Source organism: Struthio camelus, unplaced genomic scaffold (assembly GCF_040807025.1).
Source record: "Struthio camelus isolate bStrCam1 unplaced genomic scaffold, bStrCam1.hap1 HAP1_SCAFFOLD_123, whole genome shotgun sequence".
NCBI classification, from domain to species: Eukaryota; Metazoa; Chordata; class Aves; order Struthioniformes; family Struthionidae; genus Struthio; species Struthio camelus.
The window spans coordinates 30,389-96,314 of record NW_027182651.1 but is presented as its reverse complement, the minus strand read 5'-3'; the positions used below and the strand labels follow the sequence as shown (position 1 = coordinate 96,314).

Sequence of the window (65,926 nt, the reverse complement as noted above, 5' to 3'; positions counted from 1 at the left end):
TGCGGCTGCGGGGACACGGCCGGCATGTCACCGGCGGGGGGGGGGGGGAATGGGGGGCGTCACGTGTTCCCCCCCCCCGGGGCAGTTATTGCCCCTTGGTCTTTCAATGGGGGGGCTTATTGCCCCCCTAAGACCCCCCCCAGCCCTTAATTCAGGGGGCTTATTGCCCCCGATACCCCCCTAGCTCTCAATTCAGTGGGCTAATTGCTTCCTAAGACCCCTGACCCTTAATTTGGGGGGGTTATCACCCCCAAAGACCGCCCTCAGCCCTTAATTCAGGGGGCTTATTACCCCCGATACCACCCCAATCTTCAATTTTGGGGGGGGGTTATTGCCCCCTAACCCCCCCATCCTTAATTCTAGGGGCTTATTACCCCCAATACCCTCCCCAGCCCTCAATTTGGGGGGGTTATTGCTCCTTAAGACCCCCCTAGCTCTCAATTTGGGGGGGATTACTACCCCCCAATATCCCCCCAGCTCTCAATGGGGGGGGTTATTGCCCCCAATAGCCCCCCCCCCAAAACATCTAAGAGCGCTTACCACCCCTCATCAGGTAGATATTTGGGGTACCCCTAACCCTACAGTTCAGGGAACCCCCCCTGATTTTGGGGGTCCCCCCCAGGATCTGTGCCCCCCCCCCAATTTAGGGTGTCTTCCCCCCCCCCCCCCGGTCACTCACCGGCTGCTGGCTGAGCAGGAGGCTGCGGAGCTGGGGGTTGGCGCCGGGGTTTTGGGGGCGCAGCAGGGCCCCCCCGGGCTGGCTGGTGGCGGCAGCAGGGGGGGGTGGCCCGGCTGGGGGGGGTCCCGGGGCTGGGGGGGCCGAGGGGGCCGGAGGGGCAGCGGCGGAGGGGGCCGGGGGGGGCTGCTGCGCCTGCTGCTGGCTGGCGGCTGCCTGCTGCTGCGCCCGCAGCTGCAGCTGGGGGGGGGGGGAAGGTTGGGGGGGGCACCCCAAAAGGCTGGAGCCCCCCCCCCCCAAAAGCTTCCTTCTGGGTTCGGGGGGGGGGGGGGGGAGTCCCTAAATCTTCCCTTGAGCTCAAGGCGACCCCAAAATCACCCCTTGGACCACCCCCAGCTCCCCACCAGGCCCAGGGACCCCCCCCAAATCCCCTTCCAAGGGCCTGAGGGGTCTCCAAATCCCTCCAGGAGCCCCCAGTAGGCCCCCCCAGCCCCCCACCTGGCCCAGAGACCCCCCAGATCCCCCCCAAGGGCTTGAGGGATCCCCAAGTCCCCCCAGAACCCCCAAAACACCCCCCACACCCCCCAGCCTCAGGGACCCCCCCAGATCCCCCTCCAAGGGCTTGATGGGTCCCTAAATCCCCCCAGACCCCCCCCAAGGGCTTGAGAGATCCCCAAGACCCCCCAAAACCCCCAAAACACCCCCCAGACCCCCACCAGCCCCATGGACCCCCCCAGATGCCCCTCCAAGGGCTTGATGGGTCCCCAAATCCCCCCAGACCGCCCCCCAGCCACAGGGACCCCCCCCCAGATCCCCCTCCAAAGCCTTGACAGGTCCCCAAATCCCCCAGAACCCCTCAAAACACCCCCCAGACCCCCCCCAGCCCTAGAAACCCCCCTCAGCTCCCCTCACAGGAGCCCAAGGTGCCCCCAATCCCCCCTAAATAGCCCCTGCTCCCCCTCCAAGGGCCTGAGCCCCCCCCAAGCTCCCCCTAGAGCCCCCCCCCCAAATTCTCCAGTCCCCACCAGGCTCTGCTGCCGCTGCTGCTCCTCCATGATGCCCACGGTGGCCAAGGCCGGGCTCACCTGCTGCCCCGGCATCTGCCAAAAATTTGGGGGGGGTGAGGTGAGGGGGGGGGGTCAGGAACCCCCCCCGGACCCCCTCATGCCCCCGTCCCCCCCTTACCTGCGGCTGCACGGCCCCGGCCACGGGCAGGGCGCCCGGCTGTTTAGGCAAGAAGGAGGCAGCGCCGGGCACCGCCGCTGACCCCCCCAGCTGCAAGGAGATTTGGGGGGGGGGCCAAGAATTAGGGTGGGGGGGCACCCAGGAGATCCCCCCCACTTGAGGGTGGGGGAAGGGAGGTGGCTCCGGGGGTGGGTAGCCCTTTTAAGGGGGGCTTGGGAGGCTGCTGGGATCCCCCCCCCCCCAGTGCAGGGAGGGTTTGGGGGAAGTTGGGGGGTTTTGGAGGTGTCAGGGGGGTCCTAGGTGTGTTTGGGGGTGTCATGAGGGGTGATGGGTGCCCAGAACTGGGGTGGGGGTGGCTGTTGGGGTCTTACAGGTAGCCCAGGGGGGAGGTTGGGGAGTCTGGATCACCGAGGGGGGGTTCTGGGTGCTCCAGAGGGGACTATGGGTGTCCTGGGGGGGCCTGGGTGGCCCAGAGGAGGTTCTGGGTGGCCCTGGGTGCTCCAGAGGGGGCTGTGGGTGTCCTGGGGGGGAGTCTGGGTGGCCCAGAGGAGGTTCTGGGTGGCCCTGGGTGCTCCAGAGGGGACTATGGGTGTCCTGGGGGGGCCTGGGTGGCCCAGAGGAGGTTCTGGGTGGCCCTGGGTGCTCCAGAGGGGGCTGTGGGTGTCCTGGGGGGGGAGTCTGGGTGGCCCAGAGGAGGTTCTGGGTGGCCCTGGGTGCTCCAGAGGGGGCTGTGGGTGTCCTGGGGGGGAGTCTGGGTGGCCCAGAGGAGGTTCTGGGTGGTCCTGGGTGCTCTAGAGGGGGCTGTGGGAGTCCTGAGGAGGTCTGGGTGGCCCTAAGGGTGCTCTGGGTGCCCTCCTGGGTGCCCTAAAAGAGGCTGTGGGCACCCCAGAAAACCTGTAGGTGATCTAGGTGTCTCAGAGAAGACTGTAGGTGCTATAGGGGGGCTGTAGGCACCCCGGGGGGGGTGCGGGGGTGCCTTACACTGCGCTGCTGCTCGATCTTCTGCTGCTGGACCTGCTTGTGGTTGGTGATGACCTGGCGGATGCCGTTGACGAAGCCGCTCTGGTCGTAGGGGATGAGGCCCATGAAGATCTTCTTCTTGGAGGAGTAGAGCAGCATGAGGACGCGCACCTCGCAGGGCGCCGTGTGCGGGAAGTGCACGCAGCCCGCCTGGGGACAGGGGGACGGCCGTCAGGCGGGTACGGGCACGCACATGGGGCTCGGGGATGCCCCATGGTGCCCACCAAGGCATAGGGACACGTACACGGGGCTTGGGGATGCCCCATGGTGTCCACTAGAGCATGGGGACACGCACATGGGCTCAGGGACGCCCCATGGTGCCCACCAAGGCATAGGGACACGTACACGGGGCTTGGGGACGCCCCATGGTGTCCACTAGAGCATGGGGACACTCACACGGGGTTGGGGGCACCCCATGGTGCCCACCTAGGGCTGCTGAAAGGGGACAAAAGGGACCCAGGGGACTGGGGTGGGACCTGGGGAGAATATGGGGGGGTCCGTGGGGAGACACGGGGGGCTGCAGGGTGACACGGCGGGACCCAAAGGGCTGTGGGGGGACATGGGGTGACACAAAGGATCCGGGGGACATGGGGGGAACCAGGGTGACACGGTGGTGGTGGGGAACCGCGGGGTCTCACAGGACCGATGTCCCCGACGCGGCAGAGAGTGGGGACTGAGGAGGGGACGGGGACCGTGGGGTGGCTTTGGGGGGCTGCGAGGGGCTGCGGGGGGGGACGCAGGGGGCTTACGAAGCCGTTGCCCATGATGCGGTAGAGTCCCTTGAGCGACTCCAGGTCCTTGTTGGTGAAGTGGAACTGGACCATGCGCGAGTTCCTAAACAGAGGTCCCAGCGTGGTCTGGGGGGGGATGGGGGGGGTCAGAGGGACCCCGACCCCCCATTTCTTCCCCCCCTCCGTGCTGGGGACCCCCAACACCCCCCTAGGCTGCAGGGAGGTCCCCAAAGTCACCCAAGAGGAGCCAAGGGCACCCCAAAACCCACCAGGAAGGAGAGAGACCTTGGAGCCATCTAAAGGGCTTCAGGGAGACCCCTAAGCCCCCTCAAAAAGGGCTCTTGGACACCCCAAATCTTCTCGGGGGGAGAAAGAGACCCCCCCCAACCCCCCCAAAAGGGCTCAATGACCCCCCCAACCCTTCCTGGGGGAAAGAGAAGACCTTAAACCCACCTAAAGGGGCTTAAGGAGACCCCAGAATGTTTTTGGGGGGTAGGAGACACCCTGACACCACTAAGAGATCGGGGAGCCCCCACCCCGAGCCCCCGCAAAGGGGGTCGAGGACACCCTAAAATCTCGTTGGGGGACAAGGAAGAGCCCCAAATCACCTAAAGAGGATCACGGAGACCCTCAAAACCTTAGTGGGGGGCTCAAAGAGACCCTAAAACCTCCTAAAGGGGTTCAGCAGGTCTCCAAACCACATTGGGGGTTCAAGGAAACCCCAAAGACTTTAGCAGGGGCCTCAAGAAGACCCCAAAACCACCTAAGGGGGTTCAGGAGACCCCCAAAACTTTAGTGAGGGCGAGTCAGGGAGCCCTAAAGGCACCTAAAGGGGTTCAGGGAGACCCCAAAACCTTAACGGGACACCAGGATAACCCCAAATGCATCTAAAAGAGGTTCAGAAAGACTCCAAGATCTTAGTAGGGGCTCAAGGACCCCCCAAAACCTCAGCAGGGGGCTCAGAGTGACCCCAAAGCCTCAGGGGGGGCAGGGAACTCCCCAAACCCCCTCCAAGGGCATCTAGGACCCCCCAAAGACCCCCAGGGGTGCCCCCAACCTCCCGTGCGCCCCCCAAAACTTGGGGGGGGGGGGTCCCGCTGTCCCCTCCCCAACCCCGTCGGGCTCACCAGGAGCTGCTGCGGGATGAGCTGCATGATGAGCTTCTGCGGCCACTGGTCCGTCTTCCTGGAGGGGAAAGGAGGACAAAGGTGACGTCGGGTGACAACGGGTGACGCCGGGGGGTCCCCTGAGCCCCCTCCCGGCCCCGGCCCCCCCCCCCGGCCCCGCTCACAGGTTCTCGCCGGGGTTCACGTAGACCTGGCAGGGCAGCGAGCGCGTCAGCTTGGTGCTCGAGTCCACCGAGGCCGGCTTGGGCTTCTGGGGGGGGGGGGGCACGGGGGTGTCGGGGGGGGGAGCTGAGACCCCCTTGTGTCGCCCCCTCGAGCCCCTCCTGCCCTCCACAGCCCCTCGACACCCCCTCCTGCCCCTCCAACCCTCCTGACCCCCCACGGCCCCCTGACACCCTCTCTCACCCCCCTCAAACCTCCTACCCCCCCACAACAACCCCCCAACACCCCCTCCTACCCCCCCAGCACCCACGGGTGCCCCCTGCTCCCCTCCTGCCACTCCAGCCCCGTTACACACCAGCTCCCCCCCACCTCAGGAACCCTTGAACCCCTGTAGACCCCCCCCCAGCACCCATAGGTGCCCCCAACCCCCCCCAGCACCCATAAGGTGCCCCAGCACCCATGGGTGCCCCCCGCTCACCTCCTGCCACTCCAGCACCCTGCTCCAGACCAGCCCCCCCACCTTGGGAACCCTTGAACTCCTCCAGACCCCCCCCCCACATCACCCATAGGTGCCCCCATACCCCCCAGCACCCATGGGTGCCCCCCGCTCACCTCCTGCCACTCCAGCACCCCGCTCCAAGCCAGCACCTTGTTGCTCACCGACTGCTGGGCCCCGGCCAGGGGGGTGGCCCCCAGTGGGGGGGCGGTGGGCTGGGGGGCCCCGGTGCTGGGGGGCCCCGCGCTGGGCTGGGGGGCAGCGTCAGGGCACCCAGAGGGCCCCCCCGACCCTCCCCAATGACCCTAGGGACCCCCCCCGATCTTACCCGCACCCATAGGGACCCTTCCGACTCCCCCCCCCCAAGACCCCTCCCGCCAGAACCCTAGGGTCCCCCTGACCATAGGGACACCTTGGGGGGGGGGTCAGGCTGGTCTGAGTCCCCCAACTCCTCCCCAATCCCCCTCCCCACCCCATAGACACCCCGGGAGGGTCCCCAGGGTGCTCGACCCTCCCCAAATCCACCTATAACCCATACAGACCCCCCCAGACCCCCCCCAAACCATAGGCACCCCAAGAGGGTCCCTAGGGTGCTCTGAGCCTCCCCAAACCCCCCTCCCCACGCCACTGACACCCCAGGAGGATCCCTAGGGTGCTCCGAGGCCCCCAAACCCCCCTCCCCACCCCACAGACACCCCAAGAGGGTCCCTAGGGTGCTCCGAGCCCCCCCAAGCCCCCCTCCCCACCCCACTGACACCCCAAGAGGGTCCCTAGGGTGCTCCGAGCCCCCCCAAGCCCCCCTCCCCACCCCACTGACACCCCAGGACGGTCCCTAGGGTGCTCTGAGCCCCCCCTCCCAGTACTCACCATGGGGGGGGCACCAGGCTGGGCGGGGGGCTGCGGGGGACCGGGGGGCAGCAGGCCAGGGCCGGGGGGGGCCGGGGGGGCGCCGGGCAGTTTGGGGGCCAGCGAGGCGATGGGGCCGGCAGGCAAAGCCGGGGCAGGCGCCTGGCTGAAGGGGGGCTGCAGGGGGGGCAGCGAGGAGACTGGGGGGGGGGGAGACACGGGGGGGGGTCAGGGGGGTGCCCTGGGGAAGACACCCCCCACCCCAGGCACCGCATGGGCTTGGGAGACCCCTGAAAACAGGGGAACCCCCCCCCCAAAAACACGGTTGGGAACCAAAATGGGGGGGGGGGAAGGAAGACCCCCCCCTTCCCCAAATGACGGGACCCCAAAAAGGGAAGGGGGTGGAAAACGGGGAGAGACCACCCTAGATAGGCAAAAAATACCCCAAAATGGGGAGAAGAGCCCAAAAATGGGGAGAAGAGCCCAAAAATGGGGGAAGGACCCCTCCAAGCAGAGAGGGACCCAGAAATGGGGGGAGGACCCCCAAAATGAGGCATCCCCCAAAATAGGAAGACAGAAATGGGAAAATGACCCTAAAAACAAGGGGGAGGACCCCCCCCACAAAAGGGGAGAACCCCAAAGTGGGGGAAGAACTCTCCAAAATAGGGGGAGGACCCCCAAAAATGGGGAGAGCCCCCCAGAAATTGGAGAGAGCCCCCCCAAAATGGAGGTGGGAGACAAGGGGGGACAAACCCCCCAAAACGGGCTACAGAAATGACAGAACGACCCCAAATTAGGGGAAGACCCCCCCAAAGTGAAAGCACCCCAAAAGAGGCCACAGCCCCCCCCAAACTGGGACTGACCCCCAAAACGAAGAGCAGACCCCCCTCACCCATCACGACCCCCATGCGCTGCCTCCCGCAGCCGAGCGACCCCCGAATACTGGGGTGAGAACCCCCCAAATAGGGGGAAACTCCCTCCAAATAGTGGGAAACCCCAAAATGAGGGGGGACCCCCCCAAAAATGTGTCCCCCCCCCCATACTCACAGCGCGTGGCCAGGCTCTTCTGGCTCTTGGCGGCCTCCACGGCCGACTGGGCGGCAGCTTGGGCGGCGTTGAGGGTGCTGGGGGGGGGCACCTGGGTGGGGGGGGGTACAGGGGGGTGAGGGGGGGTTAACAGAGCCGGACACCCCCCTCCCCAAAACCCCCCCACGGGGCCGGATGTACCTGGTAGGGCTGCGAGACGGGGGGCAGCGGCTGCTGGGGGGCCGGGGGCAGCTGGGGGGCGGCGGGGGGCAGCTGGGGGGGGGCCACGGCCGGCTTGGGCTGGGGGGGGCCGGAGCCGGCGGCGCTGCCCACTGTGGGGGGGGGGATAAAGGAGGGGGGGAGTGAGGGGTTTTGGGGGGGGTGAGCCCCCAAATCTGCCCTCAGTCCCCCCCCGCCACGATCCCACCCCCCCCAAATCAGCTCTAAACCCCAAATCTACTCTAATTCCCCCCAAATCCTCCCCCAAATTCCCCCTAATCCCCCCCGACACCCCAAATCCTCTCTGAATCCCCCCCCAATGCCCCCAAGCACCCTCCAAATAAACCTAAATTCTCCTTAATCCCCCCTCAAATCCCCCAAACCCTCTCCAGGTCCCCCCAATCCCCCCCCAAATCCCCCCAATCTTCCTCCAAATCTCCTCAACCTCCCCAAAATCCCCCTCAAATCCCCCCAAGTCCCCCCTAACCCCCCCAAATCCCCCCCAAGCCTCCCATAACCCCCCCAAATCCCCCCAACCTCCCTCTAAATCCCCCCGGAACCCTCCCCAAAAACCCCGGAACCCCCCCAAATCCCCCCAACCTCCCTCTAAATCCTCCCTAACCCCCCCAAATCCCCCCACCTCCCTCCAAATCCCCCCAATCCCCTCCAAGTCCCCCCATAATCCCCCCAAATCCCCCTGGAACCCCCCCAAATCCCCCTTAAGTCCCCCCACCTCCCTCCAAATCCCCCCGAAACCCCCATAACCCCCCAAATCCCCCATAACTCCCCCAAATCCCCCTCAAATCCCCACCTCCCTCCAAATCCCCCATAACCCCCCCAAATCCCCCCCAACCTCCCTCCAAATACCCCATAACCCCCCCAAATCCCCCCCAACCTCCCTCCAAATACCCCATAACCCCCCCAAATCCCCCCCAACCTCCCTCCAAATACCCCATAACCCCCCAAATCCCCCCCAACCTCCCTCCAAATACCCCATAACCCCCCCAAATCCCCCTCAAATCCCCCTGGAACCCCCCCAAATCCCCCCAACCTCCCTCCAAATCCCCCATAACCCCCTCAAATCCCCCCAGAACCTCCCCAAATCCCCCCGGAACCCTCCCGGAAGCCCCCCGGAAGCCCCCCGCCGGCGCACCGGGCAGGGCCACGCCGCGGATGAGGACGAGGTGCCGCGGGTCCTGGCTGTAGTCCTTGGGCTGCGCCTCGAGCAGCCCCCCCGGACCGGCCTTCTCGAAGAGCGCCCGCAGCGCCGGCAGCTTCCGCGGGGCCACCACCGAGAAGTGGATGCCGCGCTGCCGCGCGCCCCGCCGTCACCCTCCCCGCCTCGGGACGCCCCGAGGTGCTCCCTCTCCCCCCATCCGCCCTCCAAGGGGCCCAGGCGTTCGGGACACCCAGGGACACCCCGGCCTGCAGGACACCTCAGATACCCCGGTGGGACCCAAGCGTTCGGGACACCCGGGGACACCCTGGCCTGCAGGACACCTCAGATACCCCGGTGGGACCCAAGCGTTTGGGACACCCGGGGACACCCTGGCCTGCAGGACACCTCAGACACCCCGGTGGGACCCAAGCGTTCGGGACACCCAGGGACACCCTGGCCTGCAGGACACCTCAGATACCCCGGTGGGACCCAAGCGTTCGGGACACCCGGGGACACCCCGGCCTGCAGGACACCTCAGATACCCCGGTGGGACCCAAGCGTTCGGGACACCCCGGCCTGCAGGACACCTCAGATACCCCGGTGGGACCCAAGCGTTCGGGAAACCGGGGACACCCCGGCCTCCAGGACCTCCCAGATGTCCTGGTGGGACCCAGGTGTTTGGGACATCTGGGGACACCCTGAGCTCCAAGACACCAGAGACACCCTGGTGGGACCCAGGTGTCTGGGACACCCGGTGCCACCCCAGTCTCCAAGATACCCTAGACACCCCAGTGGAACCAAGGTGTTTGGGACACTCAGCACTACCCCAGGCTCCAGGACACCCGAGACACTCTGGTGACCCAAGACATCTCAGTGGGACCCTGGTGCCCAGGACCCCAGGGACACCCTGGTGGGTCCCACCAGAGTGTCCTGGCTGTCTCAGGTCCCATGGTGCTCCCAGGGTGCCAAAGACCTAGGTCCCGCCACGGTGTCCCAGACACCACGGTGTCCCCGGGTGTCCCACACGCCTGGGTCCCACCACGGTGCCCCAAACACCACGATGTCCCCAGGTGTCTCAGGTACCTGGGTACCACCACAGTGTCCCACACATCTCGGTCCCACCATGGTGCCCCAAACACCACGATGTCCCCAGGTGTCCCACACACCTCGGTCCCACCACGGTGCCCCAAACACCACGATGTCCCCAAGCGTCTCAGATACCTGGTTCCCACCATGGTGTCCCACACACCTCAGTCCGACCACGGTGCCCCAAACACCACGATGTCCCCAAGCGTCTCAGATACCTGGCTCCCACCACGATACCCCAAACACCACGATGTCCCCAGGTGTCTCAGATACCTGGCTCCCACCACGGTGTCCCACACACCTCGGTCCCACCACGGTACCCCAAACACCACGATGTCCCCGCCTATCCCACGTGCCTGTATCCCACCACTACGTCCCAGCTACCCCAAACTGATGTTCCTCCGCTCCCGGCCGCGTCCCTCACCCCACCCCGTCCCCACCTACCCCGCCTCGCCCTGACGCCCCTCGGCAGCCCGGCGAGCACCCCGGGGCCCAGGCGTCCGGCTCACCTCGCCGATGCGCTGCGCCAGGTTCTCGGTGCTGTAGCCCGAGTACGTGGTGCTCTCCACGGCCGGCAGCAGGTAGGGCGGCGAGTTGCAGATGAGCACGCACACCTTGTGTGTCTGCCCGCTGCGGGCAGGCCGGCTGCTGGCACCTCAGGGTGGCGGGGCACCCTAGGGTGCACACCCCGGCCGGGGGGGGGGGGATTCCCGGTGGGCAAAGGGATGTGGGGTTGGGGCAGTGCGGGGGGATTTCCAGGGTGGTGGTGGTGGGGAGGGATGAGGGCTTGGGGGGGGGTGTTGGGGGCACCCTGGGGTGGTGGGGGGCACCCTAGGGAGTGGGGATCACGTGGGGGCACCTGTGGGGAGAGAGGGAATGGGGGGATGGGGGATGTTGGGAGCACTCTGGGGTGGTGGGGGGCACCCATGGGAGCCTGGGGGGTGGGGATCATATGGGGGCACCCGTGGGGAGAGAGGGAATGGGGGGCTGGGGGGGTGTTGGGGGCCCCCTGAGGCAGTGGGGGGCACCCAGGGGAACCCCTGGGGACACGGGGATGTGGGGCTAGGGGGGTGTTGGGGGCACCCTAGGCACCCCTGGGGCAGTGGGGGGCACCCAGGGGGGGCAGAGAGCACCCAGGGGACCCCCCTCTCCCGGGGCAGGGGGACGTGCGGCTGGGGCACCCAGGGGACACAGGGACGGGGTGCTGGGGGGGGTTGTTGGGGGCACTCAGGGGAGTCCTGAGGGGAAAAAGGATGTGGGGCTGGGGGGGAATATCGGGAGCACCCTTGGGTGGTGGTAGTGGGGGGGGGCACCCTGGGGACCCCCAAGAAGGCAGCAAAACGGGAGCGTTTTGGGGCAAAGCCATCCAGAGCGGCACAGCGGGACGGAGAAGACGAGGATGTGGGGGGGGGGGTCGAAAAAGGAGACCACCCAGGGTCAGGGGGGCACCCTAGGGTGGGGGGGAGCACCCTGGGGTGGGGGGCACCCTCACATCTGCTCCCGCATCTTCTTGAAGTCGTCGAAGAGCTGCAGGGCCGTGCTGAGCCCCTCGGCGATGAGGCTGCAGCTCTCGCCCCCCCCACCCACGAACCTGCCGGGGGGGGGGGGGGGAAGAGACGTATGAGGGGCCCAGGAGTCCGGGCCCCCTGCCCTCCCCCCCCCACCCTAGTGGAGTCCCGGCACCCCCCCCACCCCCGTTTTGCTGCCTTTTTTGGGTACCCCCACCCTGAACTACCCCTGTTTTTGTTGCCCCCCCCAGGGTCCCCCCACCCCTCTGGGTGCCCCCCACCCAGAAATGCCCCCCTGCCCCCCCTTGGGGTGCCCCCCCCCGTTCTGCCCCCCTGGGTGCCACTCACCCTGTCCTGCTCCCCACCTTGGGGTGTTGGGGTGCCCCCCACCCTGTCCCATCCCACCCCAGGGTGCCCCCCACCCTGTCTAGCTGCCCCCTAGGGTGCCCCCCACCCTGTCCCATCCCCCCCCAGGGTGCCCACCACCCTGTCCAGCTACCCCCCAGGGTGCCCCCCACCCCCATCCAGCTGCCCCCTACCCTGTCCCATCCGCCTCTGGGTGCCCCCCACCCCATTCTGCCACCCCCATGGGTGCCCCCCATCCCATCCTGCTGCCCCCTAGGGTGCCCCCCATCCCCAAGGGTGCCCCCCACCCCATGCTACTACCCCTTACCCTGTCCTATCCACCCCAGGGTGCCCCCAAACATGCCCTGCTGCCCCCTAGGGTGCCCCCCACCCCATCCTGCTGCCCCCTAGGGTGCCCCCCACCCCAGGGTGCCCCCCCGGGCGCTCACTGGACGCGGTCGAGCCAGGTGAGGAACTCGTGGGCGCTGCTGGTGGGCGCGTGGCTCTGCACGTACGACTCGGGGGCGCAGTCCACCGCGTTGAACACCACCAGGCTGTACTGCGTACCCCCAAACTACCCCCCCGGGACACCCAGCGGGTGACGCACCGCGTCCCGGGGGGGACGCACTGCTCCAGGGGTGCGGGGGACACCGGGGCGCGGGGGACACCGGGAGCCAGGGGCACAGTCCACCGCGTTGAACACCACCAGGCTGTACTGCGTACCCCCAAACTACCCCCCCGGGACACCCAGCGGGTGACGTACCACGTCCCGGGGGTGACGCACCGTGCGGGGGGGGACGCACCGCTCCAGGGGCGCGGGGGACACGGGGGCGCGGGGGACACCGGGAGCCAGGGGCACAGTCCACCGCGTTGAACACCACCAGGCTGTACTGCGTACCCCCAAACTACCCCCCCGGGACACCCAGCGGGTGACGCACCGCGTCCCGGGGGTGACGCACCGTGCGGGGGGGGACGCACCGCTCCAGGGGCGCGGGGGACACCGGGAGCCAGGGGCACAGTCCACCGCGTTGAACACCACCAGGCTGTACTGCGTACCCCCAAACTACCCCCCACCCCGGGACACCCAGCGGGTGACGCACCACGTCCCAGGGGTGACACACCCCACCAAGAGGGGGTCCCCGACCACCCCCCACCCCCAAATCCCTGCCCTCGCCCCCCCTTTACTCACGTCACCCCCGAAGTCGGTCTCGGCCGGGGGTCCCCCGTTGAAGTACCTGTAGCAGGAGACGGTTGCAGGGGAACCTCCATTTTTGGGGGGGGTCCTTGGGTGTTGGAGGTTTTGGGGGGTCCTCAGGGTTTAAGGGGATCCCCAGACACTTTGGGGGGGTCCTTGGTGTTTGGGGGGCCCCAAATATTCGGGGGGGTGAGTGGTTTGGGGGGGTTCTCAGGGGTTCGGGGGAGATTCTAGAGGATTTTGGGGGGCATCATGGGGTTTGGGGGGGCTCCAGGTGTTTTTGAGGGGGGTCCCTGAGGTTTGGGGGGCCCTGAGGGTGGGGAGGGCCAAGAATGTTGGGAGGATCCCCAAGAAATTGAGGGGGTTTCAAGGGGGGGTTGTAGAAGGTCCCCAGGGGTTTGGGCCGGCCCTGAGGAGTTTTGGGGGGTCCCTAAGGGTTTGGGGGGAATCTTAGAAGTTTTGGGGGGTCCCTAGGGGGCTTGGGGGGATCCTCAAGGGATGCAAGCAAGTTTTGGGGAACTTTCCATCATTTTGGATGGATCCTTTAGGAGTTGGGGGGGCCCCAAAGGTTTAAGGGGGGGAAACCTGGGGTTGGGGGCACCTACAAGGTTTTGAGGGGTCCCCAAGGTTTTTTGGGGGGCCCTCAAGGTTTTGGGGGGGGCTCAAAGGGCTTTGGGGACCCCCCCTGGGTTTTGAGAGGGGGGATCTCTTGGGATTTGGGGTGGCCCCGAGCTTTTTGTGGGGGGGGCTCCCCAAAATTTGGAGCCCCCTGGAAGCAGCAAGAGTTTTGGGGGCAATTCCCGGAGTTTAGGAAGGTCCTAGAGACTTCAGGGGGGTCCGCGGGGTTTCGGGGGGGCACCCAAAGTTTCGAGGGGGTCCCCAGGGTGTTGGGGGGGGGTGCAGGTTTTTTGGGGGGGGGGGGGGCTCACTCGATGGCGGGCAGCAGGTAGTGCTTGCGCAGGGCCTCGAAGTGGGGGCCCAGGTTGGCCGTGCCCTCCACCACGAACACCACGTCGGCCACCATGGCGGGGGGGGGCTCCAGCGCCGGCACCACCATGGCCCCCGCGGGTGCTGGCGGGGGGGGGGGGAAAAGGACAGCACCCATGGGACCCTCCCCGACACCCACGTGCCCCCCCCCAAACTCTCTTCTACCCACAGTTCTCGCCTGACGTGTGAGGCCCCCCCCGCCCCGGCACCCATGGACTCCCCTCAGTCCTCCTCTCCCCCCCCCAGCACCCATGGGGCCCCCTTAACCCTCCCCAGCACCCATGAGCCGCCCTCAGCCCCCAGGGACCCCCCTAGGACCCATAGGTGCCCCCGACACCCATAGGTGCCCCTCAACCCCCATGGACCCCCAACTCCCCCGGCACCTATAGACCCCCTTAACCCCCATAGAACCCCCACCCATAGTCCCCCCTAGACCCCTATGGACCCCCCCCCAGCACCTATAGACCCTCTCAAGGCCCATAGACCCCCCTTCCACCTATACACCCGCTCGACCCCAATGGGCCCCCCTCGACACCCCTAGCACCCATGAACCCTCCCTGGCACCCATAGACCCCCTCGACCCACACAGACCCCGCCAGCACCCGTGGGTCCCCCTTGACCCCCCCCCGGCATCCATAGACTCTTCCACCCCCACAGACCCCCCCCTGGCACCCATAGGACCCCTTTGACCTCCCCTAGTACCTATAGATCCCCATAACCCCCCCCTCGACCCCAGTGGGCACCCAAAGACCCCCTCAGCCCCCATAGAACCCCCCCGGCACCCATGGACCCCCTCAACCCCCCCAAAGAACCCCCCCGGCACCCATGGGCCCCCTCAACCCCCCATAGAACCCCCCCCCAGCACCCATGGGCCCCCTCAACCCCCACAGACCCCCCCCAGCACCCATAGGACCCCTTTGACCTCCCCTGGCACCTATAGATCCCCATAAGCCCCCCCTCAACCCCAGCGGGCACCCACAGACCCCCTCGACCCCCATATAGCCACTCAGCACCCATGGGCCCCCCTCGACCCCACCCGGCACCCATAGACCCTCTCAACCACCCCTGGCACCCACAGACCCCCTCGGCCCCCCCGGCACCCATGGGCCCCCTCAACCCCCACAGACCCCCCCCCAAGCACCCATGAGCCCCCTCAACCCCCCTAGACCCCCCAAGCACCCATGGGCCCCCTCAACCCCCACAGACCCCCCCGGCACCCATAGACCCCCCTCAACCCCCACAGACTCCCCCCAAGCACCCATGGGCCCCCTAGACCCCTCTAGACCCCCCCGGCACCCATAGACCCCCCTCAACCCCTCTAGACCCCCCCAAGCACCCATGGGCCCCCTAGACCCTGCTAGACCCCCCCGGCACCCATAGACCCCCCTCAACCCCTCTAGACCCCCCCGGCACCCATGGGCCCCCTCAACCCCCACAGACCCCCCCCAAGCACCCATGGGTCCCCTAGACCCCTCTAGACCCCCCCGGCACCCATAGACCCCCCTCAACCCCTCTAGACCCCCCCAAGCACCCATGGGCCCCCTCAACCCCTCTAGACCCCCCCGGCACCCATAGACCCCCTCGACTCGACCCCCCCCCGGCACCCATAGACCCCCCCCGCCGGCCACCGTACCGTCCACTTCCTCTTCGGCGCGAGCCGGCGGCTGCCGGAACTGCTCCCCTTCCGGTCCGCCCGCCGCCGCCGCGCATGCGCGGGGAGGGAGGGGCGGGGCGAGCCCTGGCCCCGCCTCCCCCGCCGTCGCCGCGGCAACCGCTTCGCTCCCGGCAGGCGCCGCGCGGCGCCAGCGCGCCGGACATGGCGGCGGCCGGCGGGGCCTGAGCGGCGGCACCGGCACCGGCACCGGCACCGGGGGCGGGGCCAAGAGCGGGGGCGGGGCGCGGGGGCGGGGCCTCAGCGGCAGTGGGGGGAGGAGGGGGGAAGGGGGCCGGGTACGGCCTGAGTGACAGGGCCGGGCTGGAGGGGGTGGGGCCTGAGGGGGCGGAGCCTGAGGGATAGGCGGGGCCTGAGGGGTCTGGGGCGGGGCCTGTAGGGGAGGGCGGAGTCTGACAGGGTGGGGAATTGGGTGGGGCCTATAGAGGAGGGTGGAGCCTGACAGGGCAGTGCCTTAGGGGTGGGGCTTGTAGGGGAGGGTGGAGCCTGACAGGGTGGGGCATTGGGGCGGGGCCTGTAGGGGAGGGCGGAGCCTGACAGGGTGGGGAATTGGGTGGGGCCTATAGAGGAGGGTGGAGCCTGACAGGGCAGTGCCTTAGGGGTGGGGCTTGTAGGGGAGGGTGGAGCCTGACAGGGTGGGGCATTGGGGCGGGGCCTGTAGGGGAGGGCGGAGCCTGACAGGGTGGGGAATTGGGTGGGGCCTATAGAGGAGGGTGGAGCCTGACAGGGCAGTGCCTTAGGGGTGGGGCTTGTAGGGGAGGGTGGAGCCTGACAGGGTGGGGCATTGGGGCGGGGCCTGTAGGGGAGGGCGGAGCCTGACAGGGTGGGGAATTGGGTGGGGCCTATAGAGGAGGGTGGAGCCTGACAGGGCGGTGCCTTAGGGGTGGGGCTTGTAGGGGAGGGCGGAGCCTGACAGGGTGGGGCATTGGGGCGGGGCTTGTAGGGGAGGGCAGGGCCTTGAGGGGGTGGAGCCAGGCAAAGAGGGCCTGAGGGGAGGGGCGGGGCCTGGTGGAGAGGGCGGGGCTCGGGCGAGAGGGGGCGGGGCCATGGCAGAGGGGGGCGGGGCCCTGTCCCTGCTCTGCCTGGCGGCCAGCAGCGGGGTGCCCCTCTTCTGCCGCTCCCGGGGCGGCCCCGCCCGGCAACAGGTGAGGAGCTCCGCCCCCCCCGGGGGGCCCAGGCGTCCGGGAGGGGCCCAGGTGTCCAGGGATGGACCCAGCTATCCGGGGGCCCAGGTGTCCGGGAGGGGCCCAGGCAGCTGGGAGGGGCCCAGGCGTCCGGGAGGGGCCCAGGTGTCCGGGAGGGACCCAGGCATCCAGGGGGACCCAGGCGTCTGGGAAGGGGCCCAGGCGTCCGGGAGGGACCCAGGCATCCGGGGGGAGCCCAGGTGTCCGGGAGGGGCCCAGGCATCGGGGAGGGACCCAGGTGTCCGGGAGGGGCCCAGGCATCGGGGAGGGACCCAGGTGTCCGGGGGGGACCCAGGTGTCCAGGAGGGACCCAGGCATCCAGGGGGACCCAGGCGTCTGGGAAGGGGCCCAGGCGTCCGGGAGGGACCCAGGTGTCCGGGAGGGGCCCAGGCATCGGGGAGGGGCCCAGGTGTCCGGGAGGGGCCCAGGCATCGGGGAGGGACCCAGGTGTCCGGGGGGGACCCAGGTGTCCGGGAGGGGCCCAGGCATCGGGGAGGGACCCAGGTGTCCAGGAGGGGCCCAGGCGTCCGGGAGGGACCCAGGCGTCCGGGGGGGCCCAGGCGTCTGGGGAGGGACCCAGGTGTCTGGGGGGGCCCAGGTGTCCGGGGAGGGGCCCAGGTGTCCGGGGAGGGACCCAGGTGTCCGGGAGGGACCCAGGTGTCCGGGAGGGGCCCAGGTGTCCGGGAGGAACCCAGGTGTCCGGGAGGGGCCCAGGCGTCCGGGAGGGACCCAGGTGTCCGGGAGGGGCCCAGGTGTCCAGGTCGGGGCCCAGGTGTCCGGGGGGGCCCAGGCGTCCGGGCGCTGACCCCGCCCCCCCCCCCCCCCCCAGCTGCCCTTCTCGCTCATCGGCTCCCTCAACGGCGTGCACATGTTCGGGGCCAACCTGGCCGTGGGGCTGCGGGGGGCCAGCGCCGAGGGCGCCCGCGTGGCCTGGCGGGGCTACCACGACAGGTCGGGGGGCTGGGGGGGCTGGGGGGGCACGTTGGGGGGCTGGGGGAGCAGGTTGGGGGGCTGGAGGGCAGGTTGGGGGGCTGGGGGAGCAGGTTGGGGGGCTGGAGGGCAGGTTGGGGGGCCGGGCAGCAGATTGGGGGGCCGGGGGAGCAGCCTGGGGGGCTGGGGGGGACGGGCTGGAGGGCTGGTTGGGGGACCGGGGGGGGCAGGTTGGGGGGCTGGGGGGCAAGTTGGGGGGCTGCCATGGTGGGTTGAGGGGCAGGTTGGGGGGCTGGGGGGAGCTGAGGATCTGGCTTGAGAGGATCTGGGGGGGGGTCTATGGGGTGGGTGATGCCAGTGGGTGATGCCGTGGGGCGGGTGACGCTGGTGGGTGACACCGTGGGGCGGGTGACACCGGGGGTGATGCCGTGGGGCGCCCCACAGCGTGACGCTGATCACCCTGAGCTCCGTGACGCCGGGGGGCGGGTGACGCCGGGGGGTGACGCCGGGGCGGGTGACACCATGGGGCGGGTGACGGTGGGGGTGACGCCAAGGGCCGGGTGACACCAGGGGTGACACCGGGGGTGACGCCGTGGGGCGCCCCACAGCGTGACGCTGATCGCCCTGAGCTCCGTGACGCCGGGGGGCGGGTGACACCGGGGGGTGACACTGGGGGTGACGCCGGGGGGTGACGCCGGGGCGGGTGACACCGTGGGGTGACACCGGGGGTGACGCCGGGGGTGACGCCGGGGGGCGCCCCACAGCGTGACGCTGATCGCCCTGAGCTCCGAGCCCGGCGCCTCCGAGGCGGCTCTGGGGCGGCTCCTCGACGCCGTCTTCAGCGCCATGGTGAGCGGCCCAGTGCCCCCCAGTGCCCCCAGTGCCCCCAGTGCCTCCCAGTTCCCCCCAGTGCCCCCAGTGCCCCCCACTGCCTCCCAGTTCCCCCCAGTGCACCCAGTGCCCCCCAGTACACCCTGGTTCCTCCCAGTGCCCCCCAGTGCACCCAGTGCCCCCCAGTACACCCCGGTTCCTCCCAGTGCCCCCCACTGCCTCCCAGTTCCCCCCAGTTCCCCCAGTGCCCCCCAGTGCACCCAGTGCCCCCCAGTACACCCCGGTTCCTCCCAGTGCCCCCCAGTGCCTCCCAGTTCCCCCCAGTTCCCCCAGTGCCCCCCAGTGCACCCAGTGCCCCCCAGTACACCCCGGTTCCTCCCAGTGCCCCCCAGTGCCTCCCAGTTCCCCCCAGTTCCCCCCAGTTCCCCCAGTGCCCCCCAGTGCACCCCAGTACACCCCGGTTCCTCCCAGTGCCCCCCAGTGCACCCAGTTCCCCCCAGTGCCCCCCAGTTCCCCCAGTGCACCCAGTGCCCCCCAGTACCCCCCAGTGCCTCCCAGTGTCCCCAGTTCCTCCCAGTTCCCCCAGTTCCCCCAGTGCCCCCCAGTGTTCCCAGTGCCCCCCATTGCCTCCCAGTGCCCCCCAGTTCCTCCCAGTGCCCCCCACTGCCCCCCAGTGCCTCCCAGTGTCCCCAGTTCCCCCCAGTGCCCCCCCCAGTATTCCCCAATCCCTCCCAGTGCCCCCCAGTGTTCCCAGTGCACCCAGTTCCCCCCAGTGCCCCCCCCAGTGCCTCCCAGTGTCCCCAGTTCCTCCCAGTTCCCCCAGTTCCCCCAGTGCCCCCCAGTGTTCCCAGTGCCCCCCAGTGCCCCCCATTGCCTCCCAGTGCCCCCCAGTTCCTCCCAGTGCCCCCCACTGCCCCCCAGTGCCTCCCAGTGTCCCCAGTTCCCCCCAGTGCCCCCCCAGTATTCCCCAATCCCTCCCAGTGCCCCCCCAGTGGCTCCCAGTGCCCCGAGTTGCTCCTAGGACCCCCCAGTGCCTCCCAGTGCCTCCCAGTGCCCTGCAGTGCCCCAAGTCACTCCCAGTTCCCCCAGTGCCCCTTCCAGTACCCCCTAGTGCGCCCCCAGTGCCTCCCAGTGCCCCAAGTCACTCCCAGTGCCCCCCAGTGCCCCTTCCAGTACCCCCCAGTGCCCCCCCAGTGCCTCCCAGTCGCTCCCAGTGCCCCCCAGTGCCCCCCAGTTCCCCGCAGTGCCCCCCAGTGCCCCTCCCAGTCGCTCCCAGTCGCTCCCAGTGCCCCCCGCGCAGGTGCTGGTGCTGGGCCTGGAGGAGCTGGTGCCCGTCCGCAACGTGGAGCGGCTCAAGCGGGACCTGCGGGTGCGGGGGGGGGGGCACCGGGGGGGCAACTATGGGGCTGGGGGGGCAGTTATGGGGCTGGGGGGGCAAATATGGGGCTGGGGGGGCAATTATGGGGCTGGGGGCCCGGGGGAGGGCAAATAAAGGGGGGTCGGGGGGCAAATATGGGGTGGGGGGCAACTATGGGGGGTAAATAGGGGGCCTGGGGGGGCAAAAGGGGGGTCTGGGGGGGCAAATGGGGGTCTGGGGGGGTAAATGGGGGCCTGGGGGGGCAAAAGGGGGGTCTGGGGGGGCAAATGGGGGTCTGGGGGGGTAAATGGGGGCCTGGGGGGGCAAAAGGGGGGTCTGGGGGGGCAAATGGGGGTCTGGGGGGGTAAATGGGGGCCTGGGGGGGCAAATGGGGGTCTGGGGGGGTAAATGGGGGCCTGGGGGGGCAAAAGGGGGGTCTGGGGGGGCAAATGGGGGTCTGGGGGGGTAAATGGGGGCCTGGGGGGGCAAAAGGGGGGTCTGGGGGGGCAAATGGGGGTCTGGGGGGGCAAATGGGGGCCGGGGGGGCAAATAGGGGGGAACAGACGGGGGGGCGGAGGGGAGCGAGGAGGGGGCCGGGAAGGCCCGTGGGTGCCCCCCCGCGGGTATTTACCCCCCACCGGGTATTTACCCCCCCCGAGGGGGGTATTTACCCCCCCCCCAGGGCTGCTTCGGCCTCATCGACAGGCTGCTGGGGCCGGGCGAGCACCCCGGGGTGCTGGCCGGGTGCCTGGAGAGCGCCGTGCCCCCCCCGGGACCCCCCCGCGACGCCCTGCAGGTGAGGACCGACCCCCCCCCATCCCAACGGCACCCTGACCCCCCCCCCGGGGTGCCCTGAGCCCCCCCAGAGCACCCTGAACTCCCCACGGCACCCTGAGCCCCCCAGAGCACCCTGACCCCCCCCATGACATCCTGACCCCCCCCGGGGTGCCCTGACCCCCCCCATGGCATCCTGACCCCCCCGGGGTGCCCTGAGCCCCCCCATGGCATCCTGACCCCCCCCTGGGGTGCCCTGAGCCCCCCCCCATGGCACCCTGACCCCCCCGGGGCACCCTGAGCCCCCCTATACCACCCTGAGCCCCTCCACAGCACCCTGACCCCCCCCAGGGTGCCCTGAGCCCCCCTACACCACCTTGAGCCCCCCACAGCACCCTGACCCCCCCCATGGCATCCTGACCCCCCCGGGGTGCCCTGACCCCCCCCAGAGCACTCTGACCCCCCCACAGCACCCTGACCCCCCCCCGGGGTGCCCTGAGCTCCCTCCGGGGCACCCTGACCCCCTAGGTCAACACTGGAGTGGGTTGAGGGGGGTCCCAGGGTGCCCCCCACCCATGGGTGCCCCCCAGGAGCGCCTGGACTGGTTTAGGGGGAGTGCATCCCATTGAGGGGGGGGTCCCGAGGCACCCCCCCACCCATGGGTGCCCCCCAGGAGTGGCTGGAGCGGTTTGGGGGGGGTGCATTCCCCTTGAGGGGGGGGTCCCGAGGTGCCCCCCACCCATGGGTGCTCCCCCCCCCCACCAGGAGCGGCTGGAGCGGTTCGCGGGTGCTGCCGGCACGGGGCTGGGCTGCCTGCTGGGCGGGGGGGGGCGGGTGCTGCTGGCGACCCCCCCCTGGTGGGCGCTGCCCCCCCCCGACGGCGCCCTGCTGGCCTGGCTGCTGGGGGGCGCCCCCTCCCCCGGCGCCCGCGACCTGCCCCTCTACCTGCCCCACGGCAGCCCCACGGTGAGCGGGGACCTGGGGGGCTGGGGGGGCACGGGGGGGCGCCCACGGCACCCCCCAACTGCACCTTGCACCCCCCTAGCTGCAGCCGGCACCCCCTAACTGCACCCGGCACCCCCCAACTGCCCCCAGCGCCCCCCAACTGCCCCCCAACTGCACCCGGCGCCCCCTAACTGCCCCCAGTGCCCCCCAACTGCCCCCCAACTGCACCCGGCGCCCCCTAACTACACCCTGCACCCCCTAACTGCACCCAACTGCACCCGGCACCCCCTAACTGCCCCCAGTGCCCCCCAACTGCCCCCCAACTGCACCCGGCGCCTCCTAACTACACCCGGCACCCCCTAACTGCACCCAACTGCACCCGGCACCTCCTAACTGCCCCCAGTGCCCCCCAACTGCCCCCAGCGCCCCCCAACTGCCCCCCAACTGCACCCAGCGCCCCCTAACTGCCCCCTAACTGCCCCTAGTGCCCCCCAACTGCCCCCCAACTGCACCCGGTGCCCCCTAACTGCCCCCAGTGCCCCCCAACTGCCCCCCAACTGCACCCGGCACCCCCTAACTACACCCGGCACCCCCTAACTTCACCCAACTGCACCCGGCACCCCCTAACTGCACCCAACTGCACCCGGCGCCCCCTAACTGCCCCCAGTGTCCCCCAACTGCCCCCCAACTGCACCCGGTGCCCCCCAACTGCCCCCAGCGCCCCCCAACTGCCCCCCAACTGCACCCGGCACCCCCCAACTGCACCCAGCGCCCCCCAACTGCCCCCCAACTGCACCCGGCGCCCCCCAACTGCCCCCAGCGCCCCCCAACTGCCCCCCAACTGCACCCGGCGCCCCCTAACTGCCCCCAGTGCCCCCCAACTGCCCCCCAACTGCACCCGGCGCCCCCTAACTGCCCCCAGTGTCCCCCAACTGCCCCCCAACTGCACCCGGCGCCCCCTAACTACACCCGGCACCCCCTAACTGCACCCAACTGCACCCGGCACCCCCTAACTGCCCCCAGTGCCCCCCAACTGCCCCACAACTGCACCCGGCGCCCCCTAACTACACCTGGCACCCCCTAACTGCACCCGGCACCCCCCAACTGCACCCAGCGCCCCCCAACTGCCCCCCAACTGCACCCGGCGCCCCCTAACTACACCCTGCACCCCCTAACTGCACCCAACTGCACTCGGCACCCCCTAACTGCCCCCAGTGCCCCCCAACTGCCCCACAACTGCACCCAGTGCCCCCTAACTGCCCCCTAACTGCCCCTAGTGCCCCCCAACTGCCCCCCAAGTGCCCCCAGCACCCCCTAACTGCACCCGGCACCCCCCAACTGCACCCAGCGCCCCCTAACTGCCCCCTAACTGCCCCTAGTGCCCCCCAACTGCCCCCCAAGTGCCCCCAGCACCCCCTAACTGCACCCGGCACCCCCCAACTGCCCCCAGCGCCCCCCAACTGCACCCAGCGCCCCCCAACTGCACCCTGCACCCCCCAACTGCCCCCCAACTGCACCCAGCGTCCCCTAACTGCCCCCAGTGCCCCCCAACTGCCCCCCAACTGCACCCAGCGTCCCCTAACTGCGCCCTGCACCCCCTAACTGCAGCCTGCATCCCCCAACCGCCCCCCAACTGCACCCGGCACCCCTCAACAGCACCCAGTGCCCCCCAACTGCCCCCCAACTGCTCCTGGCACCCCCCACTGCCCCCTAACTGCCCCCAGCGCCCCCCAACTGCCCCCCAACTGCACCCAGTGCCCCCTAACTGCCCCCAGCACCCCCTAACTGCCCCCAGTGCCCCTCAACCACCCCATAACTGCCCCTGGCACCCCCCAACTGCACCCTGCATCCCCTAACTGCCCCCCCAACTGCCCCCTGCACCCCCCCAACTGCCCCCTAACCACCCCCGGCGCCCCCCCCCCGGCCCCCCGCAGGTTCCCCACCGGCTGCTGGTGCTGGAGCTGGTCCCTGGGGTGGTCGTGGCCCTGCTGTGCGGCCCCAGCCCCTCGCTGCAGCACGTGCGCACCCAGGTGGGGGTCCGGGGGGGCTCTGGGGGGGTCCTGGGGGGGTCTGAGGGGTCCCTGGGGGGGTTTGAGGGGTCCTGGAGGGGTCTGGGGGGTCCCTGGGGTGGTGTGGCCCTGCTGTGCGGCCCCAGCCCCTCGCTGCAGCACGTGCGCACTGAGGTGGGGGTCCGGGGGGGCTCTGGGGGGGTCCTGGGGGGGTCTGGGGGGGTTTGAGGGGACCTGGAGGGGTCTGGGGGGTCCCTGGGGGGGTCCTGGAGGGGTCCTGGGGGGTCCCTGGGGGGGTCCGGCGGGGTTTGAGGGGACCTGGAGGGATCTGGGGGATCCCTGGGGGGGTCCGGGGGGGTCCTGGAGGGGTCTGGGGGGGGTTGAGGGGTCCTCGAGGGGTCTGGGGGGGTCTGGGGGGGGTTGAGGGGTCCTGGAGGGGTCTGGGGGTCCCTGCGGGGGTCCGTGGCCCTGCTGTGTGGCCCCAGCCCCTCGCTGCAGCACGTGTGCACCCAGGTGGGGGTCCTGGGGGGGGTCTGAGGGGGGGTCCTGGAGGGGTCCGGGGGATTTTGGGGGTCCTGGGTGAGTCTAGGGAGTCTCTAGGAGGATCTGGGGGGGTCCCTGGGGGGGGTCCAAACATCCTTGGGGAGTCCTGGGGGACCTGGGGGGGGTCCGGAGGATTCAGGAGGGTCCCAGGGGGTTTTTAGGGGGGTGATGGGGGGGTCCCGGTGCCCCCCCCTCACCCCACTCTTCCCCAGCTGCTGCCCCAGTTCTGGGCCCCGGCGGTGGAGCAGCTGCGGGGCTGCGCCCGGCCCCCCCCGGCCCCCCTGCCCCCCGGCGTGCTGGCGTGAGTGGGGGGACCCCCACCCTGGGGGGGCCCCGAACCCCCCGGGGGGCTGGGGCGGGCCCTGAGTCCCCTTTATGGGTCTGGGGAGGGGTCCTGAACCCCCTGTGTGAGGCTGGGGGGGCCCTGAACTACCTTTATGGGTCTGGGGGGGGTCCTGAACCCCCCTGTGGGGCTGGGGGGGGCCCTGATTCCCCTTTATGGGTCTGGGAGGGTCCTGAACCCCCTATGTGGGGCTGGGGGGGGGCCTGATTGCCCTTTATGGGTCTGGGGGGTCCTGAACCCCCTATGTGGGTCTGGGGGGGGGGGTCCTGAACCAGCCATGTGGGGCTGGAGGGGCCCCTGAGTCCCCTTTATGGGTCTGGGGGGGGTCCTGAACCCCCCATGTGGGGCTGGGGGGGGGGTCCTGAGTCCCCTTTATGGGTCTGGGGGGGTCCTGAACCCCCCATGTGGGGCTGGGGGCGGCCCTGATTCCCCTTTATGGGTCTGGGGGGGTCCTGAACCCCCTATGTGGGGCTGGGGGGGGCCCTGATTCCCCTTTATGGGTCTGGGAGGGTCCTGAACCCCCTATGTGGGGCTGGGGGGGGGCCTGATTGCCCTTTATGGGTCTGGGGGGTCCTGAACCCCCTATGTGGGTCTGGGGGGGGTCCTGAATCCCCCATGTGGGGATGGAGGGGCCCCTGAGTCCCCTTTATGGGTCGGGGGGGGGTCCTGAACCCCCCATGTGGGGCTGGGGGGGCCCTGAGCCCCCTTTATGGGTCTGGGGGGGGTCCTGAACCCCCTGTGTGGGGCTGGGGGGGCCCTGAACCCCCCCATGTGAGTCTGGGGGGGTCCCGGGGACCCCCAGGACCCCCCCCAAACCTGCCCCCCCCAGGTACCTGCTGATCGACCTGAAGCAGCGCCGGAGCCGGAGCGGCGTCACCCCGGGGGGGGCTCAGGGTACGTTCCCCCCCCCCCCGGGACCCCAAATTGGGGCTGGGGGGGGACACGGGGGACGTCCCCCCCCCCCGGGACCCCGAATTGGGGCTGGGGGGGGACACAGGGGACGTTCCCCCCCCCCAGCAGGGCTAGGGATACCGCTTGCCCCCCCCAGACATGGGGTGCGCCCCCCAGTCCCCCCCTTGCCCCCCAGCCCAGTTGCCCCCCTCAGTTGCCCCCAGCTCTCTGTTGCCCCCCAGTTCCTGCCGCTCCCCTTCCCAGTTGCTCCCAGTCCCCCCCAATCCCCCCAGTTCCCCCATCCCCCTCAGCCCTCCCAGTCCCCCCAGTTTCTCCCAGTCCTCCCAGTTCCCCCTGAGCCTTCCTAGTCCTCCCAATCTCCCCAGTCCCTCCCAGTTCCCCCCAGTTCCCCCTAGTCCCTCCCAGCCGTCCCAGTCACCCCAGTCCCTCCCAGTCCCCACCGTCCTCCCAGTTTTCCCAATCCCCCCAGTTCAATTATTCCCCAGTACCCCCATTACACCCCAGTTCCCCCCAGTTCCCCCGTTGCCCCCCAGTTCCCTCAGGCCTCCCAGTTCCTCCCAGTTGCTCCATTACTGCCCAGACCTCCCAGTTCTCCCCAGTTCCCCCATTATCCCCAGACCCCCCACTTCCTCCCAGTTCCTCCATTGCCCCCCAGTCCCCCCATTACCCCCCAGATCTCCCAGTTCCTCCCAGGTCCCCCATTACCCCCCAGATCTCCCAGTTCCTCCCAGTTCCCCCATTGCCCCCCAGATCTCCCAGTTCCCCCATTGCCCCGCAGTCCTCCCAGTTCTCCCCCAGTCCCCCTATTACCCCCCAGACCCTCCAGTCTCCCCCAGTTCCCCCAGTATCCTCCCAGTTCCCCCAGCTCCCCCATTGCCCCCCAGTTGCCCCCTCCCAGCCGTCCCAGTCTCCCCAGTTCCTCCCAGTTCCCCTATTACCTGTCCTCCCCAGTCCCCCCAGTTGCCCCCAGTCGCCCCCAGTGCCCCCTCCCCCAGGTGGGCTGTTGCCCCCCCGGCGCCGTGGGGCCGCTCTGCGCCGCTTCTACGCCCTCGTGGCCCCCCACTACTTCCCCGAGGCCGGGGGGGGCCCAGGTGAGCGGGGGGGGGGCGATGGGTGCTGGGGGGGCTGATGGGTGCTGGGGGGGCCCAGGTGAGCGGGGGGGGCGATGGGTGCTGGGGGGGCTGATGGGTGCTGGGGGGGCCCAGGTGAGTGGGGGGGGCGATGGGTGCCGGGGGGGGTGATGGGTGCCGGGGGGGGGCTGATGGGTGCTGGGGGGGCCCAGGTGAGGGGGGGGGGCGATGGGTGCCGGGGGGGGCTGATGGGTGCTGGGGGGGCGATGGGTGCTGGGGGGGCCCAGGTGAGGGGGGTGGGGGCTGATGGGTGCTGGGGGGGGCCCAGGTGAGTGGGGGGGGTGCTGGGTGCTGGGGGGGCCCAGGTGAGCGGGGGGGCGATGGGTGCTGGGGGGGGTGATGGGTGCCGGGGGGGGGCTGATGGGTGCTGGGGGGGCCCAGGTGAGCGGGGGGGGCGATGGGTGCTGGGTGGGGCTGATGGGTGCTGGGGGGGCCCAGGTGAGCGGGGGGGGCGATGGGTGCCGGGGGGGCTGATGGGTGCTGGGGGGGCCCAGGTGAGGGGGGCGGGGGCTGATGGGTGCTGGGGGGGGCCCAGGTGAGTGGGGGGGGTGCTGGGTGCTGGGGGGGCCCAGGTGAGTGGGGGGGGGCTGATGGGTGCTGAGGAGGGTGATGGGTGCCAGGGGGATGATGGGTGCTGGGAGGGCCCAGGTGAGCGGGGGGGGTGCTGGGTGCTGGGGGGGGGCTGATGGGTGCTGGGGGGGGCCCAGGTGAGCGGGGGGGAGCTGATGGGTGCCGGGGGAGCTGATGGGTGCTGGGGAGGGGGCCCAGGTGAGCGGGGCAGGGGCTGATGAGTGCCAGGGGGGCTGATGGGTGCTGGGAGGGGGCCCAGGTGAGCGGGGGGGGGCTGATGGGTGCTGGGGGGTCAGTTGGGTGTGTGGGGGGGGGTGGCAATTCATCACCGGGGGGGGCAGCTGGGTGCCTGGGGGGGTGGGGTCAGTTGGGTGCCAGGGGGGGTCAGTTGGGTGCCGGAGGGGGGCAGCTGGGTGCAGGAGGGGGTGGCAATTCATCACCGGGGGGGCAATTGGGTGCGGGGGGGGCAGTTGGGTGCCGGGGGGGGCAGTTGGGTGCAGCAGGAGGGGGTGGCAATTCATCACCGGGGGGGGCAATTGGGTGCAGGGGAGGCAGCTGGGTGTCGGGGGTCAGTTGGGTGCCGGGGGGGGTCAGTTAGGTGCCCGGGGAGATCAGTTGGGTGCAGGGGGGGGCAGCTGGGTGCCCAGGGGAGGTCAGTTGGGTGCAGGGGTGGGGTGGCAATTCATCACCGGGGGGTGGGGGTGGGGGGGGCCAATTGGGTGCCACCGCCGGGGGGGGGGGTGGGGGGGGAGGTAGCAGGAGAACAGCTGAGCAGCGGGTGCCCCCCCCCCCCCCAGACCCCCCCGGCGGGGGCGCCCGGCTCTGCTACGTGGCGGGGTCCTCGCACGCCGCCTGCGCCCTGCTGCGCCCCCCCCTGCTGCTGCTGCTGCTGCTGCCCCCCGGCCCCCGGCAGGGTCTGCGCCGGGTCGCCCGCGCCGCCTTGGCCGCCCTGGCGCCCCCCTAGCACCCACCACCCCGGACGCCTGGGCCCCACACCCCCACCCCCGTCCCGCCGCCTCCAGCCCCGGACGCCTGGGCCCTTCTGTTGGGACACCTGCGTCACCCGATGTTGGAGCCTCCCGGACGCCTGGGCCCCCCCCCACCCGGACGCCTGGGCCCCCACTACATTAAAGGTGGCTGCTGGGCGATAGGGTGCTCTGTGTTTTGGGGGGGGGGGGGGGGGGCGGCAGGGAGTGGTGCCGTGGGGCGGTGGGGCAGTGCGGGGGGGGGGCTATGGGGCCCCCCCAGGGCACCCCTACAACCCCCAGGGACCCCCAATAGCTCCTAGGGCACCCCAATAACCCCCAGGGATCCCCAGTAACCTCCAGGGACCCCCCCCATAATCCCCTGGGGACCCTCAGTAACTCCCTAGGGACCCCCAAAGGTCCTCAATAACCCCCAGGGACCCCCAGTAACCTCCAGGGACCCCCCCCATAATCCCCTGGGGACCCTCAGTAACCCCCTAGGGGCCCCCAAAGGTCCCCAATAACCCCCAGGGACCCCCAATAACCCCCTAGGACCCCCGATAATCTTCTAGAGACCCCTAATAGCCTCTAGGGTGCCCCAATAACACCCTGGGGGCCCCCAATAAGCCTTTAGGTTCCCCCAATAGTGCTTAGGGCACCCCGGTAACCCCCAGGGACCCCCAATAACCCCTTGGGGACCCCCAAAGGCCCCCAATAACCCCCAGGGACCCTCAATAACCCCCTGAGAATCCCCAATAAACCCCTGGGGACCCCCAAAGGTTCCCCACTAACCCCCAGGGACCCCCAATAACTCCCTGGGGACCCCCCAAAGGTCCCCCCCCAATAACCCCCAGGGACCCCCAGTAACCCCCCTGGGGACCCCCAATAACCCCCTGGGGACCTCCAAAGGCCCCAAATAACCCCCAGAGACCCCCAATAACCCCTTGAGGATCCCCAATAACCCCCTGGGGACCCCCAAAGGCCCCCAATAACCCCCAGGGCCCCCCATAACCCCTTGAGGATCCCCAATAACCCCCTGGGGACCCCTGAAGGCCCCCAATAACCCCCAGGGCCCCCCATAACCCCCTGGGGATGCCCAAAGGCCTCCAATAACCCCCAGGGACCCCCAATAACCCCCTGGGGACCCCCAAAGGCCCCCAATAACCCCCAGGGCCCCCCATAACCCCTTGAGGATCCCCAATAACCCCCTGGGGACCCCTGAAGGCCCCCAATAACCCCCAGGGCCCCCCATAACCCCCTGGGGATGCCCAAAGGCCCCCAATAACCCCCAGAGACCCCCAATAACCCCTTGAGGATCCCCAATAATCCCCTGGGGACCCCCAAAGGCCCCCAATAACCTCCAGGAACCCCCAATAACACCTTGGGGACTCCCAAAGGCTCCCCCAGAGACCGCCGATAACCCCCTGGGACCCCTAATAATCCCCTGGGGACCCCCAAAGGCCCCCCAATAACTCCCCGCCCCTCCGCCCCCCCCAGCGAGGAGCACAGATTGCGGCCGCCCGGCGCTTTATTCGGGGTGGGAGGGGGCTGCGGCAGCAGCGGTTGGGGGGGTTGGAGGCGGGGGGGGGCGCGTCCCCCCCCCCCCGGCTGCCCGTCACCCGTCGTCCCCCTCGAGGAGGTCGCGCAGGTCCAGGAGCGCCGCGCGGATGTGGCCGGCGAAGCGGCGGGCGTCCTGCGGGGCGGGAGGCAGGCGCGCTGGGGGGTGAGGAGGGGGCCGTTTCGGGGCGCGGGGCGGGGGGGGGGGGGGTTGGGGAGGGGGCTGGGAACCGCTCACCGTCTCCGGGCACGACGCCTTGCAGGAGACGTGGAAGACGAAGGCGTCGTCGCCCGCCGGCGCGTAGCACACGCCGTAGCCGTCGTCGGTGGCCTGCGGGGGTCCGGGGCCCAGGCGTCCGGGTGCTGCTGTGTTCCCCCCCCCCAATCCCCCACATCACCCACATCACGGCACCCAAGAGCTCCCCAATAGCCCCCAGGCCACCCCAATTAACCCCTGGGGACCCTTAATTTCCCCCTGGGGACCCCACTCACCTGAAGGGACCCCCAATTACCCCCTAGGGACCCCCAATAACCCCCTGGGGACCCCCAATAGCCCCCAGGGACCCCCAGTTACCCACAGGGACCCCCAATAACCCCCTGGGGACCCCCAATAGCCCCCGGGGACCCCCAGTTACCTCGCTAGGGACCCCCAGTAACCCCCCTGGGGATCTTCAAAGACACCCCCCAATAGCCCCCAGGCCATCCCAATTACCCCTGGGGACCCCTAATTGCCCCCTGGAGACCCCGATTACACCTTGGGGACCCCAAATTACACCCTGGGGACCCCCAATTAACCTTGGGGGGCCCCCAATAATCCCCTGGGGACCCCCAATAGCCCCCAGGGACCCCCAGTTACCCAAAGGGACCCCCAATAACCCCCTGGGGACCCCCAATAGCCCCCGGGGAGCCCCAGTTACCTCCCTAGGGACCCCCAATTACCCCCTGGGGACCTTCAAAGACCCCCCCAATAGCCCCCAGGCCACCCCAATTACCCCTGGGGACCCCCAATAGCCCCCAGGCCACCCCAGTTACCCCCTGGGGCCCCCTAGTAACCCCCTGGGGCCCCCAGTAACCCCCAGTAGCCCCCAGGCCACCCCAGTTACCCCCTGGGGCCCCCTAGTAACCCCCTGGGGCCCCCAGGAGCCCCCAGTAGCCCCCAGGCCACCCCAGTTACCCCCTGGGGCCCCCTATTAACCTCCTGGGGCCCCCAGTAACCCCCAGTAGCCCCCAGGCCACCCCAGTTACCCCCTGGGGCCCCCTATTAACCTCCTGGGGCCCCCAGTAACCCCCAGTAGCCCCCAGGCCACCCCAGTTACCCCCTGGGGCCCCCTATTAACCCTCTGGGGCCCCCAGTAACCCCCAATAGCCCCCAGGCCACCCCAGTTACCCCCTGGGGCCCCCTAGTAACCCCCTGGGGCCCCTAGTAGCCCCCAGGACACCCCAGTTGCCCCCTGGGGACCCACAAGTACCCCCTGTGGAGCCCCCTGAAGACCCCCAATAGCCCCTAGCGCACCCCCCCATAACCCTTAGAAAGTCCCAATAACCCCCCCGAATTCCCCCCCCCTCCCCCGCTGGGGGCCCAGGCGTCCGGGACGCACCGGCCCGAAGCCGCCGCCGGCGGGGAGCAGCTGCGGGTGGCGCCGGGGGTCCAGGAGCCCGAGCTGCTGCAGCGGCATCTGCCCCACCGCCAGCCCCCAGGGCTGGGCCAGCGCCTGCCCCGCCCCCCGCCCGTCAGCCCCGCCCCCGGCCCCGCCCCCCGGCCCGGGCCCGCCCCCGGGCCCGCCTCCTCCCCCACCGCCAGCCCCCAGGGCTGGGCCAGCGCCTGCCCCGCCCCCCGCCCGTCAGCCCCGCCCCCCGGCCCCGCCCCCCAGCCCGGCCCCGCCCCCGGGCCCGCCTCCTCCCCCACCGCCAGCACCCAGGGCTGGGCCAGCGCCTGCCCCGCCCCCCGGCCCCCGGCCCCGCCCCCCGGCCCGGCCCCGCCCCCGGGCCCCACCAGCCCCCACCGCCAGCCCCCAGGGCTGGGCCAGCGCCTGCCCTGCCCCCCGCCCATCAGCCCCGCCCCCTGGCCCCGCCCCCGGGCCCGGGCCCGCCCCCGGGCCCGCCTCCTCCCCCACCGCCAGCCCCCAGGGCTGGGCCAGCGCCTGCCCCACCCCCCGGCCCCCGGCCCCGCCCCCCGGCCCGGCCCCGCCCCCGGGCCCCACCAGCCCCCACCGCCAGCCCCCAGGGCTGGGCCAGCGCCTGCCCCGCCCCCTGCCCCGATAGCCCCGCCCCTGCACCAGCCCCGCCCCCGCGCCGTCAGCCCCGCCCCCCTTGGGCACACCACCCTCCACCAGCCCCCAGGGCTGGGCCAGCATCTGCCCCGCCCCCTGCCCCATCAGCCCCGCCCCCACCGTCAGCCCCGCCCCCTCGGGCACGCCCCCCACCAGCCCCTAGGGCTGCACCAGTGCCTGCCCCGCCCCCCTCCACTCTCAGCTCCTCCCCCAGACACGCCCCTGCGGCACAAGCCCCGCCCCTGACCCACCCCCGGGCCATCAGCCCCGCCCCAACCCCGTCTGCCCCGCCCCCGCGCCGCCAACACCGGCCCCGCCCCCCCACCCTCCCAGCCCCGCCCACCCAGAGGAAGCCTGAGGCCCCGCCCCCGGAGGAGGCCCCGCCCACCTGGCAGAGGAAGGGGGGGCGGAGCCCCAGCAGGCGGGCGGCCACGGCCAGGGCGAAGAGGTGGCGCTGGGGCCCCGCCCCCGTCATGGCCGCCCGCCGCAGCTCGCCGTGGCGCGTCACCGCCGCCCGCAGCAGCGCCCGCCGCTGTCCCCGCTGCGGGGGGCCGGGGCCGTGACCCCTGACCCCTGACCCGGCCCTGACCCCCCGCGACCCTCCCGTGACCTCCCATGTCCCCCCATGTCCCCCATGTCCCTCCATGTCCCCCCATGTCCCCCCATGTCCCTCATGTCCCTCCATGTCCTCCCATGTCCCCCATGTCCCCCCATGTCCCCCATGTCCCTCATGTCCCCCCAGGTCCCCCCATGTCCCTCCATGTCCCTCCATGTCCCCCCATGTCCCTCATGTCCCCCCATGTCCCTCATGTCCCACCATGTCCCTCCATGTCCCCCCAGGTCCCCCCAGGTCCCCCCATGTCCTCCATGTCCCCCCATGTCCCCCCATGTCCCCCATGTCCCCCATGTCCCCCCACGTCCCCCCATGTCCTCCATGTCCCCCCATGTCCCTCCATGTCCCCCATGTCCCCCCAGGTCCCCCCATGTCCTCCATGTCCCTCCATGTCCCTCCATGTCCCCCCATGTGTCCCATGTCCCCCCAGGTCCCCCCATGTCCTCCATGTCCCTCCGTGTCCCCCCATGTCCCCCATGTCCCCCCAGGTCCCCCCATTTCCTCCATGTCCCTCCGTGTCCCCCCATGTCCCCCATGTCCCCCCAGGTCCCCCCATGTCCTCCATGTCCCCCCATGTCCCTCCATGTCCCCCCAGGTCCCCCCATGTCCCTCCATGTCCCCCATGTCCCTCATGTCCCCCCAGGTCCCCCCATGTCCCTCCATGTCCCTCCATGTCCCCCCATGTCCCTCATGTCCCCCCATGTCCCTCATGTCCCTCCGTGTCCCCCCATGTCCCCCATGTCCCTCCATGTCCCTCCATGTCCTCCATGTCCCCCCAGGTCCTCCCATGTCCTCCATGTCCCCCCATGTCCCCCATGTCCCTCCATGTCCCCCCATGTCCCCCCAGGTCCTCCCATGTCCTCCATGTCCCCCCATGTCCCCCATGTCCCTCCATGTCCCCCCATGTCCCCCCATGTCCTCCATGTCCCCCCATGTCCCCCATGTCCCTCCATGTCCCCCCATGTCCCTCCATGTCCCTCCATGTCCCCCCATGTCCCTCATGTCCCCCCATGTCCCTCATGTCCCACCATGTCCCTCCATGTCCCCCCAGGTCCCCCCAGGTCCCCCCATGTCCTCCATGTCCCCCCATGTCCCCCCATGTCCCCCATGTCCCCCCATGTCCTCCATGTCCCCCCATGTCCCCCACGTCCCCCCATGTCCCTCCACGTCCCTCCATGTCCCTCCCTCATGTCCCCCATGTCCCTCCATGTCCCCCCATGTCCTTCATGTCCCCCATGTCCCTCCATGTCCCTCCATGTCCCTCCATGTCCACCCATGTCCCCCATGTCCCTCCATGTCCCTCCATGTCCCTCCATGACCCCCCATGTCCCCCCATGTCCCTCATGTCCCACCATGTCCTTCATGTCCCCCATGTCCCCCATGTCCCACCATGTCCCTCCATGTCCCTCCATGTCTCCCCATGACCCCCATGTCCCTCATGTCCCACCATGTCCCCCATGTCCCCCCATGTCCCTCCATGTCCCACCATGTCCCCCCCATGTCCCCCCAGGTCCCTCATGTCCCCCCATGTCCCTCCATGTTCTCCCATGTCCCGCCGTGTCCCTCATGTCCCCCCCATGTCCCCCCATGACCCTCCATGTCCCCCCATGTCCCCCCAGGTCCCTCCATGTCCCCCCATGTCCCCAATGTCCCCCGTCTCCCACCCCGTGTCCCTCACCGAGGCGCGGGGGTCGCCCATCGCTGTCACGAAGCGGGCGGCCTCGGCGCTGCAGCCCCCCACGGCCTCCGTCCCCCCCTCGGCGAAGAGCCGCCCCGAGGCCGCCTCGAAGGGCAGGCAGAGCCCCCCCCGGTCCTGCGGGCGGGGGGCCGCCGTCACCCCGGGGGTCCCGCCGGGTCCCGGGGGGCAGGGTGGGGTCGGGGCCTCTGGGGCAAATCTGGGCGGTTTTGGGGCCAAGGGGACGCGAACCAGCTGCCCGAAGGGTCCTGGGGGGGGGGGTTGGGGCAAATCTGGGGGGTTTTGGGTCATGGGGACATGAACCGGCAGCCTGGGGGGTCCTGAGGGGTTTTGGGGTAAATCTGAGGGGTTTTGGGTCATGGGGACCTGAACCGGCTGCCTGGGGGGTCCTGAGGGGTTTTGGGGTAAATCTGAGGGGTTTTTGGGTCATGGGGACCTGAACCGGCTGCCTGAGGGGTCCCGGGGGGATTTTGGGGTAAATTTGGGGGGTTTTGGGTCAAGGGGACACGAACCGGCTGCCCGAAGGGTCCCGGGGGTTTGGGGGTAAATCTGAGGGGTTTTTGGGTCAAGGGGATGTGAACCGGCTGCCTGGGGGTTCCCGGGGGGGGTTTGGGGCAAATCTGGGGGGTTTGGGGTCAGGAGGACATGAACCGGTGCCTGGGGGGTCCTGAGGGGTTTTGGGGTAAATCTGGGGGATTTTGGGTCAAGGGGACGTGAACTGGCTGCTTGGGGGGTCCCGGGGGGATTTTGGGGTAAATTTGGGTGGTTTTGGGTCATGGGGACGTGAACCAGCTGCTTGGGGGGTCCCAGGGGGGTTTTGGGGTAAATTTGGGGGGTTTTGGGTCACGCAGCCGCAGATGGGGTGCCCGGGGAGGACATCGGGGTGGGATTTTGGGGTGGATCCAGGCTGTTTCAGCTCATGCATTTGCAAGCGGGGTGCAACGGGGGGGGGGAGGTCTCAGGGTTGCATTTTGGGGCCGATCCCGGAGGTTTCAGCTCATGCATCTGCAGGTGGGGTGCAACAGGGCGGGTCTCGGGGTGGGATTTTGGGGTGGATTCGCGGGGTTTCAGCTCATGCATCTGCAGGTGGGGTGCAACGGGGGGGGTCTCAGGGTGGGATTTTGGGGTGGATTCGCGGGGTTTCAGCTCATGCATCCGCAAGCAGGGTGCAACGGGGGGGGGGGTCTCGGGGTGGGATTTTGGGGTGGATCCAGGCTGTTTCGGCTCATGCATCCGCAAGCAGGGTGCAACGGGGATCTCAGAGTGGGATTTTGGGGCCGATCCCGGCGGTTTCAGCTCATGCATCTGCAGGTGGGGTGCAACGGGGGGGGTCTCGGGGTGGGATTTTGGGGTGGATTCGTGGGGTTTCAGCTCATGCATCTGCAGGTGGGGTGCAACGGGGGGGATCTCGGGGTGGGATTTTGGGGTGGATTCGCGGGGTTTCAGCTCATGCATCTGCAGGTGGGGTGCAACAGGGGGGGGTCTCAGGGTGGGATTTTGGGGTGGATTCACGGGGTTTCAGCTCATGCATCTGCAGGTGGGGTGCAACGGGGGGATCTCGGGGTGGGATTTTGGGGTGGATTCGCGGGGTTTCAGCTCATGCATCTGCAGGTGGGGTGCAACAGGGGGGGGTCTCGGGGTGGGATTTTGGGGTGGATTCACGGGGTTTCAGCTCATGCATCTGCAGGTGGGGTGCAACAGGGGGGGGTCTCAGGGTGGGATTTTGGGGTGGATTCACGGGGTTTCAGCTCATGCATCTGCAGGTGGGGTGCAACAGGGGGGGGTCTCAGGGTGGGATTTTGGGGTGGATTCGCGGGGTTTCAGCTCATGCATCTGCAGGTGGGGTGCAACAGGGGGGGGTCTCAGGGTGGGATTTTGGGGTGGATTCGCGGGGTTTCAGCTCATGCATCCGCAAGCAGGGTGCAACAGGGGTGTGGGAGGGTCTCGGGGTGGGATTTTGGGGTGGATTCGCGGGGTTTCAGCTCATGCATCCGCAAGCAGGGTGCAACGGGGGGGGGGGTCTCGGGGTGGGATTTTGGGGTGGATCCAGGCTGTTTCGGCTCATGCATCCGCAAGCAGGGTGCAACGGGGATCTCAGAGTGGGATTTTGGGGCCGATCCCGGCGGTTTCAGCTCATGCATCTGCAGGTGGGGTGCAACAGGGGGAGTCTCGGGGTGGGATTTTGGGGTGGATTCGCGGGGTTTCAGCTCATGCATCTGCAGGTGGGGTGCAACGGGGGGGATCTCGGGGTGGGATTTTGGGGTGGATTCGCGGAGTTTCAGCTCATGCATCTGCAGGTGGGGTGCAACATGGGGGGGTCTCAGGGTGGGATTTTGGGGTGGATTCGCGGAGTTTCAGCTCATGCATCCGCAAGCGGGGTGCACTGGGGGGGGGGGGTCTCGGGGTTGCATTTTGGGGCCGATCCCGGCGGTTTCAGCTCATGCATTTGCAGGTGGGGTGCAACGGGGGGGGGGGTCTCGGGGTGGGATTTTGGGGTGGATCCAGGCTGTTTCGGCTCATGCATCCGCAAGCAGGGTGCAATGGGGGTCTCAGAGTGGGATTTTGGGGTGGATCCCGGCGGTTTCAGCTCATGCATTTGCAAGCGGGGTGCAACGGGGGGGGGGAGGTCTCAGGGTTGCATTTTGGGGCCGATCCCGGCGGTTTCAGCTCATGCATTTGCAGGTGGGGTGCAACAGGGGGGGTCTCGGGGTGGGATTTTGGGGTGGATTCGCGGGGTTTCAGCTCATGCATCTGCAGGTGGGGTGCAACGGGGGGGGTCTCAGGGTGGGATTTTGGGGTGGATTCACGGGGTTTCAGCTCATGCATCCGCAAGCAGGGTGCAACAGGGGTGGGGGGGGTCTCGGGGTGGGATTTTGGGGTGGATTCGCGGGGTTTCAGCTCATGCATCTGCAGGTGGGGTGCAACGGGGGGGTCTCAGGGTGGGATTTTGGGGTGGATTCACAGGGTTTCAGCTCATGCATCTGCAGGTGGGGTGCAACAGGGGAGGTCTCGGGGTGGGATTTTGGGGTGGATTCGCGGGGTTTCAGCTCATGCATCTGCAGGTGGGGTGCAACGGGGGGGGTCTCAGGGTGGGATTTTGGGGTGGATTCGCGGGGTTTCAGCTCATGCATCTGCAAGCAGGGTGCAACAGGGGTGTGGGAGGGTCTCGGGGTGGGATTTTGGGGTGGATTCGCGGGGTTTCAGCTCATGCATCCGCAAGCAGGGTGCAACGGGGGGGGGGTCTCGGGGTGGGATTTTGGGGTGGATCCAGGCTGTTTCGGCTCATGCATCCGCAAGCAGGGTGCAATGGGGGTCTCGGGGTGGGATTTTGGGGTGGATCCTGGCGGTTTCAGCTCATGCATCTGCAGGTGGGGTGCAACGGGGGGGGGGTCTCAGGGTGGGATTTTGGGGTGGATTCGCGGGGTTTCAGCTCATGCATCTGCAGGTGGGGTGCAACGGGGGGGGGGGTCTCAGGGTGGGATTTTGGGGTGGATCCAGGCTGTTTCAGCTCATGCATCCGCAAGCAGGGTGCAACGGGGGGGGGGATCTCGGGGTGGGATTTTGGGGTGGATTCGCGGGGGTTCAGCTCATGCATCTGCAGGTGGGGTGCAACGGGGGGGTCTCAGGGTGGGATTTTGGGGTGGATTCGCGGGGTTTCAGCTCATGCATCTGCAGGTGGGGTGCAACGGGGGGGGGTCTCGGGGTGGGATTTTGGGGTGGATTCGCGGGGGTTCAGCTCATGCATCTGCAGGTGGGGTGCAACGGGGGGGATCTCGGGGTGGGATTTTGGGGTGGATTCGCAGGGTTTCAGCTCATGCATCCGCAAGCAGGGTGCAACGGGGGTTGGGGGGGGGGGTCTCGGGGCGAGGTGGGGGGGGGATTTCGGGGAAGGGGGGGGGGCGCTGCTCACGCGGCTGTGGGCCAGCAGCAGGCCCAGGTGCAGCAGGCCGTCGGGGCGCCAGCGGTGGCCGCGGGCCGCCGGTGGCCCCGGGACGGTGACGGCGGTGGCCGCCACCACGCAGACGTGCAGCTCCAGGTCGGCCGCCAGCGCCCGGGCGCCTCGCAGGGCCCCCGCCGCCGCCGCCTGGCACTGTCCCCCCCCCCCGCCGCCGCCGCCCCCTCAGCCCCGGCAGCCCCGGGGGGCTCCCCGCTGCCCCAGTCCTCCCAGTTGCCCCCGTTTATCCCCCCAGTCCCCCCAGTGCTCCCATTACCCCTCCGCCCCCCCCCCCAGTTAGCCTGTTACCTTCCCAGTCCCCCCAGTTGCCCCCCAGTCCCCCCATTACCTCCCCAGTCCCCCAGTCCCCCCAGTCCCCCCATTACCTCCCCAGTCCCCCAGTCCCCCCATTACTTCCCCAGTCCCCCCAGTCCCCCCATTACCTCCCCAGTCCCTCCGTTACTTCCCCAGTCCTCCCAGTTGCCCCCAGTCTCCCCATTACCTTCCCAGTGCCTCCAGTCCCCCCGTTACTTCCCCAGTCCTCCCATTACCACCCCAGTCCCCCAGTCCCCCCCATTACTTCCCCAGTCCTCCCAGTTGCCCCCAGTCTCCCCATTACCTCCCCAGTGCCTCCAGTCCCCCCATTACCTCCCCAGTCCCCTCAGTCCCCCCATTACCTTCCCAGTCCTCCCAGTTGCTCCCAGTCCCCCCATTACCCCTCCAGTCTTCCCAGTCCCCCCATTCCCTCCCCAGTCCCCCCATTACCTTCCCAGTGCCCCCCAGGTCCCCCATTACCCCTCCAGTCCCCCCCATTACCCCCCAGTCCCCCCATTAACCCTCCAGTCTCCACAGACCCCCCGTCCCCCCATTACCCCCCCAGTGCTCCCAGTCCCCCCATTATCCCCCCAGTTCCTCCCCAGTGCCCCCAGTTCCTCCCATTCCCCCAGTCCTCCCAGTCCCCCCCCCCAAGTCCTCCCAGTGGCCCCCACCTCGTCGGGGATGTCCCAGTGCAGGCGCTGGGGGGGGGGCAGCCCCGGCTCCAGCCCCCCCCGACAGTCCCCCGACGCCTCATAGCCCAGCTCCAGCGCGTCCGTCGCCAGCACGTACTGGGGGCCCAGGCGTCCGGGTGAGCCTCCCACCCCCCCACCCCCACCAAGGGACCCAGGCGTCCGGGGGGACCCAGGCGTCCGGGTGAACCCCCCCCACCCAGGGACCCAGGTGTCCGGGAGGGATCCAGGCGTCCGGGTGACCCCCCCCACCAAGGGACCCAGGTGTCCGGGAGGGACACAGGCGTCCGGGTGACCCCCCCCACCAAGGGACCCAGGTGTCCGGGAGGGATCCAGGCGTCCGGGTGACCCCCCCCACCAAGGGACCCAGGTGTCTGGGAGGGACACAGGCGTCCGGGTGACCCCCCCCACCAAGGGACCCAGGTGTCTGGGAGGGATCCAGGCGTCCGGGTGACCCCCCCCACCAAGGGACCCAGGTGTCCGGGAGGGACACAGGCGTCCAGGTGACCCCCCCCCAACCAAGGGACCCAGGTGTCCGGGAGGGATCCAGGCGTCCGGGTGACCCCCCCCACCAAGGGACCCAGGTGTCCGGGAGGGACACAGGCGTCCAGGTGACCCCCCCCCCAACCAAGGGACCCAGGTGTCCGGGAGGGATCCAGGCGTCCGGGTGACCCCCCCCACCAAGGGACCCAGGTGTCCGGGAGGGACCCAGGTGTTCGGGTGAACCCCCCCCACCCAGGGACCCAGGTGTCCGGGAGGGATCCAGGCGTCCGGGTGACCCCCCCCACCAAGGGACCCAGGCGTCCGGGGGGACCCAGGCGTCCGGGTGACCCCCCCCCACCAAGGGACCCAGGTGTCCGGGGGGACCCAGGCGTCCGGGTGAACCCCCCCCAACCAAGGGACCCAGGTGTCCGGGAGGGATCCAGGCGTCCGGGTGACCCTCCCACCAAGGGACCCAGGCGTCCGGGAGGGACCCAGGCGTCCGGGTGACCCCCCCCCCCACCAAGGGACCCAGGTGTCTGGGAGGGACACAGGCGTCCGGGTGACCCCCCCCCCACCAAGGGACCCAGGTGTCTGGGAGGGACACAGGCGTCCGGGTGACCCCCCCCCCACCAAGGGACCCAGGTGTCCGGGAGGGATCCAGGTGTTCGGGTGACCCCCCCCACCAAGGGACCCAGGTGTCCGGGAGGGATCCAGGCGTCCGGGTGACCCCCCCCCACCAAGGGACCCAGGTGTCCGGGAGGGATCCAGGCGTCCGGGTGACCCCCCCCCCAACCAAGGGACCCAGGTGTCCGGGGGGGACCCAGGCATCCGGGGGGTGGGGGAGCGGGCGGGCGAGGGGCCCAGGCGTCCGGGGGTACCTCCCAGAGGTGGCCCACGGCCGCGACGTCGCCCCACGACTGCTCCACGTTGAGCCCCATCGTCCCGTCGTCGAACACCACCAGGTTGAAGGATTTATCGAACCACCTTTGGGGGGGGGCAGAGGGTGTTACAAGGAGGGGGGCCCCAGTGTGGATTTTGGGGTCCCCCGGGGTGGTTCGGGGTCCCTAGAGGGTGATTTGGGGGGCTGCAGGAAGGATTTTAGGGCTCCCAGGGAGTTTTGGGGGGGGTCCCAAGGGAGGATTTGGGGGTCCCAGGGGAGAATTTGAGGGTTTTGGGGTCCCTAGGGGAGGATGTGGGGGTGCTGGGGGGCTTTGGGGGTCCCCAGGGCAGGATCTAGGGGGTTTTGTGGTACCCAAGGTGGGATGTGGGGGTTCTGGGGGGTTTTGTGGTCCCCAGGACAGGACATGGGGGTTTTGGGGTCCCCAGAGTGGGATGGGGAGGTTCTGGAGGGGTTTTGGTGGTCCTCAGGGCAGGACATGGGGGTACTGGGGGGTTTTGGTGGTCCCCAGGGCAGGACATAGGGGTTCAGAGGGGGTTTTGGGGGCCCCCAGGGCAGGATGTGGTGGTTTGGGGGGGTTGGGGGTCCCCAGAGCAGGACGTGGGGGGTTTTGGTGGTCCCCAGAGTGGGATGGGGAGGTTCTGGAGGGGTTTTGGTGGTCCCTAGGGGCAGGATCTGGGGGTTCAAAGGGGTTTCGGTGGTCCCCAGGGCAGGACGTGTGGTTTGGGGGAGGGTTGGGGGGTCCCCAGGGCAGGACGTGGGGGTTTTGGGGTCTCCAGAGTGGGATGGGGAGGTTCTGGAGGGGTTTTGGTGGTCCTCAGGGCAGGACGTGGGGGTACTGGGGGGTTTTGGTGGTCCCCAGGGCAGGACATAGGGGTTCAGAGGGGGTTTTGGGGGCCCCCAGGGCAGGATGTGGTGGTTTGGGGGGGTTGGGGGTCCCCAGAGCAGGACGTGGGGGGTTTTGGTGGTCCCCAGAGTGGGATGGGGAGGTTCTGGAGGGGTTTTGGTGGTCCCTAGGGGCAGGATCTGGGGGTTCAAAGGGGTTTCGGTGGTCCCCAGGGCAGGACGTGTGGTTTGGGGGAGGGTTGGGGGGTCCCCAGGGCAGGACATGGGGGTTTTGGGGTCTCCAGAGTGGGATGGGGAGGTTCTGGAGGGGTTTTGGTGGTCCCCAGGACAGGACGTGGGGGTTTTGGGGTGCCCAGAGTGGGAATGGGAGGTTCTGGAGGGGTTTTGGTGGTTCCCAGGGGCAGGACATGGTGGTTTGGGGGGGAGATTTGGGGGTCCCCGGGGCAGGAGGCGGGGGGGGGTCCGACCTGTCGTGGCAGCGGCCGTGCAGCAGGGCCTTGGCGTAGGCGTCGAGGGGCCGGGCCGGGGGGACGCCGGCGTGGTCCTCGGCCCGGGGGTCCAGCCCCAGCAGGCCGTCCAGGGCCACCACGAAGGCGGCCGTCTCCAGCATGGCCAGGGCCCCCGCGCTGCCCCCCGCGGCCAGCAGCGCCCGCGCCCGGGCCCAGGGTGCCCTGCAGTGACCGGGACCCCCAGGCCGCCCTCAGACTGGGGCTTGTGGAGCCCCCCCCCCGTGTCCCCCTGTGTCCCATGTCCCCTGTGTCCCTCCATGTCCCCCCACGTCCATTCATCTCCCCCATGTCCCTCCACATCCCCCCATGTCTCATGTCTCCCCATGCCCCCCATGTCCCTCCACGTCCCCATACGTCCCTCCATGTCCCCCCATGTCCCTCATGTCCTTCCATGTCCCTCCATGCCCCCCCACATCCATGTCCCTCCATGTCCCCCATGTCCCACCACGTCCATGACCCTCCATGACCCCCCATCCCTCCATGTCCCCCCACACACCTCCACGTCCCGTGTCCTCCATTACCCCCTTGTCTCTCCATGTCCCACCACGTCCATGTCCCTCCATGTCCCCCATGTCCCTCCATGTCCATGTCCCTCCATGACCCTCCATGACCCATCATGTCCCACCACGTCCCCCCTGTCCTCTGTCCCTCTATGTCCCCCCATGTCCCCCAACACGCCTCCATGTCCCATGTCCTCCATATCCCCCTTGTCCCTCCATGTCCCCCATGTCCATGTCCCCCCACATCCCACCATGTCCCCCCACGTCCATGCCCCCCACGTCCCACCATTTCCCACCACGTCCATGTCCCTCCATGTCCCACCATGTCCATGTCCCCCCACGTCCCACCATGTCCCACCACGTCCACGTCCCCCCACATCCCACCATGTCCCACCACGTCCATGTCCCTCCATATCCCACCATGTCCATGTCTCCCCACCTCCCACCATGTCCATGTCCCCCCACGTCCATGTCCCTCCATGTCCCCCACCTCCGTGTCCCCCCACGTCCCACCATGCCCCCCCACCTCCATGTCCCTCCATGTCCCCCATGTCCATGTCCCCCCATGTCCCACCATGCCCCCCCACATCCATGTCCCCCCACGTCCATGTCCCTACATGTCCCCCATGTCCATGTCCCCTCACGTCCCACCATGTCCCCCCACGTCCATGTCCCTCCATGCCCCCCATGTCCGTGTCCCCCCACGTCCCACCATGCCCCCCCACGTCCATGTCCCCCCCACCCCGGTCCCCACCTGTCCCCGGCGGTCAGGGCGCCCAGCGCCGCCTCGCCGCCCGCGGGGGCCCCGGCGTCCTCGAGCACCCGCTGGAACTGGGCCTGCAGCTCGCGGGGTCCCAGCGCCCGGCCCCGGTGCCGCACTGGCACCCCAAAAAAGCGCCCGCCGTGCACCGCCACCACGTGCCCACCGTCCCCCCCGTGCAGCAGCCGGTCTGGGGGGGGGGGGGAGCATGTCACCCCCCCCTTGTCCCCAAAACGCCGGCTGCACCCCCCCCCCAGCACCCCACCCCGGCGGTGGAAATTCAGGGAAGGGGCTTTTGGGGTCCCCAAGGAGGGGTTTGGGGTCCCCCCCAGGGTGATTTTGGGTCCCTGGGGGATATTAGGAGACCCCCATGGGGGGATTTGGGGGTGCTGGGGGTCCCCAAGCTGGGGATTAGGGTCCCCCCCAGAATGATTTTGGGGTCCCCAAGGGGGCTTTGGGGGTCCCTGGAGGACACTCGGGGATATTGGGGGAACCCATAGGGGGATTTGGGGGTGCTGGGGGTCCCCAAGGTGGGGATTGGAGTCCCCCAGGGTGATCTTGGGGTCCCCAGGGAGGGATTTAGGGGAGGTGTCCCAGGGTGGGGTGGGGGCATCTGGGAGGGTCGGGGTCCTCAAGGGGGTCCTGGGAGGATCTTGGGGTCCCCCGTGAAGGTTTTGGTGGGGTTGAGGGTCCCAGGGGAGGTTTGGGGGGGAGCCCTGGGGGCATTTTGGGGGTCCCTGGGGAGGCATTGGGAGGCCTGAGGGGGGTTGGGGGTCTCTGGGGGGTTTTGGGAGGTCCTGAGGGGTTTGGGGGGTCCCGAGGGGGTTTTGGGGGGGCCCTGGGGGGTTTTAGGGGATCTCAGGGGGGCTTGGAGGGTCTCAGGGGGGTTTTGAAGGGTCCCAAGGGGTTGGGGGGGTCTTGGGGGGTTTTGGGGGGCCCCGGGGGGCTTGGGGGGGGCCGTACCTGCCTCCTCGCCAGGGACGCGGGTGGTGTCGAACATGCGCTCGTAGGGGGCCGAGCAGGTGGGCAGGGTGCCCTGCACCAGCACCTGCACCCAAAGCCCTCAGCACCCCCCCGGCGGGCACCCCCAACCCCCCCCAGCACCCCGACAGCTCCTCTTCCACCCCAAAACCACCCCAGCACCCCAAGAATCTCCCAGCACCCCAATATCCACCCCAGCACCCTAATAACCACCACTAGATCCGGATTTACCTCCCAGCACCCCCCAATCACCCACCCAGCACCCCAATATCCTCCCAGGACCCCCGATCACCCACCCAGCACCCCACTATCCCCCCGAGAACCCTCCAAACCAGCACCCCAAGCCTCTCCCCAGCACCCTAATATCCCTCACTCAGCACCCAAATCAGCCACCCAGCACCCAATATCCCCCCAGCACCCCAAATCTCTCCCCAGTACCCCAGTATCCCCCTCAGCACCCCAAATCTCCCCACCCAGCCCCCCAATAACCCCCCTAGCACCCTAATATCCCCCATTCAGCACCCACATCAGCTACCTAGCACCCCAAATCTCTCCCCCTAGCACCCCAATATCCCCCACTCAGCACCCAAATCAGCCTCCCAGCACCCCAATATCCCCCCTCAGCACCCCAATATCCCTCAACACCCCAAATCTCTCCCTCAGCACCCCAATATCTCCCCTCAGCACCCACATCAGCCACCCAGCACCCCAATATCCCCCTAGCACCCCAAATATCTCCCCCTAGCACCCCAAATCTCCCCACCCAGCCCCACAACACCCCCCTAGCACCCCATTATCCCCCCTGGCACCCCAATATCCTCCCAGCACCCCAAATCTCTCCCCCGGCAAGCTGATATCCCCCCAGCCCCCCAATATCCCCCACTCAGCACCCAAATCAGCCTCCCAGCACCCCGATACCCCTCCCAGCACCCCGAGAGGCCCCCCCAAGCCCCCCAATTCGCCCCCCCGGAGCTCACGGGCTGCAGCTCGTCGCGCTGCAGCAGGTGCCGGAAGCGGAGCAGGGCGAAGACGGCGTTGCCGGCCCGGGCGGCCTGCACCCGCGTGGGTGGGGGGCCCAGGAAGTCCTGGCAGTGGCCGGACGCCTGGGTCCCTTCGGCTCCCGGACCCCCTCATCCCAGACGCCTGGGTCCCTTCGGCTCCCGGACACCCACTGCCACTCCGGACGCCTGGGTCCCTCCCGCTCCGGACACTGGAGTGTCCCCGGACCCCCTCATCCCGGACGGCTGGGTCCCTCCTGTGTCCCGGACGCCTGGGCCCCCTTAGCCCGGGACACCTGGGTGCCCCCAGACCCCCTCACCCTGGACACCTGGGTGCCCCTGGACCTCCTCATCCTGGACACCTGGGTCCCTTCGGCCCCCAGACCTCCACTGCCACCCCGGACACCTGGGTCCCTCCTGCCCTGGACACTGGTGTGCCCCCAGACCCCCTCATCCTGGACACCTGGGTCCCTTCGGCCCCCAGACCCCCGCTGCCACCCCGGACACCTGGGTCCCTCCCGCCCTGGACACCGGGGTGCTCCTGGAGCCCCTCACCTGGACCCCTGGGCCCCCTTAGCCCAGGACACCTGGGTGCCCCCAGACCCCCTCACCCTGGACACCTGGGTGCCCCTGGACCCCCTCATCCTGGACACCTGGGTCCCTTCGGCCCCCAGACCCCCACTGCCACCCCGGACACCTGGGTCCCTCCCACCCTGGACACCGGGGTGCCCCCAGACCCCCTCATCCTGGACACCTGGGTCCCTTCGGCCCCCAGACCCCCACTGCCACCCCGGACACCTGGGTCCCTCCCGCCCTGGACACCGGGGTGCTCCTGGAGCCCCTCACCTGGACGCCTGGGCCCCCTTAGCCCGGGACACCTGGGTGCCCCCGGCCCCCCCGCCCGGACGCCTGGGCCCCTTCAGCCCCCAGACCCCCTTACCTGGATGCCTGGGCCCCCCTGCACCCCTTCCCCAGGGTGCCCAGACGCTGGGGATCCCCTTAGCTCCCACAGACCCCCACCCCCACCCCGGTGGGCCGAGGGGCCCAGGCGTCCGGGCGCCTCACCAGCAGGTAGTAGTTGCTGTGGACGGCCAGCGGTCCCCTGGCCCGCAGGTGCACGTGCTCCTCCCACCAGTCGCTCACCTGGGGGGGGGAAATGGGTCTGGGGGGACCCCCAACTGCCCCCCCGGGACCCCCCCCAACTGCTTCAGGCACCCCCAGGACCCCCAATATCCCAGGACCCCCAATATCCCCCAGGGACCCCTCAGGACCCCCCCCAAACTCCTCTAAAGCCCCCCCCCAGGGACCCCCCTGAGACCCTTTAAGGACCCCCTAGGACCCCCCCAAGCTCCCCTAGGACCCCTCAAGCTCCCCCAGGACCCCTTTAAGGACCCCCTAGGACCCCTCAAGCTCCCCCAGGACCCCCTAGGACCCCTCAAACTCCCCCAGGGACCCCTTTAAGGACCCCCAGGGACCCCCCAAGCATCCCTAGAACCCCCCCAAGCTCCCCCAGGGACCCCTTTAAGGACCCCCAGGACCCCCTAGGACCCCTCGAACTCCCCCAGGGACCCTTTTAAGGGCCCCTAGGAACCCCAGGGACCCCTTTAAGGACCCCCAGGACCCCCCAGGACCCCTCAAGCTCCCCCAGGGATCCTTTTAAGGACCCCCAGGGATCCCTAGGACCCCTCCAAGCTCCCCCAGGGACCCCTTTAAGGACCCCTAGGGACCCCAGGGACCCTCCAAGCATCCCTAGGACCCCTGAAGCTCCCCCAAGGACCCCCAGGACCCCTCAAACTCCCCCAGGGACCCTTTTAAGGACCCCTAGGACCCCCAGGACCCCCCAAGCTCCCCCAGGGACCCTTTTAAGGACCCCTAGGGACCCCCAGGACCCCCGACTCACGTAGTCGGGGCCGGCCCAGGCCTTGAGGCGCAGGAGGCGCTGGAGACGGGGGCCCGGCGAGGCCTCGAAGGATCGGGCCAGGGCGGCCAGGCGGCGGCCGCGGGGCTCGCCCAGCGCCGGGCGCACCCCCTCCAGGAACTGCCGGGGCACCCGCAGGTCCTGCGGGTGCTCCCCGGGACCCCCCGCCCCCCAGGCAACCCCCCAACCCCCCCCGGGGACCTCCCACCTCCAATACCCCCCAGGCACCCCCCCAACCCCCCCCGGGGACCTCCCACCTCCAATACCCCCCAGGGACCCCCCCAACGTCCCCCGGGGACCTCCCACCTCCAATACCCCCCAGGGACCCCCCCAACCTCCCCCGGGGACCTCCCACCTCCAATACCCCCCAGGGACCCCCCCAACCTCCCCCGGGGACCTCCCACCTCCAATACCCCCCAGGCACCCCCCCCAATCTCCCCCGGGGACCTCCCATCTCCAATACCCCCCAGGGACCCCCCCCGGGGACCTCCCACCTCCAATACCCCCCAGGACCCCCCCAACCTCCCCCGGGGACCTCCCACCCCCAATACCCCCCAGGGACCCCCCCCAACCTCCCCCAGGGACCTCCCACCCCCAATACCCCCCAGGGACCCCCCCCGGGTACCTCCCACCTCTAATACCCCCCAGGGACCCCCCCACCCCCGAGGGACTCCCAAGGACCCCCCCAACCCCCCCTGGGGTCCCCCATCCCCCAGGGACCCCCTAGGAACCCCCCAACCTCCCCCAGGATCCCCAAGACCCCCTAGGACTCCCCCAACATCCCCTGGGGACCCCCTATCCCCAACATCCTCCACGGACCCCCCAGGACCCCCCCAACCTCCCCCAAGACCCCCAAGGACCTCCCCAATGTCCCCAAGGGACCCTCAAGACCCCCAACCTCCCCCAGGGACCCCCCAGATCCCCCCAACCCATCCCCAGGATCCCCAAGACCCCCCTCCCCAAATCCCTTAGAACCCCCAAGGACCCCTCAGTCTCCCCCAGGGACCCCCAAACCTCCCTCAGGGTCCCCCAAAGTCCTCTAGGGACCCCCCCCACCTCCCCTTGGACCCTCAAACCTCCACCAGGGACCCCCCCCATCTCCCTCAGGACCCCAAACCTCCCCCAGGGACCCCCCAAAGTCCCTCAGGGACCCCCCCCCACCTCCCCCAGGGACCCCAAAGTCCCTCAGGGACCCCCCCCCACCTCCCCCAGGACCCTCAAACCTCCCCAAGGACCCCCTAAATCTCCCCCAGGATCCCCCAAACCTCCCCCAGGGACCCCCCCACCTCCCCCAGGATCCCCAAACCTCCCCCAGGGACACCCCCAACCCCCCTCCATGGCACATTTTGGGGGTGGCAGCGGTGGGGGGGGGGCGCTCACCCGGCGCAGGGTGTCGTGCAGGGGGGGCAGGGGCCGCCGGGGCAGCACCCCCTGGAAGCTGCGCAGCGTCGGCCGGCGCCCCGCGAACATCCGCACCAGGGCCTGCGGGGTAGCGCTGCACCCCAAAACCGCCCCCAGCCCCCCCAAACTGCCCTGGGAACCCCATGCACCCCCTGAGCCCCCCTAATGCACCTCCTGAGCCCCCCAATGCACCCTCAGCCCCCCCCAATGCACCCCAGCACCCGCCAACGTCCACATTGGGGCCTGCAGGGCCACGCTGCACCCCAAAACTGCCTCCAGCCCCCCCAAACTGCCCCGAGACCCCCATGCACCCCCTGAGCCCCCTAATGCACCCCCTGAGCCCCCCCAATGCACCCCCTGAGCCCACCAACATCCACACCAGGGCCTGCGGGGTCACGCTGCACCCCAAAACTGCCCCTGGCCCCCCCAAACTGCCCTGGCCCCCCCAAACCTGTCCCATGGCACCATCACAACCCCCCAAATCCCCCTCAGGACCCCTCCAACAACCTCCAGGACCCCCTAGAGCACCCCCAGACCCCCTAAATCCCCCCAGACCCCCTTGAGCATCCCCAAATCCCCCCTAGGACCTCCCAACTCCCCCTAGGACCCTCAGAGCACCCCCAGAACCCTCCAGGACCCCCTAAATCCCTCCAGGACCCCCTTGAGCACCCCTAGACCCCTTCCAGGACCCTCCAAATCCCCCCAGGACCCCCTTGAGCCCCCCTAGGACCCCCTTGAGCACCCCTAGACCCCTTCCAGGACCCTCCAAATCCCCCCCAGGACCCCCTTGAGCCCCCCCAGGACCCACTCCAAGACCCCCCAAATCTCCCCAGGACCCCCTTGAGCACACCCAGGACCCCCCCCAAGACCCCCAAATCTCTCCCAGGATCCCCCAAGTCCCCCTAGGACCCCCTTGAGCCCCCCCAGGACCCCCTCCAAGACCCCCCAAATCCCCCCCAGGACCCCCTTGAGCATCCCTAGACCCCGCAGGACCCCCCAAATCCCCCTAGGACCCCCCCTGGGACCCCCCAAATCCCCCCCAAGACCCCCTTGAGCACCCCTAGGACCCCCCAGGACCCCCCCCGTACCAGCCAGAGGCGGGGGGGGCCGCCGGGGCGCCCCAGCACGGCGGCGGGGCAGCGCAGCAGCAGGCGCAAGCCCAGACGCAGGGTGAGGGCCAGGGCCAGCCAGAGGGCCGAGGCGAAGAGCAGCAGCGCCAGCCCCCCCCGCGCCCCCCCCGGCAGCAGCGGGCTGGGGGGGGCAAGGGGGGGGTCGGAGGGGGCCATAACCCCCCCCGGACCCCCTTGAACCCCCCCAAAACCACCCCCGGCAGCAGTGGGGGCAGCAAGGGGGGCTGGGGGGAGCCATAACCCCCCTGAACCCCCCCCAAGCTCCCCCTGGCAGCAGCGGGCTGGGGGGGGGCAAGGGGGGGTCGGGGGAGGCCATGACCCCCCTAGACCCCCCCCAGACCTCCCCAAAGCCCCCCTGTGCCCCCCCCAGCAGTAGCGGGCTGGGGGGGTTCAAGGGGGGGCCATGACTGCCCCCAGACCCCCTGCAGCACCCCAAAGCCCCCCCTGCACCCCCCCATCAGCAGTGGGCTGGGGGGGCAGTGGGGGGATCGGGGGCCCCCTAAACCCAGCCAAGACCCCTCCAGACCCCCTCAGCCCCCCCCAGCACCCACCATAGCCCCCCCGTGCCCCATAGCCCCCCATAGCACCCATAGCCCCCCCTATAACACCACCAGCCCCATAGCCCCGGGCCCCCCTGTGCCCCATAGCTCCCCCCAGCACCCATAGCTCCCCCCCATGCCCCATAGCACCCATAGCCCCAGCCCCCCCCAGCACCCCATAGCTCCCTAGAGCACCCATAGCCCCCCCATGCCCCACAGCACCCATAACCCCCCATAGCACCCATAAACCCCCCTTAGCACCCATAGCATCCTGTTGCTGTGGCTCCCCCCAGCACCCATAGCCCCCCCGTGCCTCATAGCACCCATAACACCCATAGCTGTGGGCCCCCCAGCACCCCATAGCTCCCTAGAGCACCCATAGCCCCCCCAGTGCCCCATAGCACCCATAGCCCCCCATAGCATCCCATAGCTGTGGACCCCCCCAGCACCCCATAGCACCCATAGCTCCCCATAGCACCCATAGCTGTGGGCCCCCCAGCACCCCATAGCACCCATAGCCCCCCATAGCATACCATAGCTGTGAACCCCCCCAGCACCCCATAGCACCCATAGCTCCCCATAGAACCCATAGCCGCAGGCCCCCCCCCAGCACCCCCGGGTGCCCCCCGGTGCCCCGTACCTGTGGGGCAGCCCCCCAGCGAGGGCGCCCGCCACCCCCAGCGAGGGGTCGAGCCCGGCGGCCTGGCAGAGCCCCATGGCGCAGGCGAGGACGAGCCAGCTGCGGGCGCCGCCGTGGGGCAGCACCCACCGCCCGCGCTGCGCCCGCCGTCACCCTCGGCCCCATGGCGCCAGGCCCCCCAGACCCCCACCCACAGACACCCATGGTGCCCCATGGTCATCCAGACCCCCATGGTGACCCACAGTGGCACCCATGGCACCCCATGACCACCTAGACCCCCATGGTGACCCACAGCAGGGCCCACAGCACCCCATGGCCATCCAGACCCCCACCCATGGACCTTCACTGTGGCACCTACAGCACCCCATGGTCATCCAGACCCCCATGGTGACCCACAGTGACACCCATGGTACCCCATGGCCACCTAGACCCCCATGGTGATCCACAGTAGGGCCCCCTGCACCCCATGACCGCCTAGACCCCCACCCATAGACCTCCACAGTGGCACCCACAGCACCCCATGGCCACCTAGACCCCCATGGTGACCCACAGCAGGGCCCATAGCACCCCATGGCCACCGAGACCCCCATGGTGACCCACAGCAGGGCCCCCTGCACCCCATGGCCACCCAAACCCCCACCCACAGACCCCCACAGTGGCACCCACAGCACCCCATGGTCACCTAGACCCCCATGGTGACCCACAGTGGCACCCATGGTACCCCATGGCCACCTAGACCCCCATGGTGACCCACAGCAGGGCCCATAGTATCCCATGGCCACCTAGACCCCCACCCATGGACCCCCACAGTGGCACCTATGGCACCCCATGGCCACCTAGACCCCCATGGTGACCCACAATAGGACCCATGGCACCCAGACCCCCACTCACAGACCCACAGCAGCACCCCCAGCCCCCCACCCAGCACCCCATAGCCACCCAGCCCCCCACCCAGTGACCCCCCAGACCCCCCAAGCCCCCAGCCCTACCAGCAGGCGGGTGGTCCAGGCGCGCAGGGCCGCCAGGCAGATGTGGCGCAGGGCCCCCCCCAGCCCCCCGGCCGCCCCCGGCGCCCCCAGCCCCAGCCCGAAGGCCTGGACTTGCCGGGCCTCCGCCATGCTGCCGAGAGAGAGCTGTCAGCCCCGGACGCCTGGGCCCCATAGCCCCGGACGCCTGGGCCCCCACGCACGCACCTGGATGCTTGGGACCACCCCAGGCCCCAGATTCCTGAGACCCCACCAGCCCCGGACGCCTGGGCCCCTGCTGGCCTGGATGCCTGGGACCTCAACCAGCCCCGGACGCCTGGGCCCACCCTGGACACCTGGGTCCCCAAGTGCCCTTGGACCCTCCCGGCCTGAATACCTGGGACCTCCTCTGCCCCGGATGCCTGGGCCCCCACCAGCTCCCAGCCACTTGGGTCCCATAGCCCCGGACACCTGGGCCCCCACCCTGGGACACCTGGGTCCCATAGCCCTGGACGCCTGGGCCCCCACCCCGGGACACCTGGGTCCCATAGCCCCGGACGCCTGGGCCCCCACCCCGGGACACCTGGGTCCCATAGCCCCGGACGCCTGGGCCCCCACCCTGGGACACCTGGGTCCCATAGCCCCGGACGCCTGGGCCCTCCCCATCCCAGGACACCTGGGTCCCATAGCCCCGGACGCCTGGGCCCCCACCCTGGGACACCTGGGTCCCATAGCCCCGGACACCTGGGCCCCCACCCCGGGACACCTGGGTCCCATAGCCCCGGACACCTGGGCCCTCCCCATCCCAGGACACCTGGGTCCCATAGCCCCGGACGCCTGGGCCCCCACCCTGGGACACCTGGGTCCCATAGCCCCGGACGCCTGGGCCCTCCCCATCCCAGGACACCTGGGTCCCATAGCCCCGGACGCCTGGGCCCCCACCCCGGGACACCTGGGTCCCATAGCCCCGGACACCTGGGCCCTCCCCATCCCAGGACACCTGGGTCCCATAGCCCCGGACACCTGGGCCCCCACCCCGGGACACCTGGGTCCCATAGCCCCGGACGCCTGGGCCCTCCCCATCCCAGGACACCTGGGTCCCATAGCCCCGGACACCTGGGCCCTTTAGATACCAGCCCCACCCACCCTCTCCCCGGACACCTGGGTCCCTCTGGCTGGAGCATCACCCCCCCACCCCCACCCAAACCAAGCTCACACCCTGGATCCCCCCCTCTCCCGGACACCTGGGCCCCTCCGAGCCTCTCCGTGCCACCTCAGCATCCTCCAAGGGACCCAGGCGTCCTGGTCCTACCCCCCCACCCCCGGCCGTACCGCTCTGCGCCGCGAAGGGCCCAGGCGTCCGAGCCGGCCTTCCCCGCGGCGGGAGAGGACCCAGGCGTCCGAGGGATGCTCGGCCCCTCCCCCCGCAGCCTAGGGGAGGTGGGGGGGGGGCAGCGCCATCGATCCCCCCCCCCCAAATGTCCCAGAAGCCCCCGCGAACTTGGGGGCGGAGGTGGGGGGGGGAGGGAGATGGGAGCGGGGTGGGGGGAAAGAGGGGCCCAGGCGTCCGAGGCGCCCCCCCCCCCCACCTTGCAGCAGCCCCCGCCGCGACGAGCTCAGAGCATCCCCGGTCTGCAGATGGGGGGGGGGGGCCCAGGCGTCCGGGGGGAGGGGGGGCCCAGGCGTCCGGGGGCGGGGAGAGAAGCTCCCCCCCCCCCAACCCTCGCAGCTGCGGCGGAGCGGCCCCTCCCCTCCCGGCGCGGGGCGGGGCCCGGACGCCTGGGCCCCGCTTCCCCCCCCCCCCCGCCCCGGACGCCTGGGCCCCGCCGGGAAGCGGCGCGGGGTTGGGGGGGGGGGGAGGATGGAGAACACCTGGGTGCGGCGAGCCGAGGCCGCCCGGACGCCTGGGCCCTCGCGGGGCGGGGGGGGGGGGGGGTCGTTTCCTGGCAGCTGCGGGAATCCAGGCAGGATCCGGCGGGGGGGGGGGACAATAGGGGACAACAGGGGACAGCGGGGGACAATGGAGGGTGATAGGGGCCTGGGGACAATGGGGAACAAGGGGACAATGGGGGACAATGAGACATCGGGGACAACGGGACAATGGGACAATGGGGGAACAATGAGGGGTGATCGGGGCCTGGGGACAACGGGACAATGAGGGACAATGGGGGACAATGGGACATCGGGGGACAATGGGGCACAACAGGACAATAGGGGACAATGGAGACAATGGGGGGACAATGGGGGACAACGGGACAATGGGGGGACAATGAGGGGTGATCGGGGCCTGGGGACAACGGGACAATGAGGGACAATGGGGGACAATGGGACATCGGGGGACAATGGGGCACAACAGGACAATAGGGGACAATGGAGACAATGGGGGGACAATGGGGGACAACGGGACAATGGGGGAACAATGAGGGGTGATCGGGGCCTGGGGACAATGGGACAATGGGAGACAACAGGACAGTGGGACAGTGGGGGACAACGGGACATCGGGGGACAATGGGGGACTATGGGGGGCAATGGGACAATGAGAGACAATGGGGGACAACAGGACAATGGGGGACAGTGGAGGACAACGGGGGGCGAGAGGGCCCTGGGGACAACGGGACAAGGGGGGGCTGGGGACAACGAGGGGACAAGGGGACAACGGAAGACGATGGGGGACGAGGGAGGATAGTGGGGGGCAATGGGAGTCGGGGACAATGGGGGACGATGGGGGCACAGGGGGACGATGGAGGGGACAACAGGAGGACAATGGGGCCATGGGGGGACGGTGGGGGCAACGGTCGGGGGGGCGATGGGTGACAAAGGGGGGGACAGGGATGCCAGGGGACAACGGGGGGGGGCGATGGGGTCAGGGCAGACAACGGGGGGACAATGGGGCTTGGTGACAATGGGGTGATGCCCCCCCACCCCCCCAAAACCCAGACACAGACGGAGTCGATGGAGCCTTTATTGGAGCCAGGGGGCACCCGTAGGTGCTGGGGGCACCCATGGGTGCCGGGGGGGGTCGGGGTCCCCGGACGCCGGGGTCCCGCCGCCCGCTCTCCACCACCCCCCGCACCAGGGTTGCAGCGGTGACACTGGTACAAGGGTTGGGAGAGGGCGGGGGGCGGGTTGGGGAGACCCCCAAAATGGGGTGAGGACGGGGACCCCACCACGGGGGAGGGGGACACGAAACGGGGGCCCCCCCCCCGAGACGGGAGAGGGGGGACACGGGGGATGGGGACACCACGACGGGGATGGGGACACTGCGATGGGGACGGGGACGGGGATGGGGACACCGCGATGGGGACGGGGATGGGGACACCGTGATGGGGACGGGGACACCATGATGGGGACTCCACGATGGGGACACCATGATGGGGACCCTGCAACAGGAACGAGGACGTTGGGATGGGGACACCGCGATGGGGACGGGGACGGGGATGGGGACACCGTGATGGGGACGGGGACACCATGATGGGGACTCCACGATGGGGACACCATGATGGGGAGCCTGCAACAGGAACGAGGACGTTGGGATGGGGACACCGCGATGGGGACGGGGACGGGGATGGGGACACCGTGATGGGGACGGGGACACCATGATGGGGACTCCACGATGGGGACACCATGATGGGGAGCCTGCAACAGGAACGAGGACGTTGGGATGGGGACACCGCGATGGGGACGGGGACGGGGATGGGGACACCGTGATGGGGACGGGGACACCATGATGGGGACTCCACGATGGGGACACCATGATGGGGACCCTGCAACAGGAACGAGGACGTTGGGATGGGGACGGGGACGGGGACACCACGACGGGGACGGGGACACCACGACGGGGACGGGGACAGGGATGGGGACACCACGATGGGGACACCACGATGGGGCCCCTGCAATAGGAACAAGGACATTGGGATGGGGAGGGGGATGGGGACACCGCGATGGGGACGGGGACACCGCGATGGGGACGGGGACACTGCGACGGGGATGGGGACACCGCGACGGGGACGGGGACACCGCGATTTGGACACCGCGATGGAGACTCCACGATGGGGACATCACGATGGGGACCCTGCAACAGGAACGAGGACGTTGGGATGGGGACGGGGATGGGGACACCGCGACGGGGATGGGGACACCGTGGTGGGGACTCCACGATGGGGACACCACGATGGGGACTCCACGATGGGGACCTGCAACAGGAACGAGGACGTTGGGATGGGGACGGGGATGGGGACACCACGACGGGGATGGGGACACCGTGGTGGGGACTCCACGATGGGGACACCACGATGGGGACTCCACGATGGGGACCTGCAACAGGAACGAGGAGGTTGGGATGGGGACGGGGATGGGGACGGGGATGGGGACACCGCGACGGGGATGGGGACACCACGATGGGGACTCCACGATGGGGACCCTGCAACAGGAACGAGGACATTGGGATGGGGACGGGGATGGGGACGGGGATGGGGACACCGCGACGGGGATGGGGACACCACGATGGGGACTCCACGATGGGGACCCTGCAACAGGAACGAGAACGTTGGGATGGGGACGGGGATGGGGACACCGCAATGGGGACGAGGACACGAAATGGGGCCCCCGAGATGGGAGATGGGGACCCTGTGACGGGGACGGGGATGGGGACACCGCGATGGGGATGAGGACACGAAATGGGGCCCCCGAGATGGGAGATGGGGACCCTGTGACGGGGACGGGGATGGGGACACCGCGATGGGGATGAGGACACGAAATGGGGCCCCCGAGATGGGAGATGGGGACCCTGTGACGGGGACGGGGATGGGGACACCGCAATGGGGACGAGGACACAAAATGGGGCCCCCGAGATGGGAGATGGGGACCCTGTGACGGGGACGGGGATGGGGACACCGCGATGGGGATGAGGACACGAAATGGGGCCCCCGAGATGGGAGATGGGGACCCTGTGACAGGGATGGGGACACCGCAATGGTGACGGGGACAGGGGTGGGGACACTGCGATGGGGACGAGGACATGAAATGGGGACGAGGACCCCGAAATGGGGACCTAAATGAGGACGGTGACCCCAAGCTGGGGACAGGGACACCGCGGTGGGGACGGGGAACCCGAAAAGGGGACACCAAAGAGGGGACGGGGACACTGAGATGGGGACAGGGACGGGAAAAAGGACCCGAATGGGGGAACAGGGGACCCCAAAATGGGGACAGGGACCAAAACAGGGACAGGGACCGAAACGGGGGGACGGGGGTCCCCGAAACGGGGACAAAACGGGGACAGGGGACCCAAAACGGGGACGGGGACCCCAAAATGGGGACAGAAAGGTGGGGAGGGGGCCCAAGTTGGGGACAGGGACCCCAAAACGGGGTCGGGACTGAAATGGGGACACTGAAATGGGGACGGGGACCTGGTGGGGTCGGGGGGGGGGTGGAGCAGGGCCACTCGGACACCTGGGCCCCTTGGGGAGGGTAGTGGGGTCCAATGGGGGCCACCCAGACACCTGGGCCCTTTTGGGGGGGGGTCCAATGGGGGCCACCCGGACACCTGGGCCCTTTGGGGGGGGTAGTGGGGTCCAATAGGGGCCACCCGGACGCCTGGGCCCTTTGGGGGGGGTAGTGGGGTCGGAGTGGGGTCACCCGGACACCTGGGCCCTTTCGGGGGGGGTAGTGGGGTCCAATAGGGGCCACCCGGATGCCTGGGCCCCTTGGGGGTGTAGTGGGGTGCAATGGGGGCCACCCGGACGCCTGGGCCCTTTGGGGGGGTAGTGGGGTGCAATGGGGGCCACCCGGACACCTGGGTCCCCTTGGGGGGGGTAGTGGGGTCAGAGTGGGGTCACCCGGACACCTGGGCCCTTTTGGGGGGGGTAGTGGGGTGCAATGGGGGCCACCCGGACGCCTGGGCCCTTTGCAGGGGGGGGTAGTGGGGTCAGAGTGGGGTCACCCGGACACCTGGGCCCTTTCGGGGGGGGTAGTGGGGTCCAATAGGGGCCACCCGGATGCCTGGGCCCCTTGGGGGTGTAGTGGGGTGCAATGGGGGCCACCCGGACGCCTGGGCCCTTTGGGGGGGGTAGTGGGGTCAGAGTGGGGTCACCCGGACACCTGGGCCCTTTCGGGGGGGGGGTAGTGGGGTGCAATGGGGGCCACCCGGACGCCTGGGCCCTTTGCAGGGGGGGGTAGTGGGGTCGGAGTGGGGTCACCCGGACACCTGGGTCCCCTTGGGGGGGGGGGTAGTGGGGTCGGAGCGGAGCCACCCGGACGCCTGGGCCCCTGGAAGGAGCCGGGGGTGGGGGAAAGGAATGGGGCCCATGATTGGGGGGGGGGGGGAATGGGAGTAGGGCCGCCCGGACGCCTGGGTCCCTCCTGAACCCTCTTACCCTGGGGTGTCGGCGGGCGGGTGCTCGGGGTCCCCCAGCCCCGGGTGTTTTTAAGGCCTCGTCCCCCCCCCACCCCACCCCGTCCCCGTTCCCCCCCCCCCGCGGGAAGCGTTTCCTCCGGTGCCTCATAAACAGGAAGAGGTGGGGGGGGGGGTTGGGGGGGGCCGCGCCACGGGCAGGACCCAGGCGTCCGGGCCCCCACCCAGCCCTGCCGAGGGACCCAGGCGTCCGGGTTCCCAGGCCTCCCCTGCCCCCAACTCCCCCCCCCCCGCACCAAACCCCGCTGCCAGCCCCAAGCCTAGCCTAGCCGGGCCCCCACCCAGCTCTACCGAGGGGCCCAGGCGTCCGGGTCCCCCACCCAGCCTGCTCCACCCCACCAAGGGACCCAGGCGTCCGGGACGCCACCCTTCACTTCCCTGCTCTATAACCGCCCAAAAAAGGGACCCAGGCGTCCGGGCTCCCACCCATGCCCCCACACAAGGGACCCAGGCGTCCGGGCTCCCACCCATCCCCCAAACAAGGGACCCAGGCGTCCGGGCTCCCACCCATGCCCCCACACAAGGGACCCAGGCGTCCGGGCTCCCACCCATGCCCCCAAACAAGGGACCCAGGCGTCCGGGCTCCCACCCATGCCCCCACACAAGGGACCCAGGCGTCCGGGCTCCCACCCATGCCCCCACACAAGGGACCCAGGCGTCCGGGCTCCCACCCATGCCCCCACACAAGGGACCCAGGCGTCCGGGCTCCCACCCATGCCCCCACACAAGGGACCCAGGCGTCCGGGCTCCCACCCATGCCCCCAAACAAGGGACCCAGGCGTCTGGGACGCCACCCATCCCCCAAACAAGGGACCCAGGCGTCCGGGCTCCCACCCATGCCCCCACACAAGGGACCCAGGCGTCCGGGCTCCCACCCATGCCCCCAAACAAGGGACCCAGGCGTCCGGGCTCCCACCCATGCCCCCACACAAGGGACCCAGGCGTCCGGGCTCCCACCCATGCCCCCAAACAAGGGACCCAGGCGTCCGGGCTCCCACCCATGCCCCCACACAAGGGACCCAGGCGTCCGGGCTCCCACCCATGCCCCCAAACAAGGGACCCAGGCGTCCGGGCTCCCACCCATGCCCCCAAACAAGGGACCCAGGCGTCTGGGACGCCACCCATCCCCCAAACAAGGGACCCAGGCGTCCGGGCTCCCACCCATGCCCCCACACAAGGGACCCAGGCGTCCGGGCTCCCACCCATGCCCCCAAACAAGGGACCCAGGCGTCCGGGCTCCCACCCATGCCCCCACACAAGGGACCCAGGCGTCCGGGCTCCCACCCATGCCCCCAAACAAGGGACCCAGGCGTCCGGGCTCCCACCCATGCCCCCAAACAAGGGACCCAGGTGTCCGGGCTCCCACCCATGCCCCCAAACAAGGGACCCAGGCGTCCGGGCTCCCACCCATGCCCCCACACAAGGGACCCAGGCATCCGGGCTCCCACCCATGCCCCCAAACAAGGGACCCAGGTGTCCGGGCTCCCACCCATGCCCCCAAACAAGGGACCCAGGCGTCCGGGCTCCCACCCATCCCCCACACAAGGGACCCAGGCGTCCGGGCTCCCACCCATGCCCCCACACAAGGGACCCAGGCGTCCGGGCTCCCACCCATGCCCCCAAACAAGGGACCCAGGCGTCCGGGCTCCCACCCATGCCCCCACACAAGGGACCCAGGCGTCCGGGCTCCCACCCATGCCCCCACACAAGGGACCCAGGCGTCCGGGCTCCCACCCATGCCCCCAAACAAGGGACCCAGGCGTCCGGGCTCCCACCCATGCCCCCAAACAAGGGACCCAGGCGTCCGGGCTCCCACCCATGCCCCCAAACAAGGGACCCAGGCGTCCGGGCTCCCACCCATGCCCCCAAACAAGGGACCCAGGCGTCTGGGCCCCCTCGCCCCACCCTAACCAGGGACCCAGGCGTCCGGGCCCCCCTCCCTGCATCAACCCCTTCTTGATGAGGGACCCAGGCATCCGGGCTCCCACCCACCTGCTATGCCTACCCGCCCCCCCCCCCCCCTCCCCAACTAACGCAGGAAGGGCCCAGGCGTCCGGGTGGGAACCAAACACCCGTGGAGGGAGGGGGGGAACAGCCGTGAGCCAAGGGGTGGGGGGGAAGCGTATTAGGACCCTTAAAAACACCATGGACAACATGGAGAGGCCCTCGATGGTCTCCTCAAACCCAGAGGCCCACTAAAAGCTTCCGCTTTGCCTCCAACCACCCCAAAAAAAGCCTCAAAGCTCCCTGAATCATCCAAGACGCCCCACTAAAAAATACCCGCACCTGCCCGCGGCATTCAGGCCTGCAGAGACCGGCAGGGGAAGGCAAAGCCTGCAGAGGCTGCCCCGGGCCTCCGCGAGCTCAGCAGGGACCTGGCCGGGCCGGCTCCGAGTGCCTTTGCGGGCGGCCGGGGGGCTCCGAGTGCCTTTGCGGGCGGCCGGGGAGGCTCCGCGTGCCTTTGGGGGCGGCCGGGGAGGCTCCGCGTGCCTTTGGGGGCGGCCGGGGAGGCTCCGAGTGCCTTTGGGGGCGGCCGGGGAGGCTCCGAGTGCCTTTCGGGGCGGCCGGGCCGGCTCCGCGTGCCTTTGCGGGCGGCCGGGCCGGCTCCGCGTGCCTTTGCGGGCGGCCGGGCCGGCTCCGAGTGCCTTTGCGGGCGGCCGGGCCGGCTCCGAGTGCCTTTCGGGGCGGCCGGGCCGGCTCCGAGTGCCTTTCGGGGCGGCCGGGCCGGCTCCGAGTGCCTTTGGGGGCGGCCGGGGAGGCTCCGCGTGCCTTTCGGGGCGTCCGGGGAGGCTCCGAGTGCCTTTGCGGGCGGCCGGGGAGGCTCCGCGTGCCTTTGGGGGCGGCCGGGGAGGCTCCGCGTGCCTTTGGGGGCGGCCGGGGAGGCTCCGAGTGCCTTTCGGGGCGGCCGGGGAGGCTCCGAGTGCCTTTGCGGGCGGCCGGGCCGGCTCCGAGTGCCTTTGGGGGCGGCCGGGGAGGCTCCGAGTGCCTTTGCGGGCGGCCGGGGAGGCTCCGAGTGCCTTTCGGGGCGGCCGGGGAGGCTCCGAGTGCCTTTGCGGGCGGCCGGCGAGGCTCCGAGTGCCTTTGGGGGCGGCCGGCGAGGCTCCGAGTGCCTTTGCGGGCGGCCGGGGAGGCTCCGAGTGCCTTTGGGGGCGGCCGGGGAGGCTCCGAGTGCCTTTGGGGGCGGCCGGGGAGGCTCCGAGTGCCTTTGCGGGCGGCCGGGGAGGCTCCGAGGGCCTTTGCGGGCGGCCGGGCCGGCTCCGCGTGCCTTTGCGGGCGGCCGGGCCGGCTCCGCGTGCCTTTGCGGGCGGCCGGGGAGGCTCCGAGTGCCTTTGCGGGCGGCCGGGGAGGCTCCGAGTGCCTTTGCGGGCGGCCGGCGAGGCTCCGAGTGCCTTTGCGGGCGGCCGGGCCGGCTCCGAGTGCCTTTGCGGGCGGCCGGGGAGGCTCCGCGTGCCTTTGGGGGCGGCCGGGGAGGCTCCGAGTGCCTTTGCGGGCGGCCGGGGAGGCTCCGAGTGCCTTTGCGGGCGGCCGGGGAGGCTCCGAGTGCCTTTGCGGGCGGCCGGGGAGGCTCCGAGTGCCTTTGCGGGCGGCCGGGGAGGCTCCGAGTGCCTTTGGGGGCGGCCGGGGAGGCTCCGAGTGCCTTTGCGGGCGGCCGGCGAGGCTCCGAGTGCCTTTCGGGTCGGCCGGGGAGGCTCCGAGTGCCTTTGCGGGCGGCCGGGGAGGCTCCGAGTGCCTTTCGGGGCGGCCGGGGAGGCTCCGAGTGCCTTTGCGGGCGGCCGGGGAGGCTCCGAGTGCCTTTGCGGGCGGCCGGGGAGGCTCCGAGTGCCTTTGCGGGCGGCCGGGGAGGCTCCGAGTGCCTTTGGGGGCGGCCGGGGAGGCTCCGAGTGCCTTTGCGGGCGGCCGGGGAGGCTCCGAGTGCCTTTGCGGGCGGCCGGGGAGGCTCCGAGTGCCTTTGCGGGCGGCCGGCGAGGCTCCGAGTGCCTTTGCGGGTGGCCGGCGAGGCTCCGAGTGCCTTTGCGGGCGGCCGGCGAGGCTCCGAGTGCCTTTGCGGGCGGCCGGCGAGGCTCCGAGTGCCTTTGCGGGCGGCCGGGGAGGCTCCGAGTGCCTTTGCGGGCGGCCGGCGAGGCTCCGAGTGCCTTTGCGGGCGGCCGGGCCGGCTCCGAGTGCCTTTGGGGGCGGCCGGGCCGGCTCCGAGTGCCTTTGGGGGCGGCCGGGCCGGCTCCGAGTGCCTTTGGGGGCGGCCGGGCCGGCTCCGAGTGCCTTTGCGGGCGGCCGGGGAGGCTCCGCGTGCCTTTGGGGGCGGCCGGGGAGGCTCCGAGTGCCTTTGCAGGCGGCCGGGGAGGCTCCGAGTGCCTTTGCGGGCGGCCGGGGAGGCTCCGAGTGCCTTTGCGGGCGGCCGGGGAGGCTCCGAGTGCCTTTGCGGGCGGCCGGGCCGGCTCCGAGTGCCTTTCGGGGCGGCCGGGCCGGCTCCGAGTGCCTTTGCGGGCGGCCGGGGAGGCTCCGAGTGCCTTTGGGGGCGGCCGGGGAGGCTCCGAGTGCCTTTGCGGGCGGCCGGGCCGGCTCCGAGTGCCTTTGCGGGCGGCCGGGCCGGCTCCGAGTGCCTTTCGGGGCGGCCGGGCCGGCTCCGAGTGCCTTTGCGGGCGGCCGGGCCGGCTCCGAGTGCCTTTCGGGGCGGCCGGGCCGGCTCCGAGTGCCTTTCGGGGCGGCCGGGCCGGCTCCGAGTGCCTTTGGGGGCGGCCGGGCCGGCTCCGAGTGCCTTTGGGGGCGGCCGGGCCGGCTCCGAGTGCCTTTGGGGGCGGCCGCGGAGGCTCCGAGTGCCTTTGGGGGCGGCCGGGGAGGCTCCGAGTGCCTTTGGGGGCGGCCGGGCCGGCTCCGAGTGCCTTTGCGGGCGGCCGGGCCGGCTCCGAGGGCCTTTGCGGGCGGCCGGGCCGGCTCCGAGGGCCTTTGCGGGCGGCCGGGCCGGCTCCGAGGGCCTTTGCGGGCGGCCGGGGAGGCTCCGAGCGCCTTTGCGGGCGGCCGGGGAGGCTCCGAGTGCCTTTGCGGGCGGCCGGGGAGGCTCCGAGTGCCTTTGCGGGCGGCCGGGGAGGCTCCGAGTGCCTTTGGGGGCGGCCGGGCCGGCTCCGAGTGCCTTTGGGGGCGGCCGGGCCGGCTCCGAGTGCCTTTGGGGGCGGCCGGGGAGGCTCCGAGTGCCTTTGGGGGCGGCCGGGCCGGCTCCGAGTGCCTTTGGGGGCGGCCGGGCCGGCTCCGAGTGCCTTTGGGGGCGGCCGGGGAGGCTCCGAGTGCCTTTCGGGGCGTCCGGGGAGGCTCCGAGTGCCTTTGCGGGCGGCCGGGCCGGCTCCGAGTGCCTTTGGGGGCGGCCGGGCCGGCTCCGAGTGCCTTTGGGGGCGGCCGGGGAGGCTCCGAGTGCCTTTGCGGGTGGCCGGGGAGGCTCCGAGTGCCTTTGCGGGCGGCCGGGCCGGCTCCGAGTGCCTTTGCGGGCGGCCGGGGAGGCTCCGAGTGCCTTTGCGGGCGGCCGGGGAGGCTCCGAGTGCCTTTGCGGGCGGCCGGGGAGGCTCCGAGTGCCTTTGGGGGCGGCCGGGCCGGCTCCGAGTGCCTTTGGGGGCGGCCGGGCCGGCTCCGAGTGCCTTTGCGGGCGGCCGGGGAGGCTCCGAGTGCCTTTGCGGGCGGCCGGGCCGGCTCCGAGGGCCTTTGCGGGCGGCCGGGCCGGCTCCGAGGGCCTTTGCGGGCGGCCGGGCCGGCTCCGAGGGCCTTTGCGGGCGGCCGGGGAGGCTCCGAGTGCCTTTGCGGGCGGCCGGGGAGGCTCCGAGTGCCTTTGCGGGCGGCCGGGGAGGCTCCGAGTGCCTTTGGGGGCGGCCGGGCCGGCTCCGAGTGCCTTTGGGGGCGGCCGGGCCGGCTCCGAGTGCCTTTGGGGGCGGCCGGGGAGGCTCCGAGTGCCTTTGCGGGCGGCCGGGCCGGCTCCGAGTGCCTTTGCGGGCGGCCGGGGAGGCTCCGAGTGCCTTTGCGGGCGGCCGGGGAGGCTCCGAGTGCCTTTGCGGGCGGCCGGGCCGGCTCCGAGCGCCTTTGCGGGCGGCCGGGGAGGCTCCGAGTGCCTTTGCGGGCGGCCGGGGAGGCTCCGAGTGCCTTTGCGGGCGGCCGGGCCGGCTCCGAGTGCCTTTGGGGGCGGCCGGGCCGGCTCCGAGTGCCTTTGGGGGCGGCCGGGCCGGCTCCGCGTGCCTTTGCGGGCGGCCGGGGAGGCTCCGAGTGCCTTTGGGGGCGGCCGGGGAGGCTCCGAGTGCCTTTGCGGGCGGCCGGGGAGGCTCCGAGTGCCTTTCGGGGCGGCCGGGCCGGCTCCGCGTGCCTTTGCGGGCGGCCGGGGAGGCTCCGAGTGCCTTTGGGGGCGGCCGGGGAGGCTCCGAGTGCCTTTGGGGGCGGCCGGGGAGGCTCCGAGTGCCTTTCGGGGCGGCCGGGCCGGCTCCGCGTGCCTTTGCGGGCGGCCGGGCCGGCTCCGAGTGCCTTTGCGGGCGGCCGGGCCGGCTCCGAGTGCCTTTGCGGGCGGCCGGGCCGGCTCCGAGTGCCTTTCGGGGCGGCCGGGCCGGCTCCGAGTGCCTTTCGGGGCGGCCGGGCCGGCTCCGAGTGCCTTTGCGGGCGGCCGGGGAGGCTCCGCGTGCCTTTGGGGGCGGCCGGGGAGGCTCCGAGTGCCTTTGCGGGCGGCCGGGGAGGCTCCGCGTGCCTTTGCGGGCGGCCGGGGAGGCTCCGAGTGCCTTTGCGGGCGGCCGGGCCGGCTCCGAGTGCCTTTGCGGGCGGCCGGGGAGGCTCCGAGTGCCTTTGGGGGCGGCCGGGGAGGCTCCGAGTGCCTTTGCGGGCGGCCGGGGAGGCTCCGAGTGCCTTTGGGGGCGGCCGGGCCGGCTCCGAGTGCCTTTCGGGGCGGCCAGGGAGGCTCCGAGTGCCTTTGGGGGCGGCCGGGGAGGCTCCGAGTGCCTTTGCGGGCGGCCGGGGAGGCTCCGAGTGCCTTTGCGGGCGGCCGGGGAGGCTCCGAGTGCCTTTGCGGGCGGCCGGGGAGGCTCCGAGTGCCTTTGCGGGCGGCCGGGGAGGCTCCGAGTGCCTTTGCGGGCGGCCGGGGAGGCTCCGAGTGCCTTTGCGGGCGGCCGGGGAGGCTCCGAGTGCCTTTGCGGGCGGCCGGGCCGGCTCCGAGTGCCTTTCGGGGCGGCCGGGCCGGCTCCGAGTGCCTTTCGGGGCGGCCGGGGAGGCTCCGAGTGCCTTTGCGGGCGGCCGGGGAGGCTCCGAGTGCCTTTGCAGGCGGCCGGGCCGGCTCCGAGTGCCTTTGCGGGCGGCCGGGGAGGCTCCGAGTGCCTTTGCGGGCGGCCGGGGAGGCTCCGAGTGCCTTTGCGGGCGGCCGGGGAGGCTCCGAGTGCCTTTGCGGGCGGCCGGGGAGGCTCCGAGTGCCTTTGCGGGCGGCCGGGGAGGCTCCGAGTGCCTTTGCGGGCGGCCGGGCCGGCTCCGAGCGCCTTTGCGGGCGGCCGGGGAGGCTCCGAGTGCCTTTGCGGGCGGCCGGGGAGGCTCCGAGTGCCTTTGCGGGCGGCCGGGGAGGCTCCGAGTGCCTTTGCGGGTGGCCGGGGAGGCTCCGAGTGCCTTTGGGGGCGGCCGGGCCGGCTCCGAGTGCCTTTGGGGGCGGCCGGGCCGGCTCCGCGTGCCTTTGCGGGCGGCCGGGGAGGCTCCGAGTGCCTTTGGGGGCGGCCGGGGAGGCTCCGCGTGCCTTTGGGGGCGGCCGGGCCGGCTCCGAGTGCCTTTGGGGGCGGCCGGGCCGGCTCCGCGTGCCTTTGCGGGCGGCCGGGGAGGCTCCGAGTGCCTTTGCGGGCGGCCGGGGAGGCTCCGAGTGCCTTTGCGGGCGGCCGGGGAGGCTCCGAGTGCCTTTGCGGGCGGCCGGGGAGGCTCCGAGTGCCTTTGCGGGCGGCCGGGGAGG

General features: G+C 70.4%; 3 protein-coding genes across 5 annotated transcripts in view; 1 reads left to right on the top strand and 2 right to left on the bottom strand.

Moving 5' to 3' along the window:
* The window catches only part of MED25 (mediator complex subunit 25), a 16,510-nt gene extending 989 nt beyond the window's left edge, over window positions 1–15,521 (bottom strand). For both annotated transcript variants that reach the window (XM_068929307.1, XM_068929308.1), the window contains exons 1-19: window positions 15,402–15,521; window positions 13,711–13,852; window positions 12,776–12,821; window positions 12,036–12,160; window positions 11,226–11,324; window positions 10,243–10,363; window positions 8,642–8,798; window positions 7,471–7,601; window positions 7,291–7,381; window positions 6,265–6,443; window positions 5,514–5,648; window positions 4,904–4,989; window positions 4,740–4,797; window positions 3,631–3,738; window positions 2,843–3,031; window positions 1,862–1,951; window positions 1,702–1,776; window positions 680–916; window positions 1–5 (exon numbers count right to left, since the gene is read on the bottom strand). The exon at window positions 1–5 is cut by the window's left edge. In XM_068929307.1, coding sequence (XP_068785408.1) covers window positions 1–5; window positions 680–916; window positions 1,702–1,776; window positions 1,862–1,951; window positions 2,843–3,031; window positions 3,631–3,738; window positions 4,740–4,797; window positions 4,904–4,989; window positions 5,514–5,648; window positions 6,265–6,443; window positions 7,291–7,381; window positions 7,471–7,601; window positions 8,642–8,798; window positions 10,243–10,363; window positions 11,226–11,324; window positions 12,036–12,160; window positions 12,776–12,821; window positions 13,711–13,838 — 2,060 coding nt within the window. In that variant the 5' untranslated portion in view covers window positions 13,839–13,852; window positions 15,402–15,521. The remainder of the gene's footprint in view (window positions 6–679; window positions 917–1,701; window positions 1,777–1,861; window positions 1,952–2,842; window positions 3,032–3,630; window positions 3,739–4,739; window positions 4,798–4,903; window positions 4,990–5,513; window positions 5,649–6,264; window positions 6,444–7,290; window positions 7,382–7,470; window positions 7,602–8,641; window positions 8,799–10,242; window positions 10,364–11,225; window positions 11,325–12,035; window positions 12,161–12,775; window positions 12,822–13,710; window positions 13,853–15,401) is intronic.
* An 807-nt stretch (window positions 15,522–16,328) lies between these two features.
* Window positions 16,329–28,083, top strand: FUZ (fuzzy planar cell polarity protein). Of its 2 annotated transcripts, XM_068929302.1 has the most exons (11): window positions 16,329–16,585; window positions 17,454–17,575; window positions 18,319–18,403; window positions 19,686–19,754; window positions 20,425–20,538; window positions 21,282–21,482; window positions 23,396–23,491; window positions 24,226–24,314; window positions 25,186–25,250; window positions 26,264–26,359; window positions 27,766–28,083. In XM_068929302.1, the coding sequence occupies exons 1-11, from the start codon at window positions 16,487–16,489 to the stop codon at window positions 27,930–27,932; spliced, it is 1,203 nt and encodes a 400-aa protein (XP_068785403.1). In that variant the 5' UTR covers window positions 16,329–16,486; the 3' UTR covers window positions 27,933–28,083. The 2 variants fall into 2 exon arrangements, with proteins under 2 accessions (XP_068785403.1, XP_068785404.1); XM_068929303.1 differs by lacking the exon at window positions 21,282–21,482 and having other exon boundaries at window positions 16,331–16,585.
* A 1,362-nt stretch (window positions 28,084–29,445) lies between these two features.
* LOC138065120 (carnitine O-palmitoyltransferase 1, liver isoform-like) lies at window positions 29,446–60,294 on the bottom strand. Its single transcript, XM_068929311.1, has 19 exons — window positions 60,277–60,294; window positions 51,603–51,732; window positions 50,614–50,750; window positions 49,393–49,555; window positions 48,284–48,385; window positions 46,886–47,023; window positions 46,051–46,128; window positions 44,965–45,072; window positions 43,970–44,054; window positions 43,001–43,196; window positions 41,705–41,908; window positions 40,372–40,477; window positions 38,993–39,109; window positions 37,980–38,159; window positions 34,052–34,186; window positions 32,149–32,301; window positions 31,089–31,202; window positions 29,729–29,821; window positions 29,446–29,626 (listed from the first exon to the last, which is right to left on the bottom strand). The coding sequence occupies exons 2-19, from the start codon at window positions 51,729–51,731 to the stop codon at window positions 29,549–29,551; spliced, it is 2,316 nt and encodes a 771-aa protein (XP_068785412.1). The 5' UTR covers window position 51,732; window positions 60,277–60,294; the 3' UTR covers window positions 29,446–29,548.
* Between the last annotated feature and the right edge of the window lie 5,632 nt (window positions 60,295–65,926).

What these genes read in the sequence shown, in the direction of transcription:
- FUZ (XM_068929302.1), top strand. Translation starts at nt 16,487, where the DNA reads ATGGCAGAGGGGGGCGGGGCCCTGTCCCTGCTCTGCCTGGCGGCCAGC. An exon ending in GCGGCCCCGCCCGGCAACAG is followed by an intron (nt 16,586 to 17,453) that starts GTGAGGAGCTCC and finishes CCCCCCCCCCAG; the next exon opens with CTGCCCTTCTCGCTCATCGG. An exon ending in TGCCCCACGGCAGCCCCACG is followed by an intron (nt 21,483 to 23,395) that starts GTGAGCGGGGAC and finishes GGCCCCCCGCAG; the next exon opens with GTTCCCCACCGGCTGCTGGT.
- LOC138065120 (XM_068929311.1), bottom strand. Translation starts at nt 51,731, where the DNA reads ATGGCGGAGGCCCGGCAAGTCCAGGCCTTCGGGCTGGGGCTGGGGGCG. An exon ending in CCTGGACCACCCGCCTGCTG is followed by an intron (nt 50,751 to 51,602) that starts GTAGGGCTGGGG and finishes CGGCGGGCGCAG; the next exon opens with CGCGGGCGGTGGGTGCTGCC. An exon ending in CCGTGGGCCACCTCTGGGAG is followed by an intron (nt 39,110 to 40,371) that starts GTACCCCCGGAC and finishes CTGGGCCCCCAG; the next exon opens with TACGTGCTGGCGACGGACGC.